This window comes from Tursiops truncatus, chromosome 1 (assembly GCF_011762595.2).
Source record: "Tursiops truncatus isolate mTurTru1 chromosome 1, mTurTru1.mat.Y, whole genome shotgun sequence".
Classification (NCBI taxonomy): Eukaryota; Metazoa; Chordata; class Mammalia; order Artiodactyla; family Delphinidae; genus Tursiops; species Tursiops truncatus.
In genome coordinates, this window is record NC_047034.1 from 159,732,380 (window position 1) to 159,801,847 (window position 69,468).

The 69,468-nt window shown below is 54.0% G+C and overlaps 2 protein-coding genes across 2 annotated transcripts; both read left to right on the forward strand.

Moving 5' to 3' along the window:
* Positions 1–11,083: 11,083 nt before the first annotated feature.
* On the forward strand, positions 11,084–36,198 carry LAPTM5 (lysosomal protein transmembrane 5). Its single transcript, XM_033839227.2, has 8 exons — positions 11,084–11,271; positions 25,964–26,057; positions 26,746–26,822; positions 28,418–28,552; positions 29,607–29,729; positions 30,917–31,012; positions 33,672–33,764; positions 35,029–36,198. Exons 1-8 carry the CDS (start codon positions 11,185–11,187, stop codon positions 35,116–35,118), a joined length of 795 nt encoding a protein of 264 aa, XP_033695118.1. The 5' UTR covers positions 11,084–11,184; the 3' UTR covers positions 35,119–36,198.
* Positions 36,199–37,967: 1,769 nt separating this feature from the next.
* MATN1 (matrilin 1) lies at positions 37,968–55,381 on the forward strand. Its single transcript, XM_073793128.1, has 10 exons — positions 37,968–38,147; positions 41,976–42,121; positions 43,780–47,181; positions 48,901–49,247; positions 50,363–50,585; positions 51,542–51,667; positions 52,138–52,554; positions 53,121–53,273; positions 54,170–54,249; positions 54,874–55,381. Exons 3-10 carry the CDS (start codon positions 47,091–47,093, stop codon positions 54,922–54,924), a joined length of 1,488 nt encoding a protein of 495 aa, XP_073649229.1. The 5' UTR covers positions 37,968–38,147; positions 41,976–42,121; positions 43,780–47,090; the 3' UTR covers positions 54,925–55,381.
* Positions 55,382–69,468: the final 14,087 nt, after the last annotated feature.

Genomic DNA, 69,468 nt, shown 5'->3' on the forward strand with positions numbered 1-69,468 from the left:
AGCTTCTGCTCATCCTAGGCCGGCATCTGAGTTCCAGCTCTACCATGGACTGGCTGTAGGATCCTGGGCAAGTTACTCAACTTCTCAAAGCCTTGGTTTTCTCATTTGTGAAATGGAAAGAGTGAGGTCTCACTGGCTCACTGGGTTGTTTTGAGGACTGAAGCAGATAAGGTAAGAGAGTTTGGTACAAAGCAGACGCTTCTGTCATCCTCGGCTCCAAGACTGGATCTGAGACTCAGGTCTCAGCACATCAGGCCTGGCTGGAGGCCTGCCTTCTCCTGGAAGCCTTCCCTGATTTCCACAGCCCAGGCTGAATTCCAAACTCCAGCCTCAAAGAATAAATAGATCAACAGTTGGAGAGAGATGGGAAGCAGGAAGGGACCTTCTTCATGAGCACTGAGGACAACCTCCTTGTTCTGAATCTCAGGGAAGAGACGGGACTTGAGCTAAGGTTGCACAGTGACCGAGGGACAGAGCTGGATCTAGAAGTCCCCACTGTTCCTCCTTCTGTAATCCCCCTGCTCTTCCCGTTTAATGTCCTTCCAAGTGATATAACCACCGAATATCCACGAGGGATGTCTCTCTTATTTGGTGAATGGGTAAACCGAGGCACAGAAGACTCTGTCTGGACACAAAGCAAGTAAGACCGGCTTCCAGTATGGTGCTCTTCCCAGCACAATGCTGGCCTCCTGTGCTCTGCATCCCTTCCCTTCCAGTCACCCACGGGGCGGGGGGAAGCGGTGGACAAATGGGCGGACACACCCATTCTGTGTCCATCCTCACCCCTGCCTGGTTGAGCCTCCACTCTAGACTAACACAAAAACAGGATGAACAGACTGTATAATTAGGGCCTGAAAAATGGTACAAATCAGGATACACAAGTAATTCAGAAGAGGGAATGATGTAGAAACAACAGCATAAAAATACTAGAAAAAAATTGAATATTTTTATAATCAGACACTTAAACAAATAACTATAACTTAAAATAGCAATGAATTCAAGTAGCATTTAAAAATGGTAAAAAAAAATCCACAAGCAAATCAAAAGATAAACTGTGTGAAAATACTTACAACTTATATTACTAACAAAAGATTAACTTATGTAATATATAAAGAGCACCTCCAAATCAATAAGAAATAAATCACCAACCAATAGAAAAAATGGGTAAAGGATCTGGACAGTTTTATTAGAGGGGGAAATACAAATGGCTCCTAAACATATGAAAATATTGTTAACCTTACTTATAAAATGAATTGAACTGCAATGCAAGCCATTTTTCATCTATCATGTTGATAAAGATCAAAAAGTTTGATAACTCACTGTGTTGGTGAGAATGTGGGAAACAGGCACTCTTTTACATTGCTGGTGGGAGTATATACTGGTACAAACTTTATGAAGAATGATTTGTCAGTATTGATCAAAACTGGCATGTTTGTACCCGTGAACCTAATAATTCCACCTTTCAGAATTTATCTTACATGTGTACTTACTCAAACATGTGAAAGTGATGCATATAGAATGATACCTACTGCTGTAGTGTTTGTAATTGCAAAAGTTTGGAAACAATCTAATATCCACTGGTTAAAGGTTATTTAGTTATGAGACAGTCACTCAAAGGAATACTATGCAGCTGTAATAAAGAATGGGAACTCTCTTTATGCACGTAAATGCCACAGGCTCCAAAGTTATCCTTCAGGGAACACCTGGTGCAGAACGTAAGGTAAGCTACTATTTTTGATAATGAGATGTATATGAATTTGCTTGTACATGTGTAGAAATCTCTGGAAGGAAACACTAGAAACCAGGTCATAGTGTTGCCCCAGGGGAGGTTAATGGGGCAGCTTTTGGACAGGGGTGGGATGGATACTTATTTTTCACTGTATATCTTTTTGGACTTCCCTGGTGGTCCAGTGGCTAAGACTCCACCCTCCCAATGCAGGGGGCCTGGGTTCGATCCCTGGTCAAGGAACTAGATCCCACATACCACAACTAAGAGTTTGCATGCGGCAACTAAAAAAGATTCTGCATGCCGCAACTAAAGATTCCTCATGCCACAACTAAAGATCCTGTATGCCTCAACGAAGATCCCGCACACAGCAACTAAGACCCGGTGCAGCTAAATAAATAAATAAAAAATAAAATTTTATACCATGTGCATGTTATCTATTCAAAAATAAATTTAAAAAAGTGAATGGTAAGGGTATGACTTTACCCATAGGGAGAATGTACTCCCAACAAACCCATTCTCCCCTGGAATCCTCAGTTTCTTAGTCTGTAAAATGGGGACAAGAACAGCACCTTCCCAGAGTGAAAATGAGACTATGCGTGTGAAAGGCCAGCCCTCCAGAGATGCCCTGTGATGCTGCCCCTTCAGTTTCCCCGGACCTTATCACTACCCTCTGTCGTCCTGGGAACCCCCCAGGAGGCAGGGCTCAGCCCCCTGCCCTCCTCAGGCCGGAGCACAGGGCCGTGTTGCTTAGCAAAGCACCTGGGGGGTGGGGTGGAAAATGTCAACATCAGATTAGCCCTGATGGGAAATAGCACGCTTCTCCAACCACAAACACCCCCACATTTCCCTCCAGTGTAAGGGGGTTTTGGGGGAATGGGGTGGGGCTGAGGTGGGTGATACCAGTGACACCTTCAGGCCTTGTACACCCAAGGCCTCTTGCCAAGGTATCCTTGTGCGGGGGTGGAGCATGCATCTGCAGGGGCTCCAGCCTCATGGCTGCCCTGCTCTCTGGGATCCGGAAGAGCTCTGCCCCAGAGAAAGTCTTGGCTTCCCTGGGGAGCTGCAAACAGAGCCCCTGATTAGTGGCTGCCAAAGAATAGACCCTGTAGGCCCTAGGGAGCCACTGAAAATTCTTGAGCCAGACAGGGCTTTCTCAGAATCAGCCTTTAAGAAGTGTGATTGGCAAGGGGAAAGGTGATAGGCTGGGGCAGGGATAGATGCCTCAGATGCCACCTGTCTAGTCCAACGTCCTTATCGTTATCTTAATTTTCATAGTGATTCTGCCAGAAAAGCCGGCCTATTGTTATACCAATTTTACAGATGAGAAAACTGAGAGAGGCAGTGAGACTAGCCCTAGGTCACACAGCTTACCAGGGGCGAAGGTGGGGTATGAACCCAAGTTTGTCCCCCTCCAAGGTCTGCGGATTTCCCCTAAACCTGATGCCTCTCGAACTGAGGGTCCAGCTATTTTTAGACCACCAAAGTCATCTTGATTATGCCTTTTACTAAGAGGTGGTATTGTCACCTGTCCCTGTGATGCTATTAATAATGTTGTGACTATTACTGCCCTCTGCCTTCCCCAGTTGAGTTTTGGCTGGAATCCCTGGGGCTGCCACCTGTGGCCCCAGGCTTGAGGCAGCCCTGACTGGCAGGAGGCCCTCACTTCGACTTCTAAGAGTGGTGGCTGGGATCTAGCTGGAGCTCTTTCAAACGGCAGACCCTTGCAGGCGGGGCCTCTGTCTTGCCCACTGCTCCATCCCCGAGGCCTAGCACTGTACCTGGCACACAGTAGGCAGGCAGTAAAAGCTTGTCAAATGAATACAGGGATGAGGCTGTCACCTGTCAGATTAGCATCTCTGCACTGTCCCCCCAGAGGAGGCGCCGGAACAGACCCAGGTTCCCTGGACCGTAAGGCCAGCGTGGATGGGGCTGCAGGGTCTGAACAGGGCATCCTCACAAGCACAGAGCTGGACTTCAGGCACCTGGGCAGATTCTGTACGAGGAGATGCGGCCTTCGAGTCAGGCATGTGTCCTACGTGGGCTTCTTGTAGTTTGTCCAGTGCTTTTAATGGTTAAAGTATATATATATATTCATGTCAATTACGCCTTTTGCTAGGAGGTGGTATTGTTACCCATCCCTGTGATGCCATCTCTCTCTCACTCTCTCTCTCTCTATATATCATCTATCCATCTATTCATTGATTCTGAATTGGTGGCCCAGACCACCTCCTCTTCAGACACTTGTAGGGGGGCAGAGGGCCCTGAGGTCCAGGTCTGACAGCAGATCCAGCCCTCCAAAAGCCCTCGGGCCAAAGAAACACCTTCCCTCCTGGGAGAGTGTGTGGTCTGGGACTGGGCAGCAGCCCCCGGAGCCGGCTCAGCCCGGGGGCCGCTTCTCCTTCTGCCCCAGCCTCTCTCCACAGCTAAGTCCAGTGGGAGGTGGTGGTACTGGGGCCCTGGAGGTGGGGATGGAGAAAGGCAGAGGATTTGGGAGGTGAGAGGGAGGCTGAATCCACAGGGCTTGGTGACTGGGAGGAAGTGAAGGTGAGGGTAAGGTGAGAGGGGTGCTGGGCGATGGGGAGGCTGGAGGGTCCACACGCAGAGGGCTTGGTTTGGGACGTCCTGAGTACAAGGTGGATGCAGGGGTACGGGTGGGTGGGGCTGAGGCTCAGAGGCACACCTGGGCAGGGGTTCCCCAGAGCAGGGATGGTGGCCTGGGACAGCAGCAGTGGTGGCTGCAGAGTACAGCCTGGCCCCCTCTGGCCTGGCTTTCCGACATGACCAGGGTCTTGCACTGCTGGCAGGGAGAGGCCTTGACCACAATGGGGCTGTTCAGTTGCAGCCGGCCGGGAGCCGACCTTTCAGCAGTTGCTTGAGATTTACTGGAGACTCTGAAAGTGCTGCAGTCAGGAGGCCTGGGCTGACTGACCAGGGGCCTCACAGCTGTTTACCCAATGCCGAGAAGTTCAAGGGCAGCAACAGCCCAGACAGCCTGGAGGGTGTCCAGGCTCTGCGTGCAGCTTCTCAGGGTAAGTAACCTGCCTGGCACTGGGGCCTGGCCGAGGAGGGCCAGGCCTCGGGAGGAGGGCTTTGGACCACTCCCTGATGTTACAGACAGGGACACAGAGGTTAGAGTGGGCAAGTGATTATCCCAAAGTCCCACAGCAAGTCTGTTCTCTAGTAGAGACCAGAAGCCAGGGTGGCAGAGGCAGCAGAACAAAGTGATTGAGAATGATCACTTATTGAAGTGAACTTGTTTACGTGGGTTCTTGTTTACTTACTATCTCCCCTACTACACTGTTCACCCCATGAGAGCAGGGACCTTGTCTGTCTTGTCCACTGTTGTGTCCCAGGCACCTAACACAAGCCTGCTGTTGAATGGATGAATGAAGTCAGAATTCCTGGGTAGGGTTTCTTTTTCTCACAGTACAGGATGACCAGAGAAAGGGGGTTCAGGCCTGTTACAGAGGCTTCATGATGCCATCAGGGCCTCAGGCTCTTTCCATCTCTCTCCTCAAGTATTCTTAGTCTTTTGTCCTCATGCTTCCAAAATGCCTGCTGCTCCTCCAGCCATTGTGCCTACATTCCTGGCAGGAATAGGAGAGTTAGGACAACGGGTAGACAGCATGTACTTATAGAGTCTGTCCCTTTTTAATCAGAATAACCATAGTTTTCCTAGAAGTCCCTTAGTAGTGCTTTGGTCAGAACCATAAATATTAGTTCTCAGTCTTTCTTTTTAAAGAAATCTCTTCCAGGGACTTGGCTCTTTGCAGGGCCTATCACTTTTGTTGTTTGGTTGTTGTTGTTTTTATTTGATTAAGTAAAAATCCCCTATCTGGGGGAAATGCCCTAATGAGGTCATTCTTAATGTGGGGTTAATGGCAGGTGTGCGGCTTTGCAGGGACCTGGAGCTTTGAGGCTCTTTCCGAGGGTGGGGTTGACAGCTGGGAGAAGGGAAGTGCTGCCGGATACAGATGCTTCACAGGGATTACCCTCCAGTCCTCATAGCAGCCCTGGACACAGTACGACAGTTCCCGCTCTAAAGCCTCAGAGCAAGAAAGAGGCTGGGTGGAGACTAGAGCCAGGAGGGGAGCTGGGTTCCCAGCTCCGGGATCAGCGTTCTTTTCCCCATAGACAGCACCGGTGGCACCCATGGTCCAAGGTGCTGGTGAATCTTTGGTGAATGCTCAGAGCTGATGTTCCGCCAGAGGGCGCTGGCACGGCTCTTCATGCTATTTCTAGCTAGCACCCTTTACAACTGCAGTGCCGTCACCCTAGAGCCTCCTACTCCGGAGCCTTGGCTGTCCTGCCCAGGCTGACCCTCTGAGGTCAAGGCCTAGCTCCCTTCCACACGAGTAAGGAGGGGCCCTCAGGTTGCACGTGCAGGCCCCAGCCCCTGGTGAGTCTGCTGAGTTGGGGGGGCAGGAGAAGGGGAAGGAGGCCTATGTGGTTTCTCATATTTTCCAGGCCTCTGGCCTTGGCCCTGCAGGTCCCAGCTCCAAATCTCACAGGCAGAAGTGAGGTGGTGAGGGCTACCAGGAGGAAATTATAGGCCAGTGGTCTGGCAGGAAGCTTGAGCCTCGGCCTGGGCGAGCCACAGAGGGTACCCAAGACCCCCCCGGGGAAGAGAGCCCTGGAGTTACCCTTGGCTACATCACTCACATGCTTCCCAAGCAGCTGTCCCTGAGCAGGACCCGATTTCCGGTTCTGCTGTGGTCCAGCTGTGTGTCCTGTGGCAGGCCACTGTCCCTTTGGGCCTGCCAGATCCACATCAACACCTTTATGCAGCCTTCCTCTCCAGGCTGGGTCTGGGGGAAGCTCAGCTGAGCTACGAGCTGGGAAAGCGCTTAGCTAATAACAGAAATAATCATAACAGCAATCATAATCAAAAGAGCTCCCTGTGCTGGGTCTTTGCTGTGATCCAGATCCTCCAAAGTGCTTTGCCTGGTTCATTGAAAGGACACAAGACTCCCCAACTCTTTTTTTTTTTTTAATTTATTTTATATTTATTTATATTTATTTTTGGCTGCGTTGGGTCTTCGTTGTGGTGCACGGGCTTCTCATTGCGGTGGCTTGACTTGTGTAGCACGGGCTCTAGGCCTGTGAGCTTCAGTAATTGTGGCACACGGCCTCAGCAGTTGTGGCTCGCGGGCTCTAGAGTGCAGGCTCAGTAGTTGTGGCTCGTGGGCTTAGTTGCTCCGTGGCATGTGAGATCCTCCCGGACCAGGGCTCGAACCCGTGTCCCCTGCATTGGCAGGTGGATTCATAACCATTGCACCACCAAGGAAGTCCCTCCCCAACTCTGTTTAAATATGAAACCTGATAGAGTCATGGGTTTTATTTTTATGTCCAGGCACGTGGGTGAAGAGGGAAGTTCCAAAGATGTTCTTCTGGCTTCACAAAGAAAACTCACAAGTAATTCTGCCTTTGAGGAAACAGAGGTGTCTGTTAAACATGAATATACCATGGCAGCAAATTATTAAGCAAGACAACCAGCCAGAATTATAGACTTTTTCTGGATTAAGACTTTCTAGGATATGGGAATCATCCCTGAAGTCAGGGAGTCTTAGAAGACTCTTTTGAAAGAAGTGGAATTTAGGAGGACAGTTTCCTAAGCAGTTTCATCTCTGCGGAGATGTGGAACATTTCATCCTCCTTATTTTGAGTAGTTTGGAAGGTCTGAAGTTTTCAAAGCTTCCACCAGTGAACAAAGATAGTTTAAAGACTAGTCTGGAGGAGCTCAAAACTTGTCATTTGTAACGGAAAAGGGCAGAATAGGAGTCAGGGGCATATACAGCATTGCCACCTGCATGTGCATTTTCTTATTTAGTCCTCACAGACGATGAGATGGGCGTTATCATTATCCCCACACTGTGCAGGAGGAAACTGAGGCTCAGAGAAGTCCGTGACTTGTCCAAGATCACACAGCAGGAGGTCAAGGGCTGCACTTGTGAAGATGGGGACTGGGGCTTCCATGGAGTGTGCTGAGACTCCAAGGTCAGAGTCTCCCAGGTTCTACTGTGGACTCTGCTGAGTAGCTGTATGAGCTACCTGTTGCTGCTATAACAAATTAGCATAAATGCAGTGGCTTAAAACAACACACATTTATTATCTTACAGTTCTGGAGGTCCGAAGTCCGAAACGGATGTCACTGGGCTAAGATCAAGGGTTACATTCCTTCTGGATAGGGGCAATCTGTTCCCTTGCCTCTTCCAGCTCCTAGAAACTGCCTGCATTCCTTGGCTTGTGGCCCCTTCTTCCATCTTCAGAGCCAGCAGTGTAGCATCTTGCAGTCTCTGTCTGACTCTGACATTTCTACCTCCCTCTTTCACTAATGGGGTCTCTTTTGATTACATTGGGCCCATGTGGATAATCCAAGATAATCTCAAGATCCCTAACTTAATCATATCTGCCAGTTCCCTTTGCCCTGTAGGGTAACATATATTTGCCGATTCTGGGGATTAGGATGTGACACTTGGAGGGCCTTTTTTTTTTTTTTGCAGCGCCATGTGGCATGTGGGATCTTAGTTCCCTGACCAGGGATCGAACCCATGCCCCCTGCAGTGGAAGCTCAGAGTCCTAACTACTGGACCGCCAGGGAGTTCCCGGGACGGCCTTTATTCTGCCTACCACGGCGATCGCGGCCAAGGGACCTCGCATCTGGGATAACAGCTATCCTTTCCCTAGGAAGTTAGAGGGGGTGAAAATAAAGAGGGTCAGGCTCCAGCCCGCAGGGACCAGCGTGCGCTGGAGGCTGGCCACCCAGTGAGGAACAGAAGATCCCTCAGAACCCTGGTGCTTCTGGGAGGGAGACAGTGCTTGGGGGATGTCACCTGCCCACAAAGCGGCTGCCCCTTGCAGTCACGGGCCCCTCCCCTCCTAGAGGCGTGCCCCAGGACTCAGCATCAGACAGATCAGAGTTCAAATCCCAGCTCTGCCTCCTCCCAGAAGCCTGGATGTGGTTGAGATGGGGGAGCAGGGTGGGCCGGAAAGGGAGGAAACAAACAAGATGCGTGTGCACATGACCTCATTTCATCTTCACTGAGGTGGAGCTTCTGCCTCCATTTTGCGGATGTGGAAAGAACAGCTCAGAGAGATCAAGTGCCGAGCCTGAGGCCACACACCACGGTGGGATTTCCCATGCGCCAGCATTCCCAAACCGGTGACGCCCACACCGCCTCCATGGCTGTCTGCCACATCTGCCTGCCTCCTGGGCTGTGGCTGCCTTGATAGTTTTCTTTAAATCGACTTACTGCTTTTTTAGTTAAATGCACCTGTTTTACCTTTTTTTTTTTTTTTTTTGCGGTACGCGGGCCTCTCACCGCTGTGGCCTCTCCCGTTGCGGAGCACAGGCCCCGGACGCGGAGGCCCAGAGGCCATGGCCCACGGGCCCAGCCGCTCCGCGGCATGTGGGATCCTCCCGGACCGGGGCACGAACCCGCGTTCCCTACATCAGCAGGCGGACTCTCAACCACTGCGCCACCAGGGAAGCCCAAATGCACCTGTTTTAAAATGAGACTTTATATTACTCCCCAAAAGGAAAATCACAGACTTCATGGGCTAGTTATATATATTTTTATAATGCACATTAAAATGAATTTATCATCATAAAAATGAAAAGTATTCATCCTTTTACCATGTAAAATGATCTCTTCTCCATTAGTACATTTGGCCCTCTGGGAACTGGCTCTGGTTTCACACACCTGCTCTGGTTTCACCAAATCATAATACTATTCATGGCTATCGTTTATTACAGTATTAAATTTTCAAATGTCTTCCCAGCACCATTAAATCCAGACTCCTTAGGCTGGCCTCAGGGCTCTACTGGCCTCTGCTGTCCTCATCTCTAGCCAGTCTGGCCTTGCTGCTCTTGGGCAAAACGGGGCTTTTCTTGCTTCATTGGCTACCCAGCTAGGAGGTGCCAGGGTTTGAACCCAGGCACGAGCCTTGGAGCCAAGCTGATAATCACTACACTGTACCACGTTTCTATGATGCCTGGTCTCAGCAACGCCTATAACAAAGGAAAGACAGGCCTGAAAATGAAGTAGTGAAGGGATTGGCTGGGTCACCTAGGAGCCCCAAGCTTGTAGAGCCCCCCTTGGTCTCATTGGCAAAGAGAAAGGCTTGATCAAGTCCTCCAGCCAAGTTTTGTAGGTCCAATAGAGCAACTCCTGCCAAGGGGGAGGAGCTAAGAGACCTTTTATAACCTCTCCTGGTGTAAAACTGATGGGCAGCTGTAGTGACCAATCCTAAATCTGAGATCTCATAAGAGGGTGGGACTTCACGGCAGGTCCTGCTGTGTTCTCCATTGGAAGATTCACATAGTGAGCTCAGTGTCTGGGCAGAGCAGACTTCTTACAGGAATTCTGCAAATGCCTCATATTCCCTTCCTTTATTGCCCTATGGATGGATAATTTATCATCTGAGAAGGGAGTATAGATCCCAGTGTAGCTTGCTTAATAGTCACGGTAGATTAATTCCAACTTTTCCCAGGAATGAGGTGGGGGGGATCCCTGATTGCTTGGGAGCATCAGGGGGCCTTGAGGCTCACAAAGGGGGGCTTGACGGCAGGTCTCCCAGATTGCTGTGACGCATTAATGACCCAGCTGTGGGAAGAGCCTAGCCCAGGGCCTGACGCACGTTGATGGACTTGTTTAGTAATTATTCTTGTCCTGGTTTGGACAGAGTTCAGGAAGACATGCTTCTCTCTGAGGCTTGGGGTAGAGTGAAGAGAACACCAGCTCCGAGGGGACAGCTTCTAGAACCAGTCAAGCCTTAGTTCAAATTCCCACTCCTCCACGGGCTAACTGTGTAACCTCGGACGAATCACTTCCCCTCTCTGTGCCCCAGTTTCTTCATTTGCAAAGTAGGGATAATAATAGTATCTCTCTCAAAGGGTTGAGGAGAGGATTAAACGGGTGGTTAGAGGATTCAAGGTGAGGATCCAGGACCATGCTTAGAACATGTAGGAAATACTAGACAATAGCTATTTTTGTAGCCAGACAGACCTGGGTTTGAATCCTGCCACCAGCACTGACTACTGTGTGATTTGGCTGAATGCCTTGACTTCTCCGGACCTCTGTGTCTGTATCTGGAAATGGGATTGCTAACAGTCCTTGCTTCCAAGGGTGGTGGTGAGCATCCTCTAAGCAAGGCATGGGTGAAACTGCTTAAACCCCAGGACTGGCAAGTGGTAGGTACCGACAGTGTAAGGGAAGCCCCTCCTGGGAGTGGCAGGGGCCTGCTGCCGTGCTCTGAGGAAAGCTGGGGCCCTTCCCAGCTGCCCCGCCCCAGTTGTGACGCCCTTACCCCTGCCTGTCTGAGGGGCAGGAAGGAAGTGAGGAGGGCGCCCGCAGCTTTCCCTTTTCTGCCCTGTTTCAGGCTCCTGGCTCCTTCTCTGCTCCAGGCTCCTGGCTCCTTCCCTGTCAGTGCCTCGGAGGAGGGGAGGCAACACCATGGCCCCCCGCGCGGCCGCCATCCGCCAAACCTGCTGCTGCTTTAACGTTCGCATCGCCACCACTGCCCTGGCCGTCTACCATGTGGTGAGTGTGCAGGCGGCCCGGGACACTGTGTGCGTGTGTGTGTGTGAGGGCGGCCCCGATCTATGGAGACCCCTCGAACGGGAGGACCGTTGCTCACCACCTCCTCTTGGAACCCTGGACAAGTCCCTGCCCTGCTCCGGGCCTTGCGCTCCTTCTCTGTCCAAAGCGGGGGAGGGGACCCTGCAGCAGTGGCAGGAGTGGGAGGCGGGGTCCTTGTTCTAAGCAAACGTACCTCACATTCTCTCTGAGGCTCAGTTTCTGCCTCTGTGAAATGGGACCTTTAGCAGCCACAAGTTCATCCGGGTACAAACGGAGCAGCAGATGTGAAAGTGCTTTGGAAGCCAGGAGTCTTGAGAGACATGTGAGCTGGGATCATTGTCAGGAAATGGGGTCAGGTCACAGGCATGGGGCCTGGGCCACTGGAGGGGATGAGAAGTGCGAACCTCCCCTTTGTGCTTCCAGAGGCGAGGGAGGGGGCTGTATCCTCTTAGCTTACATACGAGCAGGGTGCCTGGCCTGGCCTGAGCGCCTGTGGGCCCAGCCGAGGAGGAACGGGCCCAGAGGTTCCCCTTTGGAGGCTGGTGTGCACAGCCGGGTACGGAGTCTTGTCTCTTATTAACTCAGAGTGACTCTGCGTGAGTCACAGCCCCTGGGGCCAGAGGCTCCCCCTCTGTCTTGGTGGCTGGAGGTTGGGGTCTCTGTTCTGCCCCGTCCAGAACTATCCCCCCAGCCCACAGCTCCAAGCCACACTCAGCTCCCCCAGACCCGGGGGCCTTCCTCCCAGGGTGACTCAGGGCCTGTGGTTAACAGTTCTTTTATGAGCCTGGAAGGTCTTCCTCAAAATTAGCCTAAATCTGGCACACTGTGGTGGGCCACTGGAAACTGCTCAGACCTGGCTGCATCTGCTTCCTGCCGCACGCAGAGCAGGCAGGGCTGCTGGCAAGAGCCCAGCCTTCGGAGGGCTGGTGCTCTTCAGTGTTTGGTGCACAGCCTCTGGATCCAGACTCCTGTGTGCAAATCCTGGCCTCATCACTTCCTAGCTGTGCAGCCTCAGGCCACTTCCTTAACCTCTCTGAATGTCCATTTCCTCGTCTAAAAAATGGGCATGAGAATAATAATACTTCTCTGTTAGGGTTGTTCTCAGGATCAAGGGAGTAAATATCTACAAGGCACAGAGCAGTGCTTGACAGGTGTTTGACTGCTTTATTATTAGCAGTGCCTCAGACACGGAGCCTGCTGCCAGCACACCTGTAAGTCAAGCAGTCAGACCTCAGAACACTGATTTTGGGCGGGGCCCAGAGGTTGCTCTGCCTAGCTTCTCCAACGCAAGAGTGCTCCTGAGAGGAGTGAATGGCTCTTGACTGTCCCCAGACCAAGTCCTTAGGGCCTCTTCAAGCTCTCAGATTGTGCAACATTCTTGGAAACACAGTGTAGTAAGCAGGGGTGTCGCCGTGGGAAGCAGGCCCCTGGGTCCCTACCCCTGCTCTGCCACTAACTGGCTATGTGACCTTGGACAAGCTGCTCCCTTGGGCCTCAGTTTTTCCTTTATAAGATGATGGACAAGAGGGTATGGACCAGCTCAGAGGTCTCAAACTCCAGTGCCTCCAGGGGCCAGGCAGCTCCTGTAAGTGAGCGTAGTGGGGCAGATGGACCTTGCAGTGACCTGGGGAGCCTGCTCTGGGTCTATTCTGGCGGCCGCTCTCTGTTTCCGCTGATTGTTGCCATGGAGGAATGTGGGCCCCAGCAGCCGCTCTTTTGACATTTGGAGAAACAGGAAACAGAGGCTTTTATGTCACAATTTCTGCTGTTTCCATGTTGATGACTGATTTGAGGTAAAAAAGAAATCCCTGTGCAGACCAAGTCAAATCCATTTGCAGGCTGCTGGGTCTGACTTGCAAACCCTGGGTTTTGTAACCCTTGCGGTTTCTTTTTGATCATGCCGTCCGAGGTCCTCACCTGTACACAGTTAAGTGACATCAGTTCCTACCCAAAGAGCTGGAGGATGTGTGGGCAAGTGATCAAGGAAGGCTTCTTGGAGGAGGTGTCACTGGCAGAGGTGTAGAGTTTGGTTGTGGGGAGTATGGATGGGGGAGGGATAGGTGTGCAGAGGTGTGGAGGCTGATGACAGTGGCTTGTGCAGGGGACCCTACATAGACTAACCCGGGGGCTTTAGGTTGGGCAGCGAGAGGTGGGAGGGATTTGGAGGGACAGGCTGGAGGCTGGGCCTTCACTATAGGGCACTATTGATATTTGGGACTGGAGAATTCTTTGTTGTGGGGACTGAACAGTACATTGTAAGATGTTTAGCGGCATCCCTGGCCTTTATCTACAAGATGCCCGTAGCACACCGCCAGCTGTGATAACCCCAAATATCTACAGATATTGCAAATGTCTCCTGGGGCTGAAATCACTCCCAGTTGAGAACCACTGTCTTTAATGTGGGTCATGGGGAGCCATGGGATGTTCTAGACCCGAAGGCAGGAGAACAGAAGAAAAGTCTGGAAGCTGTACAACTGGCCCTGGGAGGTCTTCTCTGGGCTGGGGTCCTTGAGTGATTCCAGTGGAGGGTCATCCTCCTGCTTCCTCTGTAAGAGGCCTCTGCTCCTTCCCAGAAAGGGCAGGGCCTGGGGGCTTTCTCTGTGGCCTGGCAGTTGGGCGGCAGGTGTGCTGTCAGGGCCTTGAACATCTGGATGGAAAAAGAGAAGCTGCCATCCAGATGTGTTGATCACCCAGATTGGTCGTCGTCTGGAGCCAGTCATGGGCGACGGCCCTGCACACGGAGAGCTATTCGTGGACCGGACCCCTCTGGGGAGGGTTAAATCGGGCTCTTGGCATCCTGAGACAATGCCCCACTTTACTGAGTCATCGGGCCGTTATTACTGGAGGACCTCCGTGTCCAATGGCTGGAGGACCTTCCTCAGCATTTCACTGGGTTTGTGTAGAGGATTCCCTGGTTCATGAACATTTTCTGACTCCAACTTGCACACACAGAGGAGTCAGAGAACTTTTGTAAATTGGCCTCTTTGGTTCTGGTTTGCCTGGCAAGCCAAAGCATGTCTGTCCCAAGTTAATGGCGGGAGATAGGGACCCAGAAGACCTTTTTGCCTAGAAATATCTCCCTCCCTAACCTCTCCTGTCCAAGGCACCTGGAATTCCATTAGAAATTTGTTGTCTGATCAAAAGCTTAAAGCTGTGGCGATTTCAACCCTGTAGCAACAGGATACACCAAAACAGGGCCGGGAGGAAATGAGACTGATGCTGGCCATGGCTTGTCTCTGGGTTATAGATTGTGAAAGCTCTCATTTTTTGCTACTTTTCTGTATTCTCTGTATTTGGTACAATGAACATGTATTACGTTTTAAAATAAACGTTTTATTTTAGAACAGTTTTGGATTTACAGAAAAATTGTATAGCACAGAGTTCCTGTATACCCCACGTCTGGGCTCCATGACTGTTAGCATCTTATATTAATATGGTACATTTGTCACAACTGATGAGTCAATATTGATATACTATTATTAACTACCGTCCATACTTTATTCCGATTTCTTCAGCTTTTCTCTAACGTCCTTTTTCTCTTCCAGGATCCCATGTTATATATAGTCATGACACCTCCTTAGATTTCTCTTGGCTGTGAGAGTTTTCAGATTTTCCTTGTTTTTGAAGACCTTGACAGTTTTGAAGAGTACTAGTCACGTATTCTGTCAAATATTCATCAAATGGGACTTGCCTGGTGCTTTCTCATGGTTAGACTTGGGCAATGTGTTTGGGGAGGATGACCACAGAGGTAAAGTGCCCTTCTCCGCACTTCATATCAAGGGGGTGTACTTCCGCGTGTCTTATCACTTGATGTTGACCTTGATCACCTGGCTGAGGTCGCGTTTGTCAGGTTTCTCTACTGTGAAGTGACTTGCTCTACCGGTGCTCTGGGGTCTGACCACTTGACTTACGGTTGTGCTGACAACAGGCTCCGTGTCTGAGGCACGGCTAATAATAGAGCACTTAACCTCCATTATTTAAAGGAGCCTCCAGTGAAGGCAGATTTGTTCTCAAACGTGTCTTTCTTTTTGGTGCCCAGCCCCAGGCCAGCACATGGGCCTGACTCACTCCTGGCCTCTGCCCTCTAGGGATTCCAACCCGCCAAGGAAAAACTGTGATGATGGCGTTGATGGATGACAGTGCTGGCTCTTATGGGGGCACAGATGAGAGGCCTTAGCCCAGCCCTGGGGTGGACGCTGGGGATTCAGCGAGGGCTTTTGGGAGGAGGCCGGAGTGATAAGGATGAGTGGGACTTTGCTTGGGAATGTTGGGGGAGAAAAGGGCATATGCTTGTGGAGGGAGCAGAGAGCAAAGGCGGGGAGGTAGGAAAGGTCAGGTGATGCTCTGGAAGCACGGAGAAGCTCATAGAGCTGGGGTCAAGGGCAGGATGGTCGTGAGGTGTGGTGGGGGAGGCTACAGAGGTCAGCAGGGTTAAGACTGGACCAAATGCCTGACTTCTTTCAGGCTTCATGGTAGAAGGATGGATCTCTGTTTGACCCAGTTCTCTCATTTAACAGATGGGTGAACAGAGGCCCAGGAGGGTCCCTGACTTGCTCCAGGTCACACAGGGAGGTGGGGGAAGGTCTTGCTCCAGGCCCCAGCTACCAGCACCCTGGTGTGTGGGATGAGCCAGCAAGTGAACAAATGAATTCTTTACCTGGCCCACGGCCCAGGGGTGGTCTGTCTCTCTGAGAGACCCTTCCGTCACCCAGTCTTCATTTCTTCTTTATGGTCCAGCTCATGGGAAGTCTCCTCCTCCAGGAAGCCCTCCTGCTTGTCCTCCTCAGAATTCCAGTGGCTCTTCTCTCTCTGCTCCACTTTGGGATGGAAAAGATCACAGACCTGTCTCTATTACTCACTCATGAGGTGACTTTGAGCAGGCAGGTGCCTTTGCTGTCTGAGCCTCAATTTTCTCTTCTGTTAAATGGGGCCAGTGGTCCCTGTCTCAGGGTGACTGTTTTGAGGTATTGAGCTGATGTGACCCCACTGGAGAGGAGGGCTGGCAGGCGAGTGCCCAGTGTGGGCTGTGGGACGTGACCAGAGGCCACTCCCCTTTCGAGAGCTCATCTGTTTGGGGCCTAAAAATAGGTCCCAACTGTTAGGTCGTCTGTTAGAACCTCTGCCTTCACGCCTGATGCTCCCATGTGGGGTAGAGTGGGAGCCGTGGCCCCTCCCCAGTGCCCTGACCAAGGGGCCCTGGTGGGAACTCAGTTGTGCTCCCCATCTCTGGGGTGTGCACTCTGCCTTCTAGCTTATAAAATGTTGGAGCCATCGAGAGGACCACTGGACCCCCTGGGCCAAAGCGGGGTGACACGCAGGGCCTTCTGGGGGCAAAGTTGGTCTCTTCCTGCACCAGGCCTGGTGGGCTGAGTGATGGTGACCAGTCATCTGTGTGAGGTGGGCCAGGACAGGCCAGACCCCAGGCTGGGCCTTATCCCCTCCCCACTTCCTGGTTCTCAGGCCCAAGGGAAGGGAAGGGAAGGGAAATAAGGGGCTTCTGGGAATGGGGGGTAGGGAATGGTGGTTCCAGACATCGGGCATCACCTTGGTCAGAGGGACCCACTGCTGTCAGAGGGCCATAGCTGGGAGAGGCACCAACCTGGGGGAGGGTCCAGGGGCTGGTGCAGGGGCTGGGGCCCCACTCAGACCCGGCCCCGTGGCTGGAAGGCAGAGCCTGGGTGGGCCGAGGTTCTTGGTCACCACCCTAGTCCAGAGCCTCCCAGGAAGTGAGGCTTTTATTTTGAGCCCAGGGCAGTGGCCTGGAACCAGGGCTTCGCTCTGAGCTCACTATGAGGCCTGCATTGGTCTCCCAGGGGACCCGCACCCCACCAGGGGAAGGGGAGGGTGCACAGAACCTCTAATGAGGCAGGAAGCTGAGCAGGGAGCTGTACAGAGTGAGGCGCCGGCTCCCGCCTTCCACCCCGCAGCCCTGCTGCAGGCCCGGCGTGTCCCTCCCCCTCCCCGAGCCTCAGTTTCCTCCCCTGTCAACTGGGGGCCAATAACTATGACCTGCAAGGTCAGAGACTCAAAGGAAACCAGGTGGGAGACACACCTAGCGCCCAGCGAGTGCCTCACACATTGTAGCTACCCCTGGAGCCCCCATTTGACAGAAGAGGAAACCGAGGCTTGGACAGGCCAAGCGACTTTGCAGCCCGGGGTAGGTAAAGAACAAGAGCCCGGGTGTCCTGCTCCGGGCCCAGGCTCCCCTGCTGCTGCTCCAGACCGCGGTGGGGGAGGGGCAGGCTTCTTGGCAGCAATGGGGTGGGGTTCAACCGTAATATCCGGGGGGCCTCGTTCTTAGAAACACGGGGCCCACATGCAAAGATGCAGTCTCAATGGCACCTGCAAAACGGGGGGAAAATGGGAATAATAATTGAAGTTGCCTCAAAAGGCTGAGGCGAGGAGGAATGAACGAGTGTGTGTCAGTGTTCAGGGGACCTGGCCTCTCCTGAATGCTCCAGTCATAGTAACATTTACTGTCACGTGGGGACCTTTGCCCTGAAGGTACATAAGGAATTGATGTTTTATGGGGCTTGCTTGGTGGGTGCAGGGTACTTCTCTAGATACTCAAGAAGTGGAGGAGGATGGGGGTGTGGACCCAGCCTGGAGGCTGACTCTGAGCTCCCAAATGGGTGCCCATAAAGGATGACCACTGCCCCCGCTACCAAGAATGGCAGAAGCCACTGGGATTCACTGGGCCAGAAATTTTGCCCTTAGTGCCTGCTCCTTCAGGGGAAGGCTTGCCATCCTGTCTTCTTTCATGGGGGCAGGTCTGAAAGGTCAAAGGGCAGAGAGCAGAGGACAGGCCTTGCTGGGCTGTCACACGCAGGGCACAGGCAAGGGACAGGGCTCAGAGGATGACACGCTGGCTTTCCTGGACGTGGTGCCAGAGCGAGCTGCTCCCGTCCTGGCCCTTCCCACCCTGCAGGGTGATGAACCTTGGCACACGCCATCCGGACTCTGTTCTCTGCCAGCTCCCGGCCTTTGTACAAGCTGTCCCCTGCCCGGGGTGCTCCTTCTCCCACCCCTGCTGACCCCAAAGTCACATCCCTGTAAAACCACATGTCCCCCTAGCATCTCCTGCATCCCTCCACTGGCCCAGCCACCCAGAAGCTGCCATTTCCTGGGGGCCTCCTCTGTACCTGGCACATGGTAAGCCCAAGTCACAGTTCCCCAAGAGAAGCTTCTTGCAGTTTCCTAAATGCGTCTCACTCTCTTTTGCTTTCGCCCCTGCTGTTCCCTCTGCCTGGAACACCCTTCCCACTGCCCTTTGGGAGAAATCTTCTTTTAAGACTCACTGCTTCTCAGAAGCCTTCCTGGAGCCCCAACTCCTGGACCCTGAGCTCCCAGCGTTTCCCTCCATCCCAGGGCAGCTCCCACCCCCACCTGCTGGGGTCCTGGGGGTCATGTGGTCCGCCCTGGAGGCCCGGAGGCTCAGCCAGGGCTTGGCCCAGCCTGATCCATCTGTGAAATCCCCAGGGTCTGACCCGGTGGCAACCAATCTCGATTTTATTTTACTTTTGCAAACCTTTTATTGATGCATAATTTATATAAGTGCATATCTTGGTGACCTTTTTCAAAGTGAACAGCCAGGTAACCTCTACCCAGATTGAGAAATAGGATGGGACCAGCCCCCAAGGGCCCCTGGTGTCCCCACCTCATCACTACGTGGGCCCCACTGACTTCTTCCAACACACGTAGTTCTAGAAGTACCCAGGGATGAGATTACACAACATGGGCTCTTTCTTTCTCTCAACATTGCATTTGCAACCTTCCTCCGTGTGGCCGTGTGTATCCAGCTCATTTCCCCCTTGCTGTCTAGTATTTCACTGCATGAATATATCACAACGTATTTGGCCTGTTGTACTGGGGGAGGACATTGGGGTTGTTTCCAGGGTGGGCTATTACAACGGCCACGGGGACCTGTGGCTTGGAGTCCACACCAAATGCTTCTGCTGGTCACTCGATCTTTCTGAATCATCATCTTTGGTAGCAGACATATGTCACCTCATGCGCTCCTTCCTCACTACAGCTTTGCTAGTGGGTGGAGCCTTCTCTCTGTTCTACAGATGAGGAAACTGAGGCACAGAGGAGTAAAGGGGCCAGGCGGGGTTGTGGGGGGACAATTAATAGTAGGAGGGGGCGGGGATGGGAGGGTGGACAGCAGAGCCGCAGCCTCCAGAGGAGCCAGGCTCCCAGGGAGGTGAAGGCTGCCCGGCTGGGGCAACAGCTGAGCCTTGGCTTTGGCGGGGGGGGGGGGGGGGGGGGGCACATCGTGATGTTTATCTGGGCCAGCTGGGGAGGCGGCTGGGGAGATAGTGCTGCAGCGGCGGGGGAATGATCCCCACGCAGTCGCCCCCGATAAGCTGTGACAGGAAGTATGGGGTGGGGTTAGGGGAGGGGAGCTTCCTCTTGACGCTGACACATCTGGTTCTTTGCTCCCATCCTCTCGCCAGACAGCCCCAGGGGACCCCCAGGGAAAACAGGGTGGGTGGGTGAGGTAGAGGGGACTGAGCTTCAGGGTGGGGGCGATGCTGCTGCTGCTGAAGACGAAGAGGACGACAGTGATAATAATAACAGTCTGAGTGTCAGAGCCCCTGAGTTCTTAGGCCGCCAGAGCCGGAGGATGTAGGGTCAGGGTGGAGCAGCCCTGGAAGGGGAGAGGGGCAGGAAGGGCTGTGCACTTGGGACCGGTTTCCCATTGTGCAAACGGCGTTATCTCTGTTGGGAAGGGTTGAGGACAAGCCCAGGCCGGACTCCTTGTGCCGCTTCGGCCGCGGCACCCACAGTCCCTGTTCTCCTTGGACGTAAGTGGGTAAACAGTCCTGACCTCACAGACTTGTGAGGAGAAGTGGAGTTAACAGACAGGAAAGTGTCCACGCACTGGCTGGCACATAGTAAATGCTCACTGAGCATTGGGTGTCCCTGTAAATTTTATCCCCCGGAAGCTCAGAGGATGGGTTCCTGCCTGCCTGCTTATGAGAGGGTGTGTCTTAAGCCCCCCAGGAGGTCCGAGAGGGTGGGCCCATGTTCTCGGACCGGGAACTGGTGTTTGATCCCCAGAGCCAGGGGATCTGGTGTCACCACCATCAGAACATGCCCTCACCTCTGCCATCAACAGCAGCAGCACAGCATGGCCTGACTGTCATTGCAGTTAATTACCACTTCCCAGCAGCCCTGTGGTTACCTCTATCACCAGCACCCCTGCAGCATCCACCGCCACCTCTATTATCACTGCCCAGAGGGTCATAACTGTCACCGGCCTGCCAAATGCAGCCACGGGATGGCCAGTTCCGCCTCCCAGCATGTCACCATTGTCAGTCCCGCCTGACCCTCATCTCTCTTCCATTCAGCTGCGGCATCGCCATCGTTATGGCCACGGCCATGTTCAGTAGTGCTCTCATCCCTCCACCCTACCTGATTCTTCCTCTCCTCCTACAACTGCTGCCCCCTTCATTTCAGCTCAGGCTGCTGGTTGCTTCTCAGAGCCACCAGGAAAACAAGTAGAAATTCTCCTGGCCTCCCAGCCACTTCCTCCATTGCTCAGCTTAGGGAAGTTGTGTTTGTTACTGAGAAAGAAGAGTCGGGGAGGGGATGAAAGTGAGAACTGAAACCAGGGAGAAGCCGAGGGAAGAGGTGAGAAAGGGGAATGGAGAGTGGAGGTGGCAGTGGGCGTGCTGAGCGTGGCCAGGACTGATTCGGTCATGCAGCCCGAGCCCTGGTGTGGTGTCAGGAGGACTGAGGCTGATTCTGACTCTGCAACACGCTTGCTGTGTGGCCTTGGGCTGGCTACTGCCTCTCTCTGGGCTTCACTTTCCCACAAGTGACATCCCCTCTTTCAGGCAAGAGGCCTTCCCTGCCTCTTCCCTGCCCCCGAGTTTCGCTGGGTCTGTACTGCTGGCTCTGGGCCTTTACACACGATGATCACTCTGGCTGGAATGCTTTTCTCTCCTCTCTGCCACGGTCAAGCTTTTCCTGTTTGTGAAACCCTCCCTGTGCCTTCCAAACAGCTGTCATCACTCCCTCATCAGGGGACTCTGAGTCCCCTGCATGTCCCATGTCGTGATTCTAAACACACTGGTCACCTGTTGGGTTCCCCTGGGGACTGTGACACTTGCAGGCCAGGGTCCGTGGTTTTCCCAGACAGGGCCTGGAGGCAGCATGTGCTCAGAGAGTGTTTACTGGATGAAGAAACGAGGGAGCAAGAGTGTGTCTGCCCAGCAGTGTGCACTGGTGGAGCACTTGCTGTATGCCAGGGTTGGCGCGGGCGCGTCATTTGACCTGAGAGCAACCCTACGAGGCAGGTCCAGTTATTAGCCCCATTTCCCAGATGAGGAGACTGAGGATCATAGAGGTTAGTGGCTTGCTCAAGGCCACAGAGCTGGGGCTGGGGCCCTGGCCACTTGATTCCAGCACCTGGCTCTTAACCACGTGATCTCACCATGTGGAATTAAGGTACAGTGAGTGAGGAGATGCTATTATGGAGGAAAAGTTGGGCGAGTGAATGCCATCTGCCTGGGCACTGTGGGAGGAGAGAAGCCCCGTTCTTGTAGCAGGAGGGCATGAGTCATGGCCCAGGCAGGTCCTCAGAGATCAGGGAGAGGGCAGCTCTGTGTCCAGGTGGAAACCAGGGGCGTGAGGGGAAGGGGAGGGCCAGGTGGCCTGGGAAATCTTGACTCTTGGAGTTTCCTGGCCTCTCCCAGCTTATGCTACAGGTAAGCCAGGCACTTTCTGGAATTACAAACAGCTCTTGGTTGGGGACTTGGGTGGAGCAGTGAGGGCCTTCTGATGAGTGGGGTGCAGCTCTGGGGTGGGAGACCCTGGGCAGCCTAGGTGTGACGTGCTGCAGTTGGCAGGAGTTCAATCATTCCAGTGCGAATAGGGGTGACTCTCCACGTTGACTGGAGGAGGTAAACTGAGACCACGGAGGAGCCAGGACCTGGCCAGGGTTACACAGCCGTGAGGCAGTGGGAGCGGTCTCAAGTTCCAGCTGCTGTCCTCTGAGCTGCGGGTGTCCAAGGATGGGGGTCAGCTGCCAGATGGTTGGTGAGACCAGGGCTGGGCCCCAGAGCAACCACTCAGCCTTGAGTGGAGCCTGGACCCTGGGAACCCAGGCAACAGGGATCACATCCCAGCCTGGCCACGTGACACAGGGCGTGTGAATTTTCCTTGCTGAGCCTTTATTCCTCATCTATACCATGGGGAAAATGTTGCCTCTCTTGCAGGGTTTTGGGAGATGGTGGTGCAAGCCTGTGTGTACAGGTCCAAGCACACGGTAGGTGCACAAGAAATGTCAATTCCTCTCCACCCCATCTCCTAGGGAGCTGAGACGCCTATCTTTCTCCTGGATCAGGGACTGGTGTCTTCCATTGAAGGTTAGGGGCCAGCAGAAGGTCTGAGTCAGACTCTGAGGTTGCCCTGCTCTGTGACCTGGGGCTAGTTCTTGCCTTCGGTGAGACTCAGGGTTCTCGTCTGGCAAATGGGGACAGAATTATCTCCCTCTCTCTACAGGATGGTTGAGAAGGTGAAACAGAGTAAAGGATGAGGTTGGTTTTAAACACAGGTGGTTTTTACAAAAGTAGAAATGCTTCTGGTGTCTGCTGCTGCTGCTTGCACAAGCTGTGGGAGGTGGAGGAGACGGCAGAGGGAAGAGGAGGTGCCCTGCTGACTCTGCTGGGCACCCACATGGGAGTGGGCGAGGAGGGCAGGCCCCAGGCAGAGCTAGGAGGCTGGGAGATGCTGGGAGGACAGTGGAGGGGGGAAGAGAATCAGATCCAGGGCCCACTGGCCTGGGTTTGAATCGCGGCCCTACAGATGATCAGCTGGGGGGCTTTGGACAAATTACTGGACTTTTCTGAGCCTCGCTTTCCTCATCTGTGATATGGGGGTGGGAGCATTAAGAACAGTCTCTTGGCTGGGTTTGGGAGGATCGCTGGGATGGTGTGGGTGGCAAAGCTGGCACGGAGTCGGGCTGTACAAGTGTCCCTCCTCTTCCCTCCCCTTCCTGGGGTCCCAGGATATTCAGGAGGCGTGGTTGGAGAGGGGCAGCTGGGACGCTAATGGCAGGATTGCAGACATGGTGGCAGGGCTGTGGGAGATGTTGGGGCCAGAACTGAGGATCTGGGGAGTGGTTTGTGGGTTAGCACTGGTCTCCAAAGTGGGGTGATACCCAAGGTGACCCCTGGGGCCTCGGAGTGGCAATATTAGAATTTCTAAATTTGTCAATCATGTTCTTCGTTCATTTCTGGATTTTTTTGGTATGTGTGTTTTATGATGTTCATTATAAACCAAGACAGGAGCACATGCATATAATTTGGAAATCAAGAAATAGAGAGTAGTGTGTTCAAAAGGTTTTGTTGACATAGGCACATGATCAAAATATCTGAGCCCTCTGGGGTCGGGGCTAGCAGGGCTCTGAGGTGACTCGGGGAGTGGGGTGTGTGGGAAGGCATCAGGACAGCACTGGGACACTGGGACTCCGGTCTCCACTTTGTCCCCAACTTGCTGTGTGTCCTTGGGCGAGCCACCTAACCTCTCTGAGCTTAGAAAACAAGCAGAAGGAACTTATAAAATAAGTGGGCAGAGGCTCTTTCCAGTGATTGGACGTTGGGGTTGTCTGATTCTGAGCTTCTATCTAGATCTCAGACAATCCTGGACTCTTGGGACTTCAAAAGCCTTCTTGTGCCACGGCCGATGAATGCTAGCGCCCTTCTAAGCCCAGCTGTGGTGACTCATTTGTGCTCTGCTGGCACACCGCAGGAGCCCCAGAGCTCCCAGTCTTTCAGGGTGCCCTGCTCTGTCCTGGACTGAACCGTCATCTGCCTCCTTTTCTCTCTTCCTCATTACAGGGGAAACTGGGAGAAGAGGGGCTGGAGCTCCAGGCTTTAGGGGATGAGGAAGCCACATTTCTCTCTCCGAGCTGTTTCCTGTGGGTACCAGCCACAGCCCCCACCATGTCTGCTTTCCGCTCTGAGCTGTTTTCCACTCTCCTGGTGAAACAAAGCCTTTCTGGTTCACCCCACACCACGTAGAGGGGGCAGCTAGAACAAGCTCACTGTCAGCCCCCTGGCACTCTCCTCACGGTACTGCTAGACTGCCCCACGTAAGCTCACACCAGCCAAAAGCAGATTATACTTGCTGAGCACCCGCTGCCAGCCTCCAAGCTCAGTGCTTCGCCAGTACAATGCAATTTGTTCCTTATTAAATCCAGTGTTTGCCAGTTTCCAGATGAGGGAATTCAGAGAGGTAAAGTGACTTGCCCAAGGTCACATAATGACCTGGATACAAATCCACCTCTGACTGGCTCTGGAGCCCAGTTCCTCATCAGTCTTCTCTGCTGTCCCTTTCTGTCCCCTGAACAAGATGTAATATGGTAGGAAGACAAATCGAAACCTATGTCTGAGCTAAAAAAAACCCACACAATCAGCTAGGGGGAAACAGATGGTGGGTGTCTATTTGCTTGTCAGCCGAGCGTCAGTTACTAGTGAAGGGCCGCCTAGAAAGCCAGTGTAAACTTAGGCCATATTAATAGAGGTAGGACATCCGCTACAAGGGAGGAGACATCTTGTTGGCAGAGTGGGCAGATGGCATCTGGAGAAGTGTGTGTGTATGGTGGGGGGAAAGCCTTGCTGTAAGAGCATGGACACACAGAAGGTTGTGAGTTCCCCGTGGTTGGAAGCATTTAAGTAGAGGCTGCATGGCACAGTATTCTTGCATTAGAAGATGGAGGGCAGGGGTAAGGTGACCTCCAAGGTTCTTTCAATCTGCAGTTTCGTGGCTGGACTTCAGTTATTGCCAGGGCCATGGCAACACTCATGCCCATTAGATTTGCCCCTTCTCTGTCATTCTTAGCAAGGTTCCTCTGAGGGAATAGGGTTTATTCGTTCATGCATCCATCCCTCCGTCCATCCTTCTGTTCATTCATCTACAACAGCTAGAGCAGTGAACAAGAGAGACACAGTCCTTCCCTACCTAGAACCTATAGTCTAGAGGGAATAATAACAATAATAATAGCACAGATTGAGCGCTTACTATTTGGCAGGTACTCTAAGTGAATTATCCCATCTGGCCCCACTGCAACCTTATGAGACAGGTGTTATTATTATCTCCATTTTGCCTATGGGAATTGAGGGGCCATGGGGGCTGGGATTCACAGGTCAGATGCTCCCAGATCCCATGATGCTCAGAGTCTGTCATTATAAAAGAGGGTGCAGAGCAGGGACCCAGTCACTGGTGAGAGCCCTCAGTCTCCCCCACTTCCTCAAGCCTGACCTTCAGAGGTCACAGTTATCACTTTACGGATAACTGGATGTGGTTCTAAGTGCCCTCTTGGGATGTTCTCATTTACTCCTCCCATCTGCCTCCTTAGGAAGCTATCAGTATTATTCTCATTGTACAGATGGGGAAACTGAGGCACAGAGAGGTCAAGTAACTTGCCCAAGCTCACACAGCTAGGAAGAGGAAGAAGGAGGAACTACGAGCTTGAGCTGTCTACCTGTACAGGCCACACTTTACCTGGGGTGCCCCACTGATCCGCATTCCATCTCTTCCAGGACCCCTCCTCACAGGCCCTGACTGCACGCCTTCGGGGTGGGAGGGGTTGGTGGCGGAGCTGTGCAGGCCCCGGCTCACTGATGCTCTGTTCTGTCCCCAGATCATGAGCGTATTGCTGTTCATTGAGCACTCAGTGGAGGTGGCCCACGGCAAGGCCTCCTGCAAGTTCTCGAAGACGGGCTACCTCAGGATCGGTAGGTCCAGGGGAAGCCAAAGTGGGGTGGGGTAGCAGGGGGATGGGCACCGGCTAGGGGTGGAGTTGAGGCTCTGCCACTTGTCCTTTTTGACGTCTGCAAATGGAGAAATTCCACTTGTTCACACTGAAGTCTCCAGGTGTGAGAGCAGATAGGATGGCGCTTTGCAAACCAAATCAGCTTAGAACGGTGACAGCGGGACTCTCCTGCTCGATAGCAGCCCGTCACCCAGAATAAAATCGCAGCTACTCGTGGGGGCTCCAGCCCCTGCTGCCCTCCCTGGCCACATTCCCACACCTTGTGGCTCCGTCCACGCTCCCCCTCACTCCCCGCGCTCCAGCTGCGCTGACCCCACCAAGCTGGGCCCTGTCTTGGGGTCCCTATCTGGACTCCTGGCCACTCGGCCCACAGGCCACCTCCTCAGAGGCCTTCCCCCACCTCATCCTGGTAAAGGCAGACCCCAGGCCCCCTTCCCACCCTGCACCCTGTGTTATACTGTCCTGTGTCACCTGAAATGTTCTGTGTGCCCCTCAAGACTGAGAACAGCAGGAGGGCAGGGCCTGGGCTTTCTGGTTCACGGGCATAGTGCCCACACCAGTGGTTCCCAAAGTGTGGTCCTTGGAGGGACCACACTTGTGCCCCTTGGAGGGGCACTTCCGGGCCCCTCACCGCTCTCTTCGCCTTTCAGCGGAACTGATCTCCAGCTTCCTGCTCATCACCATGCTTTTCATCATCAGCCTGAGCCTGCTGGTGGGCGTGGTCAAGGTGAGTGCCGGTCGGGGAGGGGAAGGGGAGCCAGGATCTGCGGGCTGGCAAGGAGGCCCAGCTGCCCTCCCGGGTCCCTCCTATTCATACCCACTATGTGGACAGCACTGGATGCTGGGAGGTGGGAGGTGGGTATTTGGAGGAGATCCGATCTGCACCCTAGAAATCTTCACACTTACTTTTTGGAACCAGATCCGTCAGGTTGGAGGCCTCGGTTCCCTGTGAAAATACACCCTCCATGCACGGGGGTGTGCACAGCCGGCTGCGGCCACTGCCGATCATTGACACTTCGGCTGAACTAGCTGGCAACCCACATCCTTTTGAACTGCAAATGGTGGCAGGGAATTTGGTAGAGAAGAAAAGAAGGGTCATTTTGAGGCCTAGGTAGAGGGGAGAAAGCAGTGGGTTTTGAGATCAGTGAGAGGAGCAGAGGGGAGGGTGTAGATGCGTCCAGCTCAGTGCCATCCAGCTGGCGATTGAGAGGGAGAGGCGGGCTGTGACTCAGCCTCCTGCAGAAAGGAACCCGTCTGTCCCTTGGCCCCCAGCAGGGCAGGAAGCCAGGGCCCCGCCACATAGCCATGAGAGCAGACCTCGGAAAGAGAATACTTCCTGGACAGACAGTGGTGGATTGGCACTCCCAGGGCCAGCAGGATGGGCTGGAGGTTTGGTGCTGGTTTGGAATGTCTCCACCTTGCCTGAAATGCCATTGTTCACTCCCTAGCTAACGCTGCTCTCTCGGGAGCCCTACACCGCAGGGAGTGATTTCACCTTGGTTCCCGGTGGTCCACGCAGAAACACAAATGGTCCAGCTAGGAAAATGGGTCAGGTCATCCCTGAAGCCCCTGAGCTTCAGTCTGGGCTGTTTCGGCTGCCTCCTGAGTGATTTTAGACAACCACGTGAGAAACCACGAAACCACCTTTTCTGTGATTTTTGTCCCCAGCTGTGGGTTCCTACCCATTTATACTGGTCATAGTGGTCACTTGCTTTCAGTTGAAGGAGAGGGATTTCAGCCTCAGCCTCTCAGGGTCCCTCACTATGACTGAACATCCCCGGGGGTGGCCCACACAGAGTCAAGACCCACTGTTAAAGCAGCACAGGTTTCTTCACCTCCGGGCCTTGGCTCAGGACAGCCCTTCTGCCACCAATACCCTCCCCTTCCCTCCTGCTTCTTTCCAGCTCTCGCCCTGGTGCCCCCACTTCCAGGAAGTCTTCTCTGATCCCTCCTCATTTGTCAAATGGACACAAAGTCTTTGGTCACTGGGTTCTTAAGAGCGAGTTGAGGCAGACCCTGGTCCTGAAGCCCCCAGGCGCTTATCTCTGTAGATGGGAACTATTCCCGGTTCCTCCTGGGACACCGAGACTGCTCACCCTCAGGACCTGGGCCTTACCTTCTCCCCGCGCCCAGAGCCTCACTCAGAGGAAGGCATGTGGATCCCCATGGGGTGACCTCGGCCAAGATCCACAGGTGATTCAGGAGAGCACCGAGTTCCCCGGGACGGAAGGGACCTGTGGGCCAGGGGGCCCGTGGAGCCATCAGGCTGCATGGAAGCGCCTTGTGCAAGGGACCCCTGACCATGCTGGGCCTGCCTTTCAGAACCGGGAGAAGTACCTGCTGCCCTTCCTGTCCCTGCAAATCATGGACTTCCTCCTGTGCCTGCTCACCCTGCTGGGCTCTTACATCGAGCTGCCCGCCTACCTCAAGTTTGTCTCCCGGAGCAGCAGCCGGGCGGTGAGTATGTCCCATGTCCCATAGCCGGCCAGCGGGGGAGGTGCAGGAGCCCAGGCCAGTGAGCGTGGGAGCCCCCAGGGTCCTTTCTAGTCGGTGAGCTTGAGCAAGTCCCTGAGCTCCTCCAAGTCACCCCACATTTCTTATTATTTTTTTTAAATTTATTTTTGGCTGCGTTGGGTCTTTGTTGCTGCGCGTGGGCTCTCTCTAGTTGCGGCGGGGGGTGGGGCGCTGCTCTTCATTGTGTTGGCGTGGGCTTCTCATTGTGGCGGCTTCTCTTGTTGCGGAGCATGGGCTCCAGGCATGCAGGCTCAGTAGTTGTGGCTCGTGGGCTCTAGAGCACAGGCTCAGTAGTTGTGGTGCACGGGTTTAGCTGCTCTGTGGCATGTGGGATCTTCCCGGCCCAGGGCTCGAACCCGTGTCCCCTGCATTGGCGGATGGGTTCTTAACCACTGCGCCACCAGGGAAGTCCCTCACCCCAGGTTTCTCCCTGTAAAATGTGTCTTGAGATCATGTCTCATCAATATGTCTTATGAGCAGTACATGAGGAAAGCGTGCACAGGGTGCTTAGCACGTGGTAAGAACGGAAAAAATGCCAACCACGTGTGAATTTACACCATAAGAACCGGGACATGCCCCGTTTCCCTCCCCAGCCCCTGTTTTGTCTCTCCTTTGTAACCACATTGAAGAAAGGAAGGTAAGGATGGTGAACATCCTTGGTGGGAATGCCCGCGACGCCTGGTGCCAATCACAGACGCAGTTCCCCAAAGTTGCTTTTCACACTTCCCCTGACTGTGGTCCTTGAGGAGGCTGAGAAGCTACATTATAAGGCCCTGGGCTGGGAGTCAGGAGACCCTGGTCCTAGTCCTGGGTTTGCACCAGCCCATGGTGTGAACGTCTGAGAAATGGACCTCCATTTCTTTCTGGGTACCATGGACCAGGGAGTCGTCGATGTCTCTGGCTGACAGTCTCTCAAGCTGAGGGGCCACTGTGTGCCCCATGGTACCCGGGCCGCTGGGTTGGGGCTGACTTGCTTGTCTGTCTTCTTCCTCCAAAGGGCCCCTCCAAGGTCCCACTGATGACCCTGCAGCTCTTGGATTTCTGCCTGAGCATCCTGACTCTCTGCAGCTCCTACATGGAAGTGCCCACCTATCTCAACTTCAAGTCCATGAACCACATGGTGAGTCTGGGCTGAGGGTCTGCTCCTATCACTGGCTCTGTGGCCTTGAGCAAGTTGCTTTCCCTCTCTGTGCCTCAGTGCTTAGGCTGGGTTCTCTAAAAGTGGAGCTTGGAGAGGGGTTCTTGTGCGAGTGATTTCCTGAAGGAGAGCTCTCAGGAAGAAACTTGAAAGGAATGAGGGAAGCAAGTTAGACAAAAGGAAGAAGCCAGGCAGACATGTGGCTTTAGAAGTAGTGCTGCTGGATCCCAGAGGGTGCCCTGGAGTATGAACTGCAGCGCAGAAATGGTATTGGTGTTTTCATTGCTGTCTAACAAATGATCCCCAAACACAGTGATTTAAAACAATAAACAGTTGTTACCTCACATAGTTTCTGAGGATCAGGAATGTGGGAGTGGCTTAGCTGGGTTGTTCAGACTCAGGGTCTCTCTTGAGGTTGCACCTGAGATGAGGATGGGGCTGTGGACGCCAAGGGCTTGACTAGGTCTGAAGGATCCACTCCCAAGCTGGCTTACTGGCGTGGCTGTGGGATCTTTGGCTCGATTCCCCACCGTGTGCGCCTTTGATGAGGCTGATTGAACATCTTCATGCTGCCGGTCCCCCCCCCCCCCCCAGGTGAGTATCCGAGAGAGAGCAAGGAGGAAGTGGCCCTGTGGTCTTGGAGATCACACTCGCCTCTGCCACATCCTATTATTTGTGAGAAGTGAGTCTCTAGATCTAGCCCACACTCGAGGGAAGGATGTCAGAGGATGTGTGCACATGTTTGCAAATGCCACAGCAGTTGTCCCACCAGAGCAGGAACCTTCCATCAACAAGTCCTGCTTGTGAGGTGCCCCTGGGGGACGAGGCATACCTCCCAGGTATTTCAGGATTAGGTGGTTCCGTCAACCAAGACTATCCTCCAGAGAAGGACACGGGTGTGGCCCACCAGCTGGGGGATGGGGCAGCAGCCAGATAATGGTCACCTGGACAGGCATCAGCTGCATCTGTCTCCCTGGGTTTGCCCACCTGTCAGATGAGGCTGATGGTAGGTGGCCTCCTAGGGCCCTTGAAGGGTTGGGCCAGGATAATGGCGGTGCCACTGCACGTTCCTGTGTGCGTGGAGAGCTGGCTTTTATTCCTCGATGTGTGGGTACTGTTAGAGTTCCTTATGGCCAGAGACACTGACGTGGCCCCCACATCTGTTGCAGAATTACCTCCCCAGCCAGGAAGGTATGGCTCACAACCAGTTCATCAAGATGATGTTCATCTTCTCCATCGCCTTCATCACTGTCCTCATCCTGAAGGTGAGCGGCCCCTGCCCCACGGCTCAGGGAGGGGTGGAGAGGCTGAGCTGCCCCGGGCCCACCCATGCCAGACTGTTAGGAGGCAGGGAAGTGTGTCTTCCACCCCTGCCCCCGCTGCTTTTGGCTCCTAACTCTAGCCCTCCCCACACCAGCCCCTGTGCCCACACGTGGGATCCTCGGGGACGCCCCCTTTAGAGCAAGTGGATCTGTGAAGACCCACCTGTGTTCAAGGGTCGGGGACTTAATGTGTGACTCAGAGAGACCTGATCCAGGGGGAGGAGGAGCTATTTTGTCTGGAATTAGATTCAGGAAGTCCTGGGTCTGAATCCCAGCTCTCCCCTCACTAGCTGTGTGGTTGGTTTTCAAGTCACTTCTCTCTGGGTCTTGGGTCTCACCTGTGAAAGGGACACCCTAAGTCTTGCTTTGCCCACGTTAACAGCTTTACGTGATTCAGGCACCAAAATGTAGATGAGCCCTGAGGTCCTATTACTAGAGGTTTGGTGATGAGAAGGGTGGAGGGGATTGGTTTTATTCTTCTCACGGGTAGTCAGGCCCAGAGGATAGAGTCCTGTTTCAGGTCCCAGTTCTTGGAGAAATGGTGACAGACAGGAATGCACTAATAGCAGCACCACAGGACTTCCCTGGTGGCGCAGTGGTTAAGAATCCGCCTGCCAATGCAGGGGACACGGGTTCAAGCCCTGGTCCGGGAAGATCCCACATGCCGCGGAGCCCGTGTGCCACAACTAAGCCTGTGTGCCACAACTACTGAGCCTGTGCTCTAGAGCCCACGAGCCACAACTACTGAGCCCACGTCCCACAGCTACTGAAGCCCACGTGCCTAGAGCCTGTGCTCCGCAACAAGAGAAGCCACCACAATGAGAAGCCCGCGCACCGCAACGAAGAGTAGCCCCCTCTCGAAGTAACTAGAGAAAAGTCCGTGTGCAGCGATGAAGACCCAACGCAGCCAAAAATAAATAAAAAAATTTATATTAAAACAGGAGGGTGAAGAGGCAAGAAAACGCTGCCGTCTTCAGGAGTCAAGGAAACCAGGGCAGTTCAGCTTGGGAAAGAAATGACTCAAGGGGGACCTGATCGCAGCCTCCAAGTACCCAAAGGACTCTCATGGGGATTCTAGAGGCCACAATGGGGCCCTGTGGCCGGAAGCCACAGGGAGGCTGATGTCGACTCAAGAAAAGGAAGGGCTTTTAAAAGTGTTCTTTTCTGATTGTGAAAGTAACATATGATCACTGTAGAAATTTAGAAACTACAGATGAGCAGAAAGAAGACGATCAGCCCACCAACCACCGCCACTCGGAGAGCAGCACCTCTGATATCTGGGTGCATTTCCGCCCCCTCTTTTTATGTGGGTGGTGTAGCCAGACATCACTGGCTCCTTACATCCCAGGCCCTGAGCAGTCTCTGCTCTCACCCAGTGCCAAACTGGAAACAACTTCGCTCCTTTTAACCTTTCCTCAGAGGACTGACCTAGCACAAGCGCATTAGTGCTGCACAGTGAGAACATTCCTGAAGGCTTGGGGGGACCAACGTGGAGGTTTACGTCATAGACTCTGCTAGAGAGAAACTGCCCAAACCCCACCACACACCTCCATCCCTCCCCACCCCTCTCCTGTTCTTTATCTTCATCCAGTGGGAGTTCTCTCTGTACCCCGACTCCCAACTCTGCCTCACTGGCTACCCTTCACCTACTTGCTTTGCCCTGGCCCTTCGTACTTCATTCTTTCATAATTCATTTTATTTATTTCTGCTCCTTTTAAGTCCCCATCATGGGGCTCCATAAAACAAGGGACCTTCTAGATGCCAAGACCTGCTCTCCTTCCTTTGGGGGCAGAGAGAGACTTATTGGCTATTGTTCCTTGAACACAACCCTGGGGACTTCACTCCCCACCCTGGAACCCTTCTCTCCAATTCTTACATGAATTGCTAAGAGAAAGCCGTTGCTCACATTATCTGACAGATATATACATCCATACATATAATTTTTCTGCATTTATAAACGTGGGATACTACTGCATACACTGTTGGATAATCTGCTTTAAAAAAACAACATATCGGGCTTCCCTGGTGGTGCAGTGGTTGAGAGTCCGCCTGCCGATGCAGGGGACACGGGTTCGTGCCCCGGTCCGGGAAGATCCCACATGCCGCGGAGCGGCTGGGCCCGTGAGCCATGGCTGCTGAGCCTGCGCATCCGGAGCCTGTGCTCAGCAGCGGGAGAGGCCACAACAGTGAGAGGCCCGCGTACCGCGAAAACAACAACAACAACATATCGTAAGCAGTTTTGAAGACAACATTTCCCACTGTCAGCTCTGTCTCAGGATGGGCGGGGCCACCTCAGGAGATGGTAAGCTTCAGTCCTCAGGGGCGGAGAAGCAGAATCTGCAGGATTATTGCCTGGGAGGCTGGAGGGTGGTGCAGGGGCCTCTAAAAAGCTCCTTTCTGTGATGAGTCTGTGGGGCAGTGAAAAGGGAAACACCTGGAACATCTGAGACGGGCAGGTGAGGCCCCCTCCAACCAGAAGAGGGGTCTGACCTTTCAGGGTAAGCTGGGGGTCTCCAGGAAGCGCCCAGCATCTGTCCTGGGTCTGCTGGGGTGGTGAGAAGGAGGGTCACAAAGCACAGCCTGACCTGGGCCTCTTTTCTAGGTCTACATGTTCAAGTGTGTGTGGAGATGTTACAGATTCATGAAGTACATGAACTCGGCCGAGGAGAGGAGCAGCTCCAAGATGCTGCAGAAGGTGAGCCTGCTGGGGGGGTCAAGTCCTAGCTCTGCCACTCACTGTATCATTTAGGGCAGGTCTCTCTGCCTTGCTCGGCCTCAGTTTCTCCACTCGTAAGATGAGGGTTGGACCAGAAGAAATGGGAAGATCTCTTTCCACTCTGATTGTCTAGGATTCTATTCATTCATTCATGCGTTAAACATTTTATGCTTCTTACTCTTTCCTGGACTCATATCCAACCCTTTGGATGCAGAGAAAACTAAGATGCCACCCTGTCCTGGAGGAGAGTATAGTCCAGAGTGAATCTAGACACAGAGATCCAATTACAACTTGGTGTGAAGCACAGGGGCAATGGGAGCATGGAGGAGGCACCTGGTTTCACCTGGGGTGTCAGGGAAGGCTTCCTGCAGGAGGTGACACTTGATCAAGTCTTAGACTGTCAGCGGGTACAAGTTAGCTGGGAAAGGGGAAGGGGCCTTCCAGGCAGAGGGATTAAGTGTGCTTAGAAGCAGCTGATTGGAAAAGTGATGGGAAAAGTGCAGCTGGTTTAAATTACTGGAGGCTCACTTTCCTCAACTGTAAAATGGGGATTGTATTAGTCAAGAACTTTTTGGGTTGCAAGTGTCAGAAACCCAACACTCTCTCACTTATGTAAAAAATAAAATGAATTTATTAGCTTATAGAACTTGAAAGTCCAATGTAGGTCTGGCTCAGGCATGGCTGAAGCCTGATGTCCAGACATGATCTTATTTTCAGGATGAAAGGCAGCCCTTTCCTCATGGTAGCAAAATGGTTGCCCAAATCCCTAGGCTGTCATCCCACCCTCTCAGCAGCCCCAGCAGTAAGAAAGACATCCCAGAAGCATGTTTGATTGGTCCAGCTTGGGTTACAAGCCTATCGCCAAACCAGTGACGATTGCCAGGGGGATGAGATTCTACTTTGAGCGACCACCCCATCAGACATGAGGTCTCATGTCCACTCCCCCAGATCAATTCTTCTGAAAGCACATGGACTGAGGATGTTTTCCCAGGGAAAACAGTGTGTTGGTATCAAAACAAGGGGGCTTGATGCGGAACAGGCAGAGGCAAGTCTGTCCATTACAGGAACAGAAACCGTACCTGTCTCATGCATGCCGTGCCTAGCACATAGTAAGTGCCCAAGGCATGCTAGTCATCATCATCAACATCATTTTGCCAGGGGTGGGGTTGGAGCCCCTTAACCCCAGGTTGGGGTAGAGTCGCATCTGGTCAGTTCTCGGCCCTTATCTCTCTGTTTCTCTCAGGTGGTCCTGCCATCCTATGAGGAAGCTGTGTCTCTGCCGTACAAGATTCCAGAGGGGGGCCCAGCACCACCCCCATACTCAGAGGCGTGACGTTCACCAGGCCCCAGCCCTGGTGCTGGGAGGGGCGGAGCTACCTCGCAATCCGCTTCTTTGCTTAGGTGGACCCTGTGGCCTGGGTGAACCACCTGGCTGACTTCAGGACAATCCGCTTGTGTCCCGCTCGCTGGCCTGCTTTTCCTGCGGGGCCTGGGAGATGCTCACAACTGGGTCAACCCCTTTAGGCTGAATGATTGGGTCTCAAAAATTCAGTCCAACAGCACTCAGCTTCTTTTGATCAGCTCTGACGTTGGTTTAAACGATTGGTCTTTCTAAAGTCAGTGAGTTTGGTTAAATACCTCTCAACTTGACCAGTTTTACCAAGTGGCTGACAAATCAAAAACACACTTGTCATTTCAGTGAAAACAATGTGGTCAAACAAAAGAGTCCATTGTGTCAGTTTGTCAATAGTTGTCAATTCGCAGAGCAATTTAGTCAAGTAATCATCAGTTAGTCCTCCCCACCGAATACATCCATCCATTTTCTTCCAATAGTTCCTTAAGCAATTATTAAGTCAGCCAACCCTCAGTTAATTTAGAATAGTGATAAAATCCAATAATAAAAAAATCAACTTAGCCCCCCAAACCATTCAATTCAATCTAGTCCAATAACCGGCTGCCCCCTGTGGTCAATTCAGTACTTGTGAGTCCTGACCCACAGTCCATCCGTTGCCAGATAGGTTGTAGGCCACCCAATTCTGCCCGACACTTGTGGTCGAGCAGAAATTCAGCGCTGAAATCAGGCAAACCCATTTGTTGGACTAAATTCACAGGTTAGTTCAGTCAAAACAGGCAAACCCTTTGTGGGCACAGTCCCCGCCCGGGGGGTTCGTGTTGGTGGGGCCATAGGGGAGGTTTTGGTCCCTGCACCCCCTCTTTTGCCTGCTTCCCTGGGGGTTGGGATTCCCGAGGTCGCTGACCCAAAGGCGGAGATAAGGCCACAGAGGCGGGTTCTCTGGGGTCTGCGAGGGGGGTGCAGAGGGCGAGGGCTGTGCAAGGGGCTCCCCACCGCACCCCTGTGTCATTGCTTTGTGTGACGGGGAAGAAGTTTCAATAAAGCAGCAACACGCTTCTCTCTGGTTGATGTGGTTCCTAAAATATGGTGTATGGCCAGGCCTGGGAACACAGCCTCCATTACCTCAACACACACACACACACACACACACACACACACACGACAGTTGATTCCGTCCAGAAACTCTCAGAGGCCATGTCCAGCTAGGGAGTGTCATGACCTGGCACTGTTTCTGATCGCAAATCGTGGCCCCTCTAAGCACCCTGATGTCTCCCTGATAAGGCATGGACCCCACTCACTTGGACAGCACCCACCTGGAGCCAGGTCCTGCACTGGGCACTGGGGTGACCACAATAGGTCAGACTAGCCTCCAGTTACCCCCCATCTGGGGAAGGGGAAGACAGACATGTAAATGATTATCATGGCCTGTGATGATGATAACCCCGTCACGGGGAAAGTCTGAGGGACCTAGGACAGCCAGAGGAGGCTTCTTGGAGGTTTCACCGAGCTGAGTTTGAAGGATGAAGGGGCAGCAGGGAGCAAACTGGGGGAGGATGTTTTGGGCTGAAGTGGCAGGATGTGGAAGTGGGGAGAGGAGCTGGAGAGGTAGCCTAGTGTGGCTGCAAGTGGGGAGGGGAGGGAGAGGAGGCTGCCAGGGGCTGGGGGCCTGGATCACAAAGAGCCTTTGTGAACATCAGGGTTCTTTGGCTGCAGGCCCACCCTGGCTAACTTCAGCCAAGAAGGGCCTTTACAGGAAGGAGATGCTTGCAAGTAACAGGAATCTTAGCGAACCAAGTTTATTGAAAACAATGACAACAACAACTGAAGGGTGGTCGTGATGTTTCTTGGCTCACATAAATGAAAATCCAGGGAATCTGGTCAGGCGTGGCTGGACCCAGGAATCAAATTCTTCAGTCACCTCTTTCTCTCTTTCTCCACCTCTTGCCTTCTTCCTCTCGGGCTGAGCTGCCTGAGAGTGAAGCTGGCAGAGAGCACGAGGCAGTCTGAGTTGGGCTCCACCCCCAGTACCAAATGAGACCTAACAGAGCCTTGAATGCTGTGCCCAGGAGCATGGGCTCATCCTGGGACAGGGGGAGTCTTTGAGGGTTTGGGGGCAGGGGAGTTACAGGATCGGGCTTGGGCTTTAGAAAGGAAGAGACCAAAGTCAGGGACCCATAAGAAGGCTGGTGAAGTCCTCCTGTGGAGAAGGAGAGAAGGGGATTTGAGAGGAATTGTCAACCTTCTGGAGTTGTCAGCTTTTCTTGGGGACAGCAGATTTCTTCATAGGTTTTATCTGCTCTTTATCAGATCCCCAAACAACTGATAAAGTGAGGCTCTAATAGAGACGGACAGCGACCTCCCTTTCACACATGAGGTAATTGAGGCCCAGAGACATCAAGTGACTTTCCTGAGGCCACACAGCAGTCAGGGGTTAGACTAAGTGCCTTTTCATTCTACTTTAAGTGGAGGCTAAAAGGGCTGGGGCCACAGTCTGTGTGAGTTCTTGCTTCTCGTGAAGATCCATATGAAGAGGCCCCCCAGAAGCCCCCATCAAATGGGGATTGGGGGCAGAGGTCACAGGAGGAGGGGACTAGCCTTTCCTCCAGCCTTGCATCCTCATCAAGAAGATGCCGAGGGGCCATGGCCGTGTGTCCTGAGGACCAGCTGAGGTGATACCCCCATCCTCATTCCCACCCCAACCCTGGCTCGAAGCCAAAGAACGGGCAGAGGTGTATAGTGGAATTGTGCCCTGTGGCCAGGCGGCTGGGAGGGGGCTGGCCTGAGGAAAAGGAAATAGCTGTGTTTGGGGAAGTCACGTGGCCCGGGCCAAGCCCAGACAGCCCACCATTGCTGGACAGCCCTCACCACGGCCCTATCAACGCCCCATTTGAGGCTCATGCCGGGGTCCTTTGACGGGGCAGGTTGGACCCACTGAGAGGGCCTGTTTGAACCAGATGCCTGGAAAGGGGCTGGCCCCAGGAAAAAGGGAATTCGTGCAGGCCAGGCAGGTGAGCGCCATCCGGACGGGCTGTCTCTTGGAGGGAAGGAGAGTCGACAAAGTCAAGCCCTTGTGGCGGAGCGGGAGGGCGCACCCCAGTTTCTCAAGGCTGTGATGGCAGCAGGAACGGTCACTGAGTGGGCACTTCAGTGTGTCGTCTGTGTGACTCTCTCACCTGCCCCACGTGCAGGTGCCATGCAAGGATGCTTCCTGGGGCTCAGGGTGGGCAAGCCACTTGCCCAGAGTCACCATTGGTTAAGGGGCAGAGCTGGGCTTTGACTCCGACAGGCCTGATGGAACCCGAGCTTCTCCCTCTGGTCCTTCCTGGCCCACCTCAGGCACCTTGCAGGGTGAGCAGAGTGATGACATGATTCCGAAACTTGAAGAGCCCCTTGAAGATGGGGACTGAGGCATAATTATCATTGAACGTCCCAGCACCGAGGACGTTCTAGGCCTGGCTCTAGAGCCCTACGCTGCTTGCGGTAGAGGAGGCATCCGTTGTGGGTGCAGGACCCAGACAGAAGCTGACAGGGGAAGTGGTCCAGGTGAGGTATGTTGGGGGCACAAACTCAGGCAGTGGACATGGGGCTGGGTAGATCCATGAGGCATTAGGGAAGCAGGACCTGCAGGGCAGAAGTGAGGAAGAGGAGGTTCACGAGACTGGTGCCCAGGTTTGGAGAGTCTTTGGGATGGTGGTGCCTAGCTCTGAGCTGAGGGTATAGGACGGGGGACAAAAGAAGATGCACTAAGCTTGCATTTGAGCTACCCTGGGGACCACATGATGGGAGTTACTCAGGAGGCAGCTGTGTCTATAGGTCTGGAGTCAGGAGAGTGAGGAAGGAGGGAGGTTGAGATGTGAGTGCCATCTGTGGACACGTGGGTGGGATGTCATGTGGATGGCGTGTCACCAAGCGGTTGGGTTCACGGAGGCGTTAACCCGTCAGCAGGACGTGATACTGGCCCATGGCCTCCCAGGGCATGCCCTCACGTGAAAGCACACGTCTCCTTGCCCTGTCCAGCCTCTGGCTTCCAGCCCGCCTGACTGCTTGTAGGGACTGAAACCAAGACAGCATGTGTGAGGTCTGACGGCCCATGAGAGAGAGAGGTTCACATACACAGAGGCTGTGGCCTGAAGGGGCCATAAATCTGGACAGCGCAGCTACACTGCAACAGCCCCGTGGGCGGTGGGGATGATACCCGCATGGCGGATGAAGAAGCCTTGTCCTGGATTTATGGGCAAATTCTCCATTTTGTGAGGTCTCTGCTGACTTTGGGGAGACCAGGGATTCACGTCCAATCAGGCAATGAAATCTCCAATTTGCAATGAAATAGTTTTAAGTCTTAAAGACTCAAGTTTTAAGTCCCAGGTTAAAGGAAGCTGGGCCCGGGGGGTGTGAGAACACCTACGCTTGGTGTGAGAAGCTGCTCCTGTGGGTCTCTGCTGCCACAGGCCCCTCCCACTGCCCACCTGGATGGGCTCCCACTGCCCACCTGGATGGGCTGTCTGGGAGCTGGCGCTCATATTCCAGCCTCTCCCCTGGGACTCCCGGAGGAAGCGGGCCTCATTAGCCACAAGGGCGTTTCAATAGGCAGTGGGCTTGGCAGGGAGCGGCCAGCACGAGGGAGCCGCAGCCTTAAACAAATAGAGTCCATCTGGTAAACGGTTTTGCTGCCGTCTCCCCGGCCCAGGTGGTTAAGCAGGACACTGACCTTGCAGCTTCCTCTGTTCCACGTGCTGGGGGGACAGTCCAGGCAGGGAGGCAACCTTGGCAAAGGCCTGGAGACGCGACCACAGGTCAGAGGGTGAGTCCAGCCTGGGAGTCTCCCCTCTGATAACTCACAGCTTACAACACCATAATTCTTTCAGCCTTGACCTTGCCAGGGCCAAGCTGCTGAAATTTTACATGTAGGTGGAGCTGAGCTCCTGTCAGAGGGTTTGGGGAAAAGCCAAGGTGTTCTAAGGGGCTTCAGGTGGGACAGTGGAAGGAACAGGAACCTGCCAGGGACATCACCGTGCACCTTCCCAGCTCCTCTGCCCTGAGAGGTGACGGCAGTTGTCGTAGGGAGAGTGTGGGAAGGAAAGATCTAGATGTTCCTGGCGTTGGGTGTCCTTATGGAGGCTGTAGGTGGAACAACCTTGACACTGTAACATCTCTCGGTTGCCCATGGTCACTCTGCGTGTGAGAACAGGGCCAGACCTTGCTCTCAGGTGGTCAGACTCCACAGGGTGCTGCCCCAGCAGCCTCCGTCGCTGAAGGCACCGGAGGCGGAAGGACCTACAGACTCAGTAACCACCAGGCGTAGTTTTGGTGTAATTATCACCTAGTCCCCCCCCTACTGACCCTGAAGCAACTTTTCCTGAACTAAAAAATGCTGTATTTCTTTCTTTCTTCCTTTCTGAGATCCAGTTTTTTTTTTTGCGGTACGCGGGCCTCTCGCTGTTGTGGCCTCTCCCGCTGCAGAGCACAGGCTCCGGACGCGCAGGCTCAGCGGCCACGGCTCACGGGCCCAGCCGCTCCGCGGCATGTGGGATCTTCCCGGACCGGGGCACGAACCCGTGTCCCCTGCATCGGCAGGTGGACTCTCAACCACTGCGCCACCAGGGAAGCCCCCGAGATACAGTTTTTATCTTTTTAGATATATGTCTAGAAGTGGCCTTGTTGTAGCATAAAGTTCCAAATCGATTTTTAATTTTTTGAGAAATCGTCATCCTGTTTTACGTAGTGGCTGAAATGATCTACATTTCCCCCAACAGGCAAACAGGGAACAAGGATTCCCTTTTCTCCACGTTCTCACCCATGCTTGCTTTACCTTGTCTTTTTAATGATGGTCATTTTAACGAGTGTGAGGAGACGTCTTGTGGTTTGATTTGCATTTCTCTGATAGTGATGTTGAGCATCTTTTCAGGTATCTGTTGGCCATTTGTGTGTCTTCTTTGAAAAAAATGTGTATTTACTGCCTCTGTCCATTTTTGAATCAGATTTTTTTTGAAGTAGAGCTGATTTACAATATTGTGTTAATATTCCCTGTGTTATACGGTAAATCGTTGTTGTTTATCTATTTTATATATGGTCGTGTGTATCTTTTAATCGCATAATCCCTCCCCCCGCCCCCTCCCTTTCCTCTTTGGTAGTCACAAGTTTGTTTTCTATGATTGTGAGTCTGTTTCTGTCTTTGTAGATTCACTTGTATTATAAAAATGTTGTATTTCCTTGTCAATCCCCTGTCCTCTTCCCTCCCTCCCCTTGTTCTATGCCTATATATACCACCGGGTGGGCAGAATTCTAAGAAGCCTCCAATGACCTATGACCTTGTCTAGTTCTCTCCCCTCGAGTGTGGACGGAGCCTGGGACTCTGATGGGACAGTCACTCCTGGGATTGGGTTATGTTAGCTGGTAAGTTGACTTTGAGAAAGGGAGATTATTCTGGGTGAAACTGACCTGATCCGTTGATCCCTTAAAAGGGACTGGGCTCTTCAGAAAGAGGAGGTTTGGCATGGGAGAGATGTGACGCGTGAGAGGCCTTGGGGGAGAGCACATGACAAGGACTGTCGGGTGACCCCTGGGTGCTGAGTGGCCCCTGGGTAACAGCCTGCAAGCAGAGGTGGGGAGGGAGTTCAGTCTGACAACCGCAAGGGAATGAATTCTTCCAACCACCGTGTTAGCTTGAATGAGGATCCTCAGCTCCAGAAAAGAACAAGGCCCAGCCTTGATTACAGCTTGATTTCAGCCTTGCGAGGCACTGAGCAGAGAACCCAGACTTCTGACCTTCGGGAGCCATGAGGGGCTATATTTGTGCTGTGTTTAAGCTGCTACGTTTGTGGTCATTTGTTACATAGCAATGGAAAAAGAATGTAGCGCCCCTTCCCGATTTGGAGGAAGTTTTATTGTTCGTCCTTCAACATCTAAGCGACGGCAGCACCGACAATCCTGTACGTCTGAAGTCTTGGTCAGTGTACGTCCAGAGTTCTGAAAGATGAAACAGGTAAGCCAACCATTGTTTACACAACCTCAAGTGGTCTTCTCAGGTCTCCAGAGGCTCTGTGTTGAGGCTGAGGGGACAACAGCAGGGATTTCAGGCAACACAAAGGGAAGTTAGGTACCTTAGAAATTGGGAGAGAAAATATATTCTGTTCTGTGAGCCAGAGCGTTATATTAAATTCAGAGCTCACATTTTTAGGAGGGGGAGAGACAAATTGAAATGCCACTGGTCATGGGCTGAAATCCATGTGTTGTAAAGGATGGTTGTAGGATGTGAGGACGTTTTCATTCGGGAAGAATCAGCTTAGTGGGGGTGTGGCCATGATCTTCAGGTCGTTGAACATGGTATACCGGGAGACTGGCTCGCTCTCAGAGCCGGATGGAAAATACTCTGGGAAGCACCAAGCTCCCCGTCCAAGAGGCTGAACACCATAGGCTGGACGACAGCTTTCCAGAGAGAGACTTTATGTTTCGTATGGGAGGTTGGGTGAGATTGGTGGTTTAGTTACATCAGAAGCACCTCAGAAATACAGACTCACTGGGTCTGGGAAGGATCCTGGGAATCTGCATTTTCTTTTGAACCACCTTAACCAAACTATCGACAGTTTGCGGGTAACGGAAGGAAGTATAAAACAGAGAGTGACTTGCAGATGCAGTGAATGAGGATTCTGCTTCGTGCCCCGCAGATCCTAGCTGCCCTTGGGGTCCTGTAGGGGCACCTCCCTTCCTGGCCCTCCCCTTCCCCACCTGTTGGGGTCCTGTTCTTCCCGACCCCCAGGACGGCCCCAAAGGCATCCTCATCTTGGACCCCAAAGCTTTACCTTCGCTTAGCTTAAGTTCCCCCCAAAGCAGATCCTGAGACATGAACTTGGGTACAGGTTGTTTATTTGGGAGGTGGTCCCAGGAAGTAGAGTGAGTGGGGAAGTGAGGCAGAGAAGGGATAAAAGCCAATAAAAATGTTCAGTGAGAGAAGAGGAGGAGGGAGTGACTCATTCTGTGGCAGAGAAGAGAGGGGGATGGTGGGGGGAGGGAGAGAGACTGGCAACGGCCTGGAAAAGGTGTCAAGAAACAGATTTTGAAGGACCTTAAATGCCCAGCTAAATTTGAAGTTTCATCTAGAGGTGATATAAGGCCAACAGAAGCTGTTTTTCCTTGGGAAGCGTGATAGAGCACGTCCTTCTCGCTAAACACCCACATCCCACCCCTTGGAGTCATTCCATCCCCAGGTGGAGTCAGGTGATGTGTGCTCCTTTTCTCTCTCTTGTCCATGTGTCTGGAGACAAAGGATGTGGAAATGATGGGCTACCAAGAGAGAGGCAGCTTTGGGGAGGTCCTGTCTAGCGCTGGGCTGTGTCACAGGAGAGAAACAGACTCTTGTGTTGAGCCATTGTGATCCAAGGGCTTGCTTGCTGCAGTAACTTGGCCTCTTCTATGCTGATTAATACAAGAAGGCATTGCGAAAGCAGTAAGCATGGATGCGGCACTCAGTACCTTGCGTTCTCCACCATCCTCTGACATCGGCATTGAGATCCCCACTTTATAGACATAGAACTAAAGAGCAGAAAAGTGAGGGGATTCATCTGATGTCAACAGAGCTGGCAGGTGACAGAACGGGGGCTCAAACGCAGCTCTGTCTGATTCCAAAACTTTTTCACTTCATAGGATTCCTCAATGTCTGGCATGAGCACCACTGACAGAAAGCAAGATAATTTCGGTGATACGTGGAAGAAAAAGTTAAGTTTAATTAGTTTTGAATTTATCTGAAGGCATTTTGGAATAAGTATGTCATGGTACATCAAACCAGCGATTTCACGGCTGTTGTTTCAAATAAGAAAGAGGAGAAATTTTTGTCCAAAAGTGAGTTGGTTTAATGTTAGAAAGGTTAATTCAAAAAATAGTAAAGGTATATGTGGATCTAGCAAACGGTGATGACGGTTTGGAAGGTCTAGGGGACAGGCAGCCCTGGACTGCCCTGCATCGAGAGATACCCAGGTTTGCTCTTCAGGAAAAGAGCTGAGCTTGGGGCACAGGAGGGGGAGTCCTGTGTGCTTTCTCCTGACCCACACTGTGCCCAGGGGCCTCTCAATGGATCACAAAACCTCTCTCTTGGATAAAACACTAAAGTCTTTAAGTTTCTGGAAACCCGAGGTGTGTGAAAACAAGGAGGGAACAGGGGGAGCGCTTCACGGCCGCCTGTGTGTCTCGGGAGCTGCCTTAATGGAGGCCCCTCAGCGCGGTTTTTCTCCTTGGCTAATACCGGCCACACTGTTCCCGATTTTGATTCCTGGGGTAAAATGTTTCACATTTTCAAAACACAAATATTTATTTTCTTTCCTCAATGTATATACTCAACTTCCAGGTCTCCTCCCCACCAAGCCCCCACTCCCACTATGGAATGTTAAAACTGCCCCTTTGGGGGGAACCCATCTCTGTTCCTGAAAACTTACCTGTAGCAGTTTCTGTGGCTCTGTTAATGAGCAAAGTGACACAGAAAAGGCGCTTCTGTTCCTCTGAGGAGCCCACAGACCTGCCATTCAGAGACAGAGCTGAAAGAGCTGTTTCATGGGCCCAGCTGCTGCCCTGGCCAAGAGGGCTTTGTACCCTGAGCTCCGGACACAGTTCTGTCCACTGGGGAGAGGGGTGGTGGGCTAGGAGACTCCAGCTCACGTTCTGCTCGTCTACCTTCAGCAGGGGAGTGGGGGGCGGGCACCGTGCCTCTCTCGCCATTGGTCACCATCACCGACCCCAGCCTGACCTTTGATGGTTAACATGGAAATGGACCCAGTTCATCATTACTTCCTTCTTTTAATTCATTTCTTCATTTGCTCACCAGATACCCTGTGATAGGCACCAAGCTGGGTCTGGGGGGTTTACTGGTGATGAGACAGACAAGCCCCCTGCTGGGAGGGAGCTGACATCCTCTGGGGCAAGGGTGGGGGTGGGGGCCAGATACCACATTCATAACACAATTTGGGGAAGTGATAAGGGCCACAATGACCACACCCTGTGGCATCTCTGGAGAAGAGAATTAGACTTTCAAGTTGCAGAGAAGAAAAGAAATCCATTTCAACTGGTTTTTGGAACTGGGGAGGCCTGTGAATTGTGAAAAAATGAAATGAAAATGGGAAAACTCAGAGGGAAATGCTTTTAACTTCCTTGCTCTCTAAATAGGGGCAAAGGGGAATGAGACCTGATTTCTAAGCTTGGCTCTGCCCCTAAACAGGCTGGGTGGCTTCAGGCAAGTCACGAACCCCTCTGGGCCTCAGTTTCCTCATCTGACAAATGGGCTAATACAGTTGGATCTGCTGACCGCAGCGGTTTGTTGGGGGAACAAAGGAGACAGGGTGATAGAGCGAGTGACTGTGCCGTGTCACACGTGGAAGGGACTGTTATCATCATCACCGCTGAAGATTGTGACAATGTTTGTTGGATCAGCTGTGCCCGGCAATCACTTTTTAAAAAGCATCTGTACACTTCCTTTTATTGAGGTATAATTTATACAGAGTGAAGTCACAGGCCTTAAGTATTAGCGATTATACCTCCCAAAAGATGATAAACTTTCAGTCCCCAATCTCCGCTTCCGTCCTCTCATCGACTCCTCACAGGGTTCCAGTGAGGCAGGCAAGACAAGAGCTACCATTCCCTTATCATCTTGTACGGCAACAAGCTGAGGCTCAGAGAGGCTAAGTCACCAGCTCCAGGTCACCCAGCTGGTGAGCAGCAGAAGTGCATTTGAACGTGGTTCTCTCAGATGGCCAAGCCCATGCTCTCTCTGCTCTATCCCATCAACTACTGGACCCAGATGCAATGGTGGGGACCCTTCCTGATTATACTCCTTTACTTACAAGCCTTATTTTTGCCTCCTCTGTGCAGACCCTGGGCTGGTCCCAGACGCAGAGATGAATCAGTCAGACACTTACCCACTCATGGATGAAATGGTCAAGGCACGGAAGCACAGGGAGGGGGTCCTAACCCCAGGGGAGCCACGGGAGAGGTGGGCATGGAGAAGGCCCCTCCCGTGCAAGCTTTACCCGTGCAAGCAGGGTGGCTGAGAATACTGGTTTGGGGACCTTTCCTGGCACTGACACTGAGCTGCACTTTAGACAAGTTACTTCAAAACTGTTTTTCAGTTCCTCACCTGGGAAGTGAGAGTAATAATACCGGTTGCCTCACAGGGCTGTCAAGAGAATTCAGTGAGATGGTTCATATAAGTCTGCTCTTCCAATCAACCCCTCCCGGTGTTTCCAGATGAGGAATCTGAGGCACAGAGAGGTGAAGTAACCTGCCTACAGTCACACAGGCAGTACAAAGCCAACCCAGGCCACCTGGCTCCTAAGTCTGAGCTTTCAACCACTTTCCCTACTGCCCCCCACATACTAGGGGCTCGGGTACACGTTCACCCCGATACGACCTTGCAAGATGGTTAGGCAGAGAGTGATCGGGAGGAAAGGGCATTATGGGTAGATGGTCCTGCGTATACAAAGGCTTGAGGAGAGCTCAGAATCCAGGCGCGGCTGGAGAGCAGGGCGTGTGTGGAGAGGCAGCGGAGGCCAACGGGGAGACTGGGGTTGGAACGGTAGGGGCGAGAAAAGCGTGGCTGCGGGATGAGGGTGCGGGCAGTGCAGGGGAGCGAGGCCGCTGCACTCAGGTCTCCCTGGGCTGGGAGTGGCAACTTCGGGCCAGCGCAGGCTCTGCGCCCTGGAGGAGCCACCCTCCACCCACCTGAGATTTCCTGGATTCCAGCTGCAGCTCCTGCAGGCAAAGGAGCCCTTGTGGTCAGAGGGGCCTCCGGAGCCCAGGCCGGGCGGCTCCCTCCCTCCCTGGCACACATACCTCCATTCAGCCCGGCCCCGCCCCCCGAAGGGGGCCGCCCCACGTCAGTGGGGGGCCGTCTGGGCAGGCAGCGAGCTTGATAAGACCTGGCCCCCACTGGTCCCCACCACTGCGCCGATACTGCCCGCGCTGCCAGAACCATGAGGGCACTCTGTGGCCCCTGCCTCGTGCTCTGCGGCCTGCTGCTGCTGCAGGCCCCACGCGTACCTGGCCTTGCGCCCCTGTCCAGAGGTGAGGGGGCCCATGTGAGGTGGGGGACACCGGGCACCGAGACAGACAGAGCCTAAGTGGGATCCAGGATGGGGATAGGGGGGCAGGGAGGCAGGGGTGGCCTGCAGGCTGACCCAGGAGCAGACAGAGATGGTGACAGTCACAAGGGCTAGGGCAGGGTGACCCTGTCTGTTCTTTCCAGGGACATGAGTGGGGTTCTCTGAGCCTCTCTCTGGGCTTTGCAGCTCCCAGGCTGTCCTCAGGGACCACGCAAACTGCAGGGCCCTCGGTCTTCTGGGTCACCAAGGGCAGACGCTACCCAGAGAGCCTGCTGACATCTGGGGCTGCACCAGGCCCAGGGCTGAGCTCACGGCTCTCCAATAAGTGCAGACGTGGGGGTGGCCAAGAAGGGGTTCCCCCTTCCACCAGCCCTTCCAGCAGATTCCCGATTGGCCTCCCCATGGGCTGTACCCCACTGAGTTTCAGCCTTGGACACAGAATCCTAGAATGCCCAACTCCTCCTGTACAGATGGGGAAAAAGAGGCCAGAGAGGAGAGGACCCGTCTAAGACCACAGAGCGAGAAAGCCTCAGCCCCTGGGCTCCTGATCCACTGCCAGTTCCCTCACCCTCTCTGGGCCTCAGTTTACCCATTTGTAGCCTCAGCTAGTGGAGACTGGGGAGCCAGCGGCAAGGTGATTTCTGAGGTTCCTTGAGGACCTCTGACACCCGGGCCTAGGGCACTGTGGCTGGGGGCTGGGACAGTCCCGTACACCTTGCCTTTCCTGATTCTTCTTCCTGCATCCCTGTTTGGGAGCAGCTCAGACTCAATGTGGGACGGAGGGGGCTGGCCTTTGTACTAAGTCCCACCAGGCTGCAGGTCCAGGCCGGTGATACCACCAGGCATTAGGCCTATTCTTCCCTCCAGACAGATGAGAAAAGTGAAGCTTCAAAGGTGCAATGATCTGCCCAGGGCCACAGAGTGGCTGAGCTGGGCTTCGGACCCCTGTCTACCTCACTCGGGCTCTGTGTACCATCTAGCACATGGTGCTGCCTCCCAGGCTGTCTGGGAAGACATCGCTCCTTGGGAGTGTGTCTTGGGGGCCCATTTGGTCAGGCTGCCAAGGTGGCCGGTAGGAACTCCTGCCTGTTCTCCTGCTCTTGGACACCAGCTGGCAGATCGACGCAAACTGGGTCCGCTTTGCTGATTTGCTTTAATGCTCAGATGAAAGAGGCCATGTTGACAGGTGCTGCGTTGGCCTTCAAGGCCACGCCCGCCCGAGGGCCCACCCTCAGGGCCCTCCTGCCCAGCCAGGGGAAAGAGCTGCCCCTTGTTGGCGGTAGCCACTCTGGGCTGAAACCTGAGACATGAAAGCTGTCTTCTCCTTTGCTGCCCCCTGAACACCCTGCATGCCCAGCCCTGTGCTGGCACCCTACGTGCCTTTTTGCTTGTCCTCAAAGGATCCTGTAAGGAAGGGACCACCTGCTCATTGTACAGAAAGGAAACTGAGGCTCAGAGAGGTGAGGGCGCCATTCGAGCCTCTGTCTTTCCCACGGGCTGAGCAACCTCTGGCAAGTTGCTTGCTCCAGCGTCCCCACCTGATGATAGGACCCAGCCAGCCTGGTTCGGGTCTGGTCTACTCTGCCTGGGGCCTCACGTCCAGACCTAAGTAGCTGCTGGTGCGCTGCTCCTTTGTCTTGAGTGTCTCTGGTCCATCCTCCTGACCTCTGCCGCCTCCCAGGGCACCTCTGCCGGACCCGGCCCATAGACCTGGTGTTCGTCATCGACAGCTCGCGCAGCGTGCGGCCAGTGGAGTTTGAGAAGGTGAAGGTGTTCCTGTCCCAGGTCATCGAGTCACTGGACGTGGGGCCCAATGCCACCCGCGTGGGCGTGGTCAACTACGCCAGCTCCGTGAAGCAGGAGTTCCCGCTGCGGGCCCACGGTTCCAAGGCCATGCTGCTGCAGGCCGTGCGCCGCATCCAGCCGCTGTCCACAGGCACCATGACGGGCCTGGCCATCCAGTTCGCCATCACCAAGGCCTTAAGCGATGCTGAGGGCGGTCGCCCCAGCTCACCGGACATCAGCAAGGTGGGGACTCACGGGAACGTGGCAGCAGGTGACAGTGAAGAGCTAGGTTTTCAGTGCCAGGAGCCTAGGCCTCTGGAGGGGAAGAGATTGTGCAAGGCTGCTCCCCAGGGGCCCCAGAGTAATGATATTAAAAATAATGCTGCCCCTTCCGGGCTTCTTACCATGAATCTTCTCATGTGGGTCTCACTACACCCCCTTTATCCAGATGAAAGAACAGGGGCTCAGGAAGGTGAGCTGTGCCTCATGGAGCTGCATTTCTAACCCAGGCCTGTCAGATCACCAAGACCCAATCCAAGGGGTTGGGCATCTGGGCCAGGGGTGGGGACTCAGGAATCAGAAGCAGACCCAGGTCAGAAGGAGAAAAGCAGCTAAGGGGGCTGGATGCCGAGTCTCAGACTCCAGCAGAGCTGTGAGGACCCAACTTCAGGGCAGGCTCCGGCAGGGGGTGATGAGGGCCGGCTCAGCACCAGGGTCCCCTCCTGTTACCCTTTCTGGGGTACGGCACACAGGTGCCTTGTGGGAGGGGAAGAGTGTTTTCCTCTTAGGAAAGGGCAGGTAGTATCTTGGGGAATGGAGGGAGAAAAGGCAGCATCTTCCTTCATTCCTTGGGCATCAATGTGGGAACAACCTTCCCAGGGTATACGGGAGAAAATGTCCAGACCGGAGGAAAAACCGCCATTCCGTAGCCTCTGCCTCCCTCTGGTGGCCAAAGGGTAGAACTGTACGGTGTTGAGCGCAGGTTGGGCCTGGCTGTCAGAGGCCCTCGTTTGACAGGGCAGACGAGGCTCTGCCCTCAGGCGGTCATGCCCGAGGGAGGAGACACCCAGAGCCCATAGTCAGATGAGAGAACAGCTCAGCCACGTCTCTCAGTCAGAGAAAACCTGTTGCCTCCTCCGCTATCCAGGTTCTTTTCCCTAGGCCCAAACCCTGGTGTTGGTGAGGGGCCAGATCCACCTGCTGCCGACTAGCTGTGTGACCTGGGCTAGCCACTCCGCCCTTCTGGGTCAACCTCCTCTTATGCCAACCATCCTAAGGGTTTACTGGAGGGCCAAGCGGCCCACCCAGCGCGGGGAGGGAGGTCGGGTCCTCACACACGCCCCGCGTGTGTATCGCAGGTGGTCATCGTGGTGACGGACGGGAGGCCCCAGGACAGCGTGCGGGACGTGTCTGCGCGGGCCCGGGCCAGTGGCATCGAGCTGTTCGCCATCGGCGTAGGCCGTGTGGACAAGGCCACGCTGCAGCAGATCGCCAGCGAGCCTCAGGACGAGCACGTGGACTACGTGGAGAGCTACAGCGTCATCGAGAAGCTGTCCAAGAAGTTCCAGGAGGCCTTCTGCTGTGCGTGGGGCGGGGGATGGACCAGGCTGGGAGGGGTGCTGGGGGAGTGAGGTGTGTGTGTGGGTGTGTACCGGTGTCTGGGCGGGGCCAGAAAATGGGCGTGGCTTAGAGCGGCAGCGTGGGGGCGGGGCCTGGGCTGGAGGTGCCCTATATGGGGGCAGGGACTGAGACAGAGCCAACCTCGGGGCCCGGGGCCAGGGCTCAGAGCCGCCTGATCTGGGGGCTGTCCCCTGCCTGGGGTTAAGGGAGTTGGGGAAAGGCGATACCAAAAAGAAGTCCTTTTCGTGGTAGAGTACTGGCAGGGACCAAGGAGGGGCCAGAAGCCAGTAAGGGGAGGGCCTAAAAAAACCTGTGCTATTTGGACAGGGGTGGGGGTGGGGGGGAGTGTGTGTGTGTGTGGGGAGCGGGGGGTAGAGGGGGTGGGGGTGTGTGGGGGTTGTGGGGTATTGGGGTGCCAGAGTCTTCTGTGATGTGGAAGGGTCTGAGGGGCCTGGGCATTGGGCAGGAGAAAGTTCAGAGTCTTTTGCAGAGGAGAGGTGGGTCTCTGGCACGGGGTGGGCCTAGGAAGAGTATGAGTCTGACTGTGAGAATTCCATGCACAGTACAATGCTCAGTACGTGGTATCTAACAAGTGTTCGTTGAGCATCTTCTTTGTGCTGTGTTCACTGCTGCACGTGTTGTTCTCGACACTTGGAATACAAAAGTGAACAAAGGGGATTAAAGGCCCCGCCTCTTTGGCCTCTACATTTTTAGCGGGAAGTTTTAGCTTATTATCCGCAATATCACCTTCTCCGGGGATGTCAGCATTGCTGCAGTGATTCTGGCCCTGGGCTGAGGGTCTGGGACCCCATCCAGTCGGGGGCCTCAGTTTCCCTGAGCGTGTTGAGGGGCCAACCTTGCCAAGATGTCCGAGGCCCCGTGACCATGAGATTCTGAGTCTCCTCTTGTCCCCACAGTGGTGTCAGACCTGTGCGCCACAGGCGACCATGACTGCGAGCAGATGTGCCTCAGCTCCCCGGGCTCCTACACTTGCGCCTGCCGCGAGGGCTTCACCCTGAACAGTGATGGCAAGACCTGCAATGGTCAGTGGGCCGGACACAGGCAAGCCTGGGGAAGGTGGCGGGCAGGGGACGGGGCCTTGGCCCCTCCCCAGGAAGCCCACCTGAGCCTCTCTGTACTTGGCCTCTGGACCAATCTGCAATAGATGCCTTCTAGAGTTTGGCGTCAGCAGTTCTCTTCTCACTACTGTCCCTCCTTCCGTCACAGTGGGTGGTAGGTTTAATATGGTGGAAGGAGTTACATAGTCTTGAGTTCACATCTTGGTGCCACTACTTCTGAGCTGTCTGATTTAACAGCTTTTAGAGCTTCGGGTTTCAATGCTGTAACACGGGGGCCAGGAACCTAGGCTTCACAGAGGAAGTTTTGAGGACCAAATGGGATGATCCTCCGTACAGATCTTGGGTGTGGTGCGTACCCAGCCAGTGGCTGTGATGAATGACTATGAACTTGAGCATCACTCCCCTGCCTTCCTATCCTGCCCCCCCCCCACCAGGCTGCAGCGGTGGAAGTGGCAGTTCGGCTACTGACCTGGTTTTCCTAATTGATGGATCCAAGAGTGTGCGGCCAGAGAACTTTGAGCTGGTGAAGAAGTTCATCAACCAGATTGTGGACACGCTGGATGTGTCGGACAAGCTGGCCCAAGTGGGGCTGGTACAGTACTCAAGCTCTGTGCGCCAGGAGTTCCCGCTGGGCCGCTTCCACACCAAGAAGGACATCAAGGCAGCTGTGCGGAACATGTCCTACATGGAGAAGGGCACCATGACCGGGGCTGCCCTCAAGTACCTCATCGACAATTCCTTCAGTGTGTCCAGCGGGGCCAGGCCTGGTGCCCAGAAGGTGGGCATTGTCTTCACTGATGGCCGGAGCCAGGACTACATTAATGATGCTGCCAAGAAAGCCAAGGACCTTGGTAGGTGCTGTCTGAACCCTGAACACCACCAGTGGCCAGGGGTACACATGGAACAGCTCAACTATAGTTTATCTTATGTCTGTTCTGATGAGTGCCCTAAACCCAGATTCAGTGTGAATGAGGAGGGATTGGTTTGTCCAGCTGTTTTTTATACTAATGAGAAAACTGAGGTCCCAGAAAAGTAAGTGGCTGGCTTGATGGTCCTTTGGTAGGTGAGGCTTGGAACTTTTATAGTTGAATGTTCCCAAGAACATACCAACTGTTGGCAGGCAACCCCACTTTGGGACAAGCCTGAGTTTTATCACCTATTAAGTGAGAATAATAATAACCACCAGATGGATGGTTATTAGGGTTACATGAGATTGCAAAGTTCCCAGTACAGTCAGTACAAGTCTGATATATGGTAGAAGCTCAACAGATGTTGATTTCCTCAATCATTGTACCTGCAATTCCAGCATCTGCCACCAGGAGGTGTCTGCTGTTGATTGCCTGGGGATTCCCTGGGAGGCTCAGTTATGGCTGCCTGTCCCTATTGCCACTGCTAATCATCTTGTTCCTCTTGGCAGGCTTTAAGATGTTTGCTGTGGGTGTGGGCAACGCTGTGGAGGATGAGCTGAGGGAAATTGCCTCGGAGCCCGTGGCAGAGCACTATTTCTACACGGCTGACTTCAAGACCATCAACCAGATTGGCAAGAAGTTGCAGAAGAAGATCTGCGTGGGTGAGTGAGGCCAGAAATTGTGTTGATGGGAGGAGCAGGTGGGGCTCTGGGAGGGGTGTGTGTGTGTGTGTGTGTGTGTGTGTGTGTGTGTGTGTGTGTGTGTAACCATCCTGGACTGGATGTGGGTGGGGAAAACGGGAGCTGGGGTGGCATCATGAGTTGGCAGAATCAGGAGGAAGCCTGGCCAGTCAGACTTTAACAACCAGCAACTGTATATTGAATGCTCTTACACATGTGGCACTCTTCTCAGTGCACTCCAAATATGAATCATTTAATCCTATTTGGTAGGAATATTGTTATGTCCATTTTACAGACAGGAAAGCCAAGGTCAGAGGGGTGGAACCACTTAATAACTGGAGGAACCAGGATTTGAACCGTGCTTCCTCCCCTGATCCTCCCCGGTGACCTTGCCAGCTGGTTCCCAGTGGTAAAGAGTATGGATTCCAGAGCCAGACACGCCTGGGTTTGCATGTTTGTTGACACTAACTAGCTGTTGGCCATAGGGCAAGTTGTTTTCCTTCTCAAGTTCTTCATTTGTAAAATGGGGTTAATGACTTCAACCCCAAAGAATCGGGGTGAGGAGTCACCATGATGACCTAGAGGCCCCTGATGACAGTGTCCTTTGCATAGTAGGTGACCAGCGTGGGGAAGCTAATATTGGAGTTCTTTATCAGGGCTTTGAGGGAGCAGGAAGACATTCAGGGATCGTCCCCCCTCCATCATTCCTAGGAGCTCTGTCTTAAGAATTTCACGTGTCTCTCTGCCTTCTCGCATCTCCTAGGCCCCACACTCCCCCAAGACACCCTAGTCCTGGCCTTGGGCAGTGACCACCCGCCTTTCTGGCAGGCAACCACTCACCATCCTCTTTCTCTTTCCCTACTTTCTGTCCACCCCAGAGGAAGACCTGTGTGCCTGCGAGTCCATCGTGAAATTCCGGACCAAAGTGGAGGGGCTGCTGCAGGCCCTGACCAGGAAGCATATCCTTTTCCAGAGGCTGCTGCAGGGAGAGGGAGGGGGAGGGGAGGGGGAGGCGAGGGGAGGTCCCTGTCGGGAGAGGAGAAAGCCGTGCCCCTTGTGTGGTGTGATGGGGCAGGCTCCTCCTTGCCTGCCTCCTGCTGAAGACGGGCTGGATCCTGGCCAGGTAGGCTGGCCCCGGCTTTGATACTGACCCTGCCAAAGCAAAGGCAGGAACCAAGCTGTAGACTGGACACACACAGAGTCCTGGACACGCTCAGGAAAACATGGTGCCCACGGACTTCCATTGCTCAAGCTCTCGGTGACATGACTACCCACCAGTCTCCACTCAGATGGGGCTGGAGCCCTCACAGCTCCCCTGGCTCAGGCAGAACTAGGTGGGGACCCAGCAGGCCTACACCTGCAACTGGACAGCGCTGGGCTTTCCGGGCTCACTGTAACTGCTTGCTTGTTTTTGGAAAGCACCATTCTGAGGGCTGTGGATGGATAAGTTTTGACATTGGGGGGAACACACGCTATGAGGGGGAAGTGAGAGAAAGTCCTGGAAGGGGGGCCCTGAGTGCAGGTGCCACTCCGTCACTGCCCTGCTCTGGCCAACCTACACATCTCCTTAACTCCCAGTCCACTGGAAGCTGTGAGTAAGCGGCTGGCCATCCTGGAGAACAGAATCGTCTAAGGCTACCTGTCCCCCACGACCTCTCCATCTCCCTGCCCCCAGTGCAGCTCACAGAGCCCAGTGTGTGTCCCCTAGAGCCTGAGTTTAGTCTAGCTTTGCCATTTCAGCGAGGCAGGCTTGGGAAGGGTGGGGCCCTGGGGCGGCACCAGGTCTCTCCCTCTCCCACCCTGCGAGCCTGGGGGGAGTGCGTGTTTGAGTGTGTGTGCAGGGAGCGTGTGCATGTTTGGGAGTGTGTGTGTGAGTGTGTGTGTGTGCGCGCGCCTGAGGCTGGGTGTGTGTCTGAAAGCATGAGTGAGAACACAGGGGTGAGTGTGGGAGGAACTGCGTTTGCATTTTTTTAATCAAAAGCTTAATATATTCCCATATTTTTTAGTTCACCCTTTCTTGACTGAGAGCGCTGTAATCTCTTTTCTGATTTCTCTATTCCCCTTCAAAAAACCATTAAATGTGACTTAACTTAAGCACTGAATGGGGCCAGTGGCAGTGTGGTTATTTGGGGAGCAGGAAGAAGGACCGTGAGGGTGTTGGGTGATGGGGATGGTCGCAGGATGGCAATAGTGGTGGTAACGGGGATGAGGGCCACTGCTCCCAACCTGGCTCACGTTTGTTCTGCCTTTTCAGTTACAAATTCCTTGATGAGGTCTCATTTCATCCTCCCAGCAACCTTACCCAGAACAGACTTGAGTTGTCCCCATTTTACAGATGGGAAAGCTGAGTTCCTGAGTGATAAGATGACTTGCTCGGCAGTGAGTCAGTTGGAGAGACAGGGCTTGAATCCAGGACTGTGAGACATCAAAAGAAAAAGGCACCGGATAGGGCCATCCACCATTCATTCATTCGTTTATTCATGCAGACAGCAAACACAGAGCACGTGCCCTGTGTCAGGCGGTGGGGAGATGGTGGCCTATGGGACAGATACTCTCCCATTTCTTTTTTTTTTTTTTGCGGTACACGGGCCTCTCACTGTTGTGGCCTCTCCCGTTGCGGAGCACAGGCTCTGGACGCGCAGGCTCAGCAGCCATGGCTCACGGGCCAAGCGGCATGTGGGATCTTCCCGGACTGGGGCACGAACCCGGCAGGTGGACTCTTAACCACTGCGCCACCAGGGAAGCCCTACTCTCCCATTTCTTAAGGGACTTCAGTTGAGTAGGGCGCCCTGTCACCCTCAACCCAGCTGGAGGAAAAGAGAGACGGTTTGGATTGCACCAGGAGCCCTGGGGTGAGTGCGTGTGTGCGTTCACAGTGGGGTTGGTGAGGAGCCTCGGCTGGCCCACCGCCCCCTGCCCGGCCCCTCACCCCCTTGGAGTCTCCTCTGTTGCTTCCGGGTGCGTCAGCAGCCTCGGTCCCACCCCCAACACAGACAGCTGCAGCCCCTGCCTCAGGGACAGCGCAAAGAAAGTCTTTGACCCCCATGTCCCGCTGACCCTGTCCCAGGCCCCTCTGGAGTCTCAATCCCGCGCCTCCCAGAGGGGGAGCTTGGCTGCTTTTTGGAACCCATTCTGGTTTAATGGAGCATTTTTAGCATAAGAACTAGATTCCCACTTGAGAGCACGTAAAAGGCTTTTATAAGAAGCTCAGACCGTCCTGAAAGATCTTCCTTGGAGGCAGTTCAAGGAGGTGGAATAACACCACCAGCAACACCCAGGAGCCAACCTGGGAGTTGGTAAGACAGCACAACCTCATAAGAGCAACGTAAAAGTCACACAACCACGCACAGCTTTCATCCGGCCCTTTCTCTGTGCCAGGCCCTGGATGAGGGGTTTTTCTGCTGTCCAAAGAGGCACCTTGTCACAGCCCCTGTGGTAATTGCTCAGCCCACACTTCCTGTCTTCTGAGATTATCCCCACTACTGGCCCCCTACCCCACCCTACCCCTCCATGGGGGAGGGGTATCAGGGCCATGTGGGTGCAGGGTAACCCTGCCTCTTGGACTCAGCTGATGGGTTAAAGGAGGTCACATGACCCAAGTTGGGCCAATCAGTGTCTCTCTTCTGGGAATTTGGACCTGAGGACCCTAGGTACCTGGCTGCTGGTGCTGGAGCTGGGAGGTCTCTCTCATCTTCCAGATGTGCTCATAGTTTTCCAATCCAAGGCTGTTTCAGTGACATTGCTGTGTAACAAACCACCCCCGAACTTAGTGGCTTGAAACAACCACCTGTTATTGTGCGATTCTATGGTTGACCAGGCTCAGTCAGGTGGTTCTTCTGCTCTGCCTGGTGTTGGCTGGGGCTGCAGTGGTCTGGGTCCCAACCAGGCTGGAGTGTGTCCTGCTCACATGACTGCTGCCTTGGTGAACACACTAGCCAGACTGGGTCCCTGACTTTGTCTCTGTCTCTCTCTCTCCGTGTAGTCTTAGGACCTTACTTTCTCCATGCGGGGGTCTCCAGCAAGGGAACTGGACTTCCTACATGGCAGCTCAGGGCTTCCGGAAGCTTCTGAGGCCCCAAATTGGCGCTGCATGTCTTTCACCATATTTTGTTGGTCAAAGCAGTTATAGCCCAGCTCAGATTCAAGGGGTGGGAGATAAACTTCACCTCTCCTCCTTGAGGGGAGAGTGACAAGGAATTTGTGGCCATCTTTAATCTACCACCTGGGGTCACTCCCTGGTCCCCCTGGGCCTGGCTACACTCCCTGCCTGGCCATGCATGAGACACCCAGGAAACCTCAGCAACGTTAAACACGGTCAAGTCAGTTTCTGTTTCAGGCAATGCAAAAACACTGACTTGGGGCTTCCCTGGTGGCGCAGTGGTTGAGAGTCCGCCTGCCGATGCAGGGGACACGGGTTCATGCCCCGGTCCAGGAAGATCCCACATGCCGTGGAGCGGCTGGGCCTGTGAGCCATGTCCGCTGGGACTGCGCGTCTGGAGCCTGTGCTCTGCAACGGGAGAGGCAGCAGTGGTGAGAGGCCCGCATACCGCAAAAAAAAAAAAAAAGCACTGAGTTGGCTGTCCCCTTACCTGTATTTTCCCCCACCACGTGTGGGCTTGGTGTTCTGGTTCTCAGTTTTCAATTCTGGGAAGTGGCTGGAACATCCTGGCTTCTAACTCCTCAGCTGCCTGGCGACTTGGCAGGGCCTTTCACCTGAGTCCCGCAGGCTGCGTGCCTGGAAAAAAACTACTGGCCCCGCCCCAAGGGGGGTTGCAGGGGGTGACTGAGGAGCGAATGGGAAGCACTCAGCACAGCGCTCACCCACACTTTGTGTCCAGAGTGGAGCTGGCATCACTGGTGCCGTCTGGGGGATGGTTTCCTGGCCTCAGGGAGGCACCCACACCTGTCAGTTCCTCAGCACCTCCTTTGCTCCCATCTGGTACTGGTGTCCCTCGAGATACTGCAGCCACCTGGCGTCCAGTGGCTGTACCACCTGGGACACCTGTTACCTGCTGGGAGGCCACCCCAGAGGGTGTACCACAGCCCCCTGTAAGCCTTCTGCTCCTCAGCAGGGAGCTCGGCCGCCCTGTGTCATGGTAACAGGTGCCCATCCCCTGGCCCCTCCAGGAGGCCAAGATGAGGACAGCCTTCCCTCTGCTTCGAGCAGCGCCGGCCCGAGTGCCAGGGCTCAGGAGGCAAGGCGGGAAGGGTATACAAGCCTGCAGACTCCTGGGGACAGTAGCCAGCTCCACCACATGGTCACATGGCAAACGTTTGTACCGCACCAATGCCAGGCCCTCTTCTGGGCACTAGAGATGGAGGAGAGAACAAAATAGACCGAGGTCCCTGTGCTCATGGGCTCACATTCCAGCCTCACGTATTTCTTTCTCTGTGAGCCTGGGAAAGTCATCCCACCTCGCTGCTGGCCTTAGTTCTTCATCTGTTAGATGGAGAGATGATCCAGAAACAAGGAGTAAATGAGGAGAAATCTCCAAATAAGTGTGTGGTGTGCCCTCAAAGATCAAAAGCTGTCGACACTTCTTTGATGAACTCAAAGAAACAAAGGTAGCCAAGTGCCCGGGGGCGCCTGTCTGGCCTGGCAGAGACCAAGCATCGGCCTCGAGTTTCCAGGAAATTTCCCACGGGGAGGTGAGAGCAGAGGGGTGAGCAGCCTTGTCTTTGGAGCCACACAGCCCTGGTATGGGTCCCCTACGGCCCCCTTGCCTTGAACAAACTCCTTCGCCCTCTGACCTCAGCTTCCTCAGCAGTAAAGGGACAACAGCACCCTCCTCGCAGTGGTGATCACCTAGACAGACAGAGGGCGTGGCATGAGTGTGGCCCGCCCCACAGGGCTCCCTGGAGGAGACAGCGGAGGGGGATTTGCAGGGAGCTGGAGGGCTGGATCTGCAGGGGAAATCTGGAAAGTGAGGTGTGTGGGGAGGGAGCTGCAAAGGGGCACGTGGCTGGGGGCGGGAAGGGAGCCGTGAGTCAGGCTGTGAGGCTCCAGGGACAGTTCTGGTCTGATTCCTCCCTCCTTCCCTACCTTCTTTCCTTCCTTCCACGTCTATTAAGCATCACCAAAGGCCAAAACATACACCAGGCACTAGGGACAAAATGCTTACAGTCTGGTGGGGCAGACAGACATTGGACAGAAGGTTGCAGTGAGAGCTTGGCTGTGATAACAGGACGGAGGAATTTGGGTGTCGACAAAAAAAAATCAATAAACAATCCATAATAGAATAGAAAAGAGTTTTATTTGAGCCAAACTGAGGACTATAGCCCGGAAGCCAGCCTCTCAGGTTACTCTGTGGACCTGCTCTGGAGAAACATGGTTTTCAGCACAGTTTTATGTCTTATTAGAACAAAGAACATTAAACAAGTTGCGGATACATTCCTTCAAGGTTTCAGAAAAACAGACCTGCACGTCCACAGCGAGTCGGCGTGGCCTTGGCATCCGGGAAAGGAGTCTTAACATCGAAGGAGGACCGGCACTGGCGTCCCAGGAAGAGAGGCATTTGATCTTTACTTTTCACATGGACATCCTTTACTTCTGGTCAACACGCCCTTTTCTTTAATAATTAAAGCAGGTGTACAATATTTGATAAGCCAGAATGACTTCCCCAAACCCCAATACGTGAAAGTTTGTTTGATCAAGGGTGTGCCGCAGGGGGCTTGTAACAGACAGTAATCAAGCCATGCAGAGGTAGGGAGGCATCCTGGAAGGTGGACCTAAGCGTGGATCTGAAGCTGGTTTAAGAGGAAGGTGAAGGGAGGGGGTGGTGGAGAAGAGCATGTCACGTGGAGGGAGCAGCACGTGCAAGGGCCCTGAGGCAGGAATGCATGTGGTCCTCCGAGGGTCTGCATGCAGCTCTACGTGGCAGGGAGCAGCCAGGAGCAGCAAGGAGGTCCAAGACCAGACTGGGCAGGGGCTTCGTCTGCCATGTGATGTGAAGCTGTGGAAGGGTTTTAAGTAAGGAGGTGAAAGGACCAGAATTCCCAATTAGCGATAAGACGCATGTTTCTTCCATAAACCCTTGGATGGAGTGTAAGGCAGGCTGTGAAGAGGCCTCAGCTGGGATGGGCAGGGACCAGACATCCATATCACACCCCCGAGCAGGGGATGTGACCTTGAGGCTGGCCCTGTTGGGTCAGGTGCGGGCAGCTGACCCGCCTGTCAGGGTGAGGCAGTGAGCCCCGGGCTGGTTCAAACCCTTACTTGCAGGGAGAGTTGAGAAACTACTCCCGAGGGTGACACTGAGGGCCCCGATGAAGCCGTCCAATGACCCTAGGAGGCAGCATTAGTGTGATGCATGTTCCATGTGACGAGACTTGTCCAAGTCAGTGGAAGAGCTGATTCCTCAGTTTATCTGATGCTGAGGGCTTTCTCAATGACAGCCCGTACTTAGCTCTGCTGCCGTGATTATGGATGTCAAGCCGGGGGCACGCAGTAGGTGCTCAGCAGACCCTAGTGGCCTCTCTCTCCCCTCCCCCACCCCCAGGCAGTCTGCAGGCTCTCATTCTGGCAGAGGGTGGACCTGGTCTTGGAAGAGCCTGAGGCTGGACCTCGGAGAGCAGAGGGGGCAGAGTTGGACCCCAAAGGTGGGGACTGGTGGGGGCCAGGTAGGGAGTAAGGGCCTAGGGTTGGAGAAGGTGGTGACCACGGAGAATGCACAGAGCCCAGTGCCAGGGAAGGGCCACAGAGTGAAGGCTGGGGGAGGCCACAGTTCACAGGCTAGAACAGGTGGGCCTGAGGCTGCAGTTGGGCCTCCTGTCTGGTCAGGCCCCAGTCCAGGTGGAGCTGAGGTGTGTTGGTGATCCGGGGTCTCTGAACCTTAGGGTTTTCCATGAAAGCAACAAACCGAGTGGTGAGTGGGCCCAGGACACAGGCATTTCTGCAGGGGGCGGTGGGTGGGGAGGGCTGCTTCCTCCTGCCTGAGGGATTCCATGCCAGGAGGGAGAGTAAGACGCAGCTGGTGGGAGAAACAGCGTGATCAACCACCTGAAGACCGGACCACAGGCACCGTACGTCAGAATCGGTGAGTTAGGGCTCCCGGTTGCAAGTGACAGAAACTCCACACCAAGCAGCGTAAGCCTGAGAAGGGAGTTGATGGGATCTGGTGACTGAAGGTGCTGGGGGGACGGCGCTGGGCTCAGGCCTCCGTCTCTCTCCACTCTTGACTCTGGTTTCCACCATGACGGCCTCAGGCCCAGGCTGGTCCTCTCCTCCAGAAGGCCCCACAGCTCCACGCTGACACCCCGTCAACTCTAAGGGTGTGGACATCCCCGTAATTCAGTCCCCTTGGCTCTGATTGGGTCCTGTGCTCATCCTTGAACAATCACTGTGGCCAGGGCGATGAAAGGCTGAGACTGGCCAGGCTTGGGGGCTCTGCCTATCCCTGGGTGATGGGTGGAGCCAGCTGCACGGGATTCTCTAGGTCTGAGAAGACTGGTCAGTGTTGCTTTAGGGGGAGGGATTGTTAGATGAGCTCTTAAGGGACCACGCCGTCAGTCTCCAAGGAAGGCAGGGGTTGGCATCCTGGGATCTTTCAAACCCAAACTCCTACTGCTAGCTCATCTCAATTCTGCCCACAGCTACTCCAGGTCCCCGTGCCATTCCCCCCTTCCATGTGATTTCCCCGGCTCTCTCTGCTTTAAGTTTGATTAACAGAAGGTTATAAACAAGTCCCTGAAAGAAGGAAAACTGCATCTCCCCAGGGCAGCTGCAGTCTTTTGGCAGACGGCAAGTTACTGTGTAACCGAGATTTTTGTTTTTTTAATTTTTGTATAGATAAACAGGACTAAACTAATCAGGATTTTTTTTTCTTTCTTTCTTTCCTCAGGTCTTGGAGGACAATGGAGTCTCTTGGCCCCTAAGTGAATTGGTTACCAGGTTTCAATAAAGGGGTTTGTCTTTGTAATTACAGTTTATTAATGGATTTACAAGGGAGGGAAGATGGCAAAGTCCGCTCAGGGGTTTGTTTTGCATTTCTCCTCTTTTAATTACATGATTTTCTCCTGAACCAACGCACTGTGAAATATGGCAGGGGGTGGGGAAGTCCCAGCACCCCATCTGTTCCAGATGTAATTGCAGTTAATACAGGAGGAGGCAGGAGATGCTCAGAGGCCTCCTGCTACTGGAGCGTGGCTCCCTCCTCTCAGAGCTGCTGCGTGGTGGGGTGGGGGGAGAGGGGGAGGGGAGGGGGCTTGGCCACCATCAGGGTATGTTGACCTGGGGAGGGCACAGCTCTGCCCACGGGGGCATGGCAGCCTTTGCATGTTTGGGGTCAGAATCACATTTAGTTCACCCACTGAGTTACCTTTTTTTGATCATCCATTAGGTGCTTGGTATGATAATATACACACGATTCCTAATTCAAACTTCTTAGTGATCTTTTTAATATCAATACTTTTTTTTTTTTTTCACGAATGGGGAAATCAAGGTTGCCAGATATAAAGCATCACCCAGCCGGTAAGTGGCAGGGCTGGGATTTGAACTCTGGAATCTCCAGCTCCAAAGTTAGGGCTTTTTCCAGGACCTTCCCTCTCTGAGGTCCAGGCTCACTAGGATGAAAGGGGGTTCTAGTCCTTTCTCCACACTGCAGGTTAACTGTCTTTCCTGCCTTGTCTTCAGTCCATTCTGCATCCTGATACCAGAGTGATGGTCCTACAGTGCACATCTAATCAGGTTACACTCCCACTCAAGAACCTTCTCTGGCTCCCTATTATCTCCAAGATAAAATTCAAAGTAGTTGAACATTCTAGGTGCTGTATGGTCTGCTTGTTGCTCAGACTTGTTGGACAACAAATTTCCTACTATTCCCACTCACCCTTTGCTGCTACGTGGGTGACCTTGTTTCCCCACTTGTGAAATGGACCCCTGACACTGGGCAAGAAGATCTCAAGAATTGTCTTGGACCTTGGAGTGAAGTGATTGTAGTGGGGCTGAAATCGCAGACCTGGGGCTGCTATGGCAGTGTCTGGCCGCAAGATGGCAACATCAGCCCAGGAATGGGGTAGCCAGACTGGCTGGGGCCTGGGGTTCAGCCATCCTTACTGTGAGCTGGGCTAGTTCCATCACTTGTCACACTCAGTAGCACCTAATCTAATCCCTTTAAACTGCCCCTCCCTCCTGTACACAGAGACTCCCAAGGAGGTTAGCGGCCACTCTCCAGGGCAGACTGTGGGTGTAAGTCTGCTCAGAGGTGGTTGTTGCCTTCCCACTCCTATCACTTGCTCTGAGGTGCCCTGAGAAGGGCCTGGGCTGGAGGCTCCTCTGGTGTCCCAGGGCCTGTCCAGGGCCTTTGCTGGACTAGGGGTGGCAGCTCAGACGTGAATGTTGGGGAAGGGTAGGGGCTAAGTAGGAGCGCCCCCAGCAGGCATCTTCCTGTTCCCCTACTCTCTCTTGTTCCTTTGGGCAACGGTCAAGCCTTCTGTCCCCAAATCAGGGTATAAGTGTCTTCAGGACAAAAATAACTGCAGCCTGGGGGCAAGGGGGTGCGTATTAGAGACCCTGGAGTAGCGGTGACTGGGGGCCCCGAGACATCTCACAGTCCAAGGAGTTGGTGTGAGTCGCAGCACCGTCCCCAACGTGCTGCGTTGCTTCGGGCACGTGACTGTCCCTCTGGGTCTCAGTTTGCTCACCTAGGAAATGGGGAGAACAATTCCCACCTGGCTGGGGCGTGGAGACCGAAAGGAGACAGTGTGTGGGTGCCGAACACAGGGTGAGGGGCCTGAGGGGCTCAAGACAGAAGCTGCATCTTCATCAGGGTTTGGGTCCAGGAGCCCCGTCTCAGTCACAGGTCTCCCCCAGGGCTTCACGGAGGAGCTGCGTCTCCTCACATCAAGAATGGTCCTTTCCTCCCTCATAGAAAACCTGCTAACAGGTCAGGACACGTCCCCTCCCATGTACCCCTCAGGTCCCGGGGCCTGAAGTGGCTCCTTTCTGTCTGCCCCCCTCTCCTTGTAAAGTGTGAGCGGCTGCCCTACTCAGTGACGGGGCCCGTGGGGTCTGCAGGGGACGGCCTAGAGGGTGGCCACTCTGCCTGTGCCCGGACCTGGGTGTGAGGCTCCACACTGAGGCCCTGCGTGACTGTGGCACGTCCTCCGCCGCCCTGAGCCTCATTTCATGGATGACACCGGGGACCACACCAGGCCCGCAGGAGGGACATCATCCCTGGGACCTGAACTTAGAACCCCAGCGCCCTAACGGCTTCCAAGGTACCCACCGGAGCAGGTGTGACTCTGCTCAGTCAAGCCCCAGCATGAGCTCTTCTCTGCTTCCCAGGGCCTTGATAAGTATGTGTATTGAATGAATGTGGGAAGGAAGGAAGGTATCCGAGCCACTCAGAACATATCTGCTCCCTTGGTCCCCCTTGCCTTGTAGTGGTAACAGAAAATAATTTATAAACAGCGATTTATGGTATATTACAGTGTATATAGTATATCTCTATACTTATATGATACTTACATATACTTAATACTTACATAGAACACATCATGACATTTAAATTAAAATAAATAATAGGACCATGCAAGTAATATAGATATAACATATAAGTAAATATATTATTATACAATAATATACTTACAGTATAACTGTAAATAGTAATTATAAATATAACTCTATGAATAGCTAACATGTATCTGTCCTTACTGTGGGCTAAGCCTTGTCCTAAGAGTGCTAACCTCGTTTATTCCTCACAACCACTTCGGGCGATGAGATTATCGCCATTGTACAGGTTGGGTACATGAGGCTCAGGGAGCAGAAGGGACTTGCAGAAGCAACTAGAGGCTCGGGACTTGAACCCAGGCCTGTCTGCCTCCCATGATCCCTGAGTCTTCCTTCCTCCAGGAGAAAACCCCTGCGTAGGTTGGGGTCCTGGCCCCAGTGTTTCTGCCTCTGGACCCCAACCATTTTGGCCACATCCCCTCTTCAGTTTGGACTGGAACAGACTCCTTGCCTGGTCTTGCAGCCTCCACTCCCACCTGGAGGCCTCTCTGCCTGCCGCCTCCCTTCTCCCGCCCCCCCTGGTTGGCACAGCTGCTTCTTGGGCATGTGGCCACACTGGGAAAGGATTGGTATCAAATTTTCCCTTGCAGTTTCCTGCTTTCATTCCTGGCAGGAGCCCTTGGCCCATGGACAGCAATCCCTCCCAGCCTGTCTCCTGTGTTTGGTGCAGAGCCAGGAATTCTGTCCCAAGCCTGGGGGGAGCGGATGTGGTGAGCACCCGCATAGACATCCCACTGGAGCTATCACGGCCTTTTGGTCCCTTCCCCCAGGGCCCTCCCTCATGGGGCCTGTGGTCAGTGGGCCCCATCCAGCTGCCACAGTGTTTCCCTTTCCAAGACCCAGCCTGGGGCGGCAGATGAGGGTGGGGCCTCCCCAGGAGAAAGAAACGGCCGCTGCCCTGGGCCGGGCTGGGCCGGGAGCGGCCAGGCCACATCCACTGCCCAGATGCCACCATCTCCCCCTCCTCCCGGCCTCTCCAGCAGCAGCCCCGGGGTCTCCCAGGGAGTGGGGGTCTGAGAGGTGACTGCGGGTGCTGCATGGACAAACATTATTATTTTATATCTTACCAGTCATGTATTTATTTTAATGGGTATCAGAAAAAATACTCACACGTAATTAATGCATTAAACCCTTGATTTCATGGACGTTACTGCTCAGGGTGAGGCAACTTGAAAAAGGGAGGTCATTTCAAGTCAGTTTAAAGGGACTGATTGAATCAAAATCAATATCGGGCAGGTGGAGGGTGGAGGCGGCGAATGCACGGGAGGGTCAGAGAAGCTACTGGAGCTCGGGAGGCACTGAGGAGGCCCACGGGCCTGAGCGAGATCCCTGGGGTCCAGCCTGGCTCTGCTGGTGGTGGGACGGGGGACCTTGGGCAGCTCACTGCACCGTGTGAGCCTCAGTTTCCTCCTCTGTAACGTGGGATAAGCAGTAGTAAGCGGCTCGTGGGTCAGTGGTGGGGGTTGAAGCAGGTGAAGCAGGTGGAGGGCTGGCCCGGAGATGTGGCAGCAACGGATGGTGGTATTATTATTAGTATTGGTGTCACCGTGAGCATCGGAGCTTATTCTGGGTGAGGTGACCCGGTGGCTTTCAGCCAGGAAGAGAGTTGTCACCCAGTCTTCAGCACAACCCCATGGGCGCAGCCCCAGGGGGGCCCTCCTCGCATTCACAGCTCTGGGCCAGGCCGCCTGGGTAGCTCGGCCGCCCACCGGGGAAGTGATGGAGCCCCTGGGAGCCACCATATCTTTGATTGTAGACTGAGCTCAAGAGGCCCACCTCACAGGGGTGTGGCTGCGAGGAGCAGCGAAAAAGGCAGGTGGAGTTCCCGGAACAGCATGGCTTCATCCTGCGTGACATTTTGTCTTCCCATCGGGTGAGGATCTGCTGGTCACGCAGGATAGTTTGGTGCAATCTGGGGGGTTCTGAACCAGCTCTGAGTGTTGGATGTGTTGTCCTTGACACGCTCATGTAGCCACCATCCATCATCCACCCAGCCTCTATTCATCCTCCATCCATGTATCCTCTATCCATCCATCCATTTATCATCCCCCTATCCAGCCATTCCCATCCATCTATCCATCCAACCACCCAGTCATCTGTCCACCACACTCATCCGTCATCCATCTATCCATCCATCCAGTAAATGGTGGTGGGGGCAGCAGAGCTATGCCAGGGAGTTGGGATGTTATCCTGAGAATGGCATTGCTATGCAGGGTGTGAGCAGGGGAGGGACCCAAGCAGATTTGAGTCCGAAGGTCCCTCTGGCCTCTGTGTGGTTATGGACAGGGCTGAGGGTGGGAAGAAGCCAGTCACGTGGTGGTGGCTGCAGGCTGGAGGTGGCTACTGGCTGAACCAGCATGGAGATCAGAGTGGCCTCAACAAGAGCAGTGTCACAGGGGCCGCGTGGGGTCTGTGGTGGGCACAGGAGTGTGGCAGGGAGACAACCAGTGTGGACGACTGGTTCAGGAATTTAGGTTGTGAGGGGAAAGAGAGGGACACAGCTGGCAGGGACATGGGGTTCAGGTTTGTTTGCTGTTTGTTATAAGGAGAGAGAGACTTGAATATAACCAAATATGAATCAGGTGTGAGGGAAGGAGCCGATAGAGCTAGAGAGACATAAATATAGATAGATAGACAGACAGACAGACAGATAGACAAAGAGATTAAAGCTGCCCCTCCCTCTTCCCCTGGACAGATTGAGGAGGCGGGTGGGAGGGGCCTGACAGCGCGTCTGAGCCCAGGCAGAGGGAGGGGACCATCTCCATCTCCAGGAGAAGGAGGAGGAGGGCGGTGTGGGTGCCAGGGGCTTTGTATGTTTGGTGTCAGGAAATCTAGGGAGTTTCTGTTTTGAGGCTTGGGGTTTCTCTGGGCAGAGGAGTGAGCGCACCTGCTGAGAAGGACGGGGGAGGGGGAGGGGCTGGATGGTGATGAGGCTGTTGCAGGGGGTGGCGGGGGGTGGGGGGTGGGAACTGGGGGAGGCGCGGACTCCAGGAGTCCCTTGGACCTCGTGGGGCTGTGTGAGCTGTGCGTTTGTGGGTTGGGTCACGCGCTGGGCTCTGGGTTGAACTGACCCTGAACCACTGCTCAGCCCATCCGCCCTGCTATTTGCACCCGAGTCATCCAACCTGTGGTCCCTGTGTGCCAGGAAACCCTCTGTGAGAGGAAGGCCCTAAAGTACTGGGCCCAGGAGACGCACCAGCCTCCCAGCTGGTCCCCTCACTCCTGTCCTGCTGCTGGAAGGTGCTTTCTGATATGTGAATTTTCCTGCCACGCCCCAGCTCAAGAACCTTCAGTGGCTCCTGACTGCCTGTGGGCTCAAGTTCAACCTTCTTGGCCTGGAATTCAAGGCTTCTCTGAGTCTGGCTCTGCCTCCTTTCAGGCTGTGTCTTCTCCCTGCTCCCCCATGACACACCCACCGGGTGCTGGACCTGGGATCCAGCCGCAGTGAGCTCTTCCTCACATAAGCCAGGCTCTTCTGTTCCTCCTTTCCTCTACGCGTGCCGTGCCTCTGCCCAGAATGCCCTTCCTCCTCTGCTGAGGCTGGTGGTGACTTCGCCCCTCCCTCCTGCGGTGCTCCCTCGGGACTCCACCAGACCTCTACCTGTGGTCATTCTTACGGGTCTGGAAGGGCCTTCGGGCATCAGTGACAGTCTTATCCCTCATAGTGTCTCCCTCCTGCACAAAGCAGTTCTAGGTTCATGCTGTAAGTCAGCAAGAGAACAACTGGATGGATGGGTGGGTGGGTGGATGGATGGGTGGATGGGTAGATGGATGGGTGGGTGGATGGGTGGGTGGATGGATGAGTGGATAGATGGATGGGTGGATGGGTGGATGGATGGATGGGTGGATGGGTAGATGGATGGGTGGGTGGATGGGTGGGTGGATGGGTAGATGGATGGACAGATGAATGGATTCACAAAGAGTTAGGAACCAGAGAGCTCCCGGAAAGGAGCCAGCAGAGAGCTCAGAGCCCAGCCTCAGATTCTGCCTCAGCTGATGTTTATTGACGGCCCACTGTGTGCCAGGCACACAGATCTCATTCTAATCCTCCTGCTATCACCATAGGTAGGGTCGTCACTCCCATTTTACAGATGAGGAGACTGAGGCTGACAGAGGCCAAAGGCAAACACACACACATCTAAGAAGTGAGCAGACCACGGTTTGAGCTTCAGTTTCCCCACTCTCAGTCCAGGGCCCTTCCTGGAGCTTACACCTGCGGACCTGACGCCTGTGCCTGATGGAGCCTGTCAGTGTTGGGTATTCCATGTCTGCTTTGAATGAGGCACAAGGAAAACCACCTGCTGTGGAGCCAGACAGGCCTGGGTGGGAATTCTGGCCCTGTCACTGAACGGCTGGTGAATTGGACATGTCATATCATTGTGGACACTCAGTTTTCTCACCTGAAAAATGGGGCTAATAACAGAGGCTCCCAGGGCTGTTGTGAGTGAGGATTACAGAAGACGGAGTGTGTGAAGTGCCCGTCACAGGTGAGGGGTGGGGGGTCCGAACACAACCCCCCTCCGCCCCCCTCCCCCTTCTCTCCCAGGCCAGCCCCTCCCTCAGGCCCCCAGGACCTGGGTTCTCTCCCCTCGGCCCTGACGCCAGCTGCCTGTGTCACCCCAGCTGTCTGTGCGGTTACTGTAGCCGCCACCTCAGCCCCGTGAGGTG

Excerpts from the sequence above, each read along its gene's own strand:
- LAPTM5 (XM_033839227.2), top strand. The coding sequence starts at position 11,185 with ATGGCCCCCCGCGCGGCCGCCATCCGCCAAACCTGCTGCTGCTTTAAC. Across the intron at positions 11,272-25,963 it reads CCCTGGCCGTCTACCATGTG|ATCATGAGCGTATTGCTGTT; the intron begins GTGAGTGTGCAG and ends TTCTGTCCCCAG. Across the intron at positions 29,730-30,916 it reads TCAAGTCCATGAACCACATG|AATTACCTCCCCAGCCAGGA; the intron begins GTGAGTCTGGGC and ends CATCTGTTGCAG.
- MATN1 (XM_073793128.1), top strand. The coding sequence starts at position 47,091 with ATGAGGGCACTCTGTGGCCCCTGCCTCGTGCTCTGCGGCCTGCTGCTG. Across the intron at positions 47,182-48,900 it reads CCTTGCGCCCCTGTCCAGAG|GGCACCTCTGCCGGACCCGG; the intron begins GTGAGGGGGCCC and ends GCCGCCTCCCAG. Across the intron at positions 50,586-51,541 it reads GTTCCAGGAGGCCTTCTGCT|TGGTGTCAGACCTGTGCGCC; the intron begins GTGCGTGGGGCG and ends TTGTCCCCACAG.